Source organism: Haliotis asinina, chromosome 8 (genome assembly GCF_037392515.1).
Source record: "Haliotis asinina isolate JCU_RB_2024 chromosome 8, JCU_Hal_asi_v2, whole genome shotgun sequence".
Classification (NCBI taxonomy): Eukaryota; Metazoa; Mollusca; class Gastropoda; order Lepetellida; family Haliotidae; genus Haliotis; species Haliotis asinina.
Window position 1 is genome coordinate 32,023,541 of NC_090287.1, and position 72,089 is coordinate 32,095,629.

At 40.8% G+C, this 72,089-nt stretch overlaps 2 protein-coding genes across 2 annotated transcripts; one reads left to right on the plus strand and one right to left on the minus strand.

Moving 5' to 3' along the window:
• Positions 1-2,170: 2,170 nt before the first annotated feature.
• Positions 2,171-4,618, plus strand: LOC137294963 (toll-like receptor 4). Its single transcript, XM_067826195.1, has one exon. The coding sequence runs from the start codon at positions 2,171-2,173 to the stop codon at positions 4,616-4,618; it is 2,448 nt and encodes an 815-aa protein (XP_067682296.1).
• Positions 4,619-11,966: 7,348 nt separating this feature from the next.
• Positions 11,967-55,371, minus strand: LOC137294177 (uncharacterized). The gene is made up of 16 exons (XM_067825167.1): positions 54,840-55,371; positions 49,503-49,617; positions 25,728-25,856; positions 24,130-24,194; positions 22,498-22,642; positions 22,260-22,381; positions 21,608-21,802; positions 20,589-20,681; positions 19,759-19,914; positions 18,859-19,019; positions 18,233-18,365; positions 16,561-17,668; positions 15,324-15,654; positions 14,390-14,656; positions 13,891-13,948; positions 11,967-13,140 (listed from the first exon to the last, which is right to left on the minus strand). Exons 1-16 carry the CDS (start codon positions 55,074-55,076, stop codon positions 12,973-12,975), a joined length of 3,483 nt encoding a protein of 1,160 aa, XP_067681268.1. The 5' UTR covers positions 55,077-55,371; the 3' UTR covers positions 11,967-12,972.
• Positions 55,372-72,089: the final 16,718 nt, after the last annotated feature.

Genomic DNA, 72,089 nt, shown 5'->3' on the forward strand with positions numbered 1-72,089 from the left:
ACCCCTTCTTCATTGATAATACGACTGTTCCACTATTCTACAGAGCAGAAAAGTCATTTCCCATGCTGCCCTCAATATTTGCGTTGGCAGTCTGGCTGTAGTCACTTTGGACTAGGCTGCATGGGATCTACCCATGTCATCGTCTTGTCACAGCCGAAGAGAGTGCGAGACACATTCTCAGTTTGAGAGGAATTTCCGATCAAACCGTTTGGAATGGATGGTGTGAAGTGGATATTAGACCAAGAAGGCCACTTGTTGCCCCTGTTTTGAGAGACTTCCATCAACGCAATTGCTTGTGGTGGTGCCGTGGAGTAAGGAACTGGAACCTTAGGAACGGGAGGCGAGTCTGGCTCAGGGAAGAATCACAACTGACATGAGAAAAATGTCGGAGAAGTCGGAGAAGTAAACCAAATTGCATTCGAGAGGTCGACAGATTCGGCAAGCTCAGTGTCATGTTGCGGGGTGCAATATCAAACAATCAAAGATCAGATTTCGTGATGGTTCAGGGGAATTTGACAGCAAATTGGCGCACCAGGGAAGTCCTTACACGCCACATGCTTCCGACTGTGGACCGAAAGAGGGAGTTGTTCCAACATGGCATATACTTCACATTTTGTGCGCGTCATGGCCCACCACCTTGACAATTCTCGTGTCAATATCATGTCATGGCCTTTCCGATCATCAGATCTAAACCCAATAGAACATCTATGGGATGATCACGATCGATGGGTACGACAACGAAAAAACAAGCCAAAGATGCTTCAACAACTGACTGTCGCATTGCAGGAAGAGGTGCAAATTCTGAAAGAGCGACTTCGCCAACTTGCCAGTCTGTGACGACTCGGTTCTGAGCGGTAACTGCTGCCAATCTTGGGTATACAAAGTACTGAATTGGACGCCATATTGTGAAGTTGAGTAAATAGCAACACAGCGATAAAGGCAGCTGATGTTGTTTTGGCGAACAGACGTACGAAGCTTCATCTGTTTTACCAAAGAAATAATTAGGAGATAAACATCATGTGTTGGCCAATTTCCGGGTGTTATTGAGTATTTGAAGCATGGGAGTGCATTTGGGACCGAATCTAATACCATTTCATCATGTTTTCCAACCAATCAGATTACAGAACACAGTGACTTTTGGATTACAGTTAAACGTATGCAACAAACTCTTACACAATGGCGTATGGGTTTCGTTTTTTTTCATTTTGAGGATTGTAAATAATTTTCTAACACACAAAGTCCGAACGTCAGTTTGCTGAAACTATGTTCAAGGAAGTGAGATCATAGGGGTTGGGGTTGGAGGATATCACTGATGGCCACCATGTCAAATCTAGCTTGCATAATCTTTTCCTTGTGCTGTTTTCCTCCTACCTGGAGAACAGATGTATTCCAATTATTCAATACCCATCACGATGACATGAAGCAAGGCCTCCACTGTACTAAAGTTGAAGTCGCATAAGACTCCTAACCTACCCTTGAGTCAACCGAACACAGTCAAGGTAGGTAAGTATTGTATCTTTTCTCAGTTGTTTAATTGTTTATTGTTTAATGAAATGAAAGTTTAGAGATTAAGGTTGTGCTGTTTTGGGTAGACTTTTAGTGTTTCATTTTAAATATTTCAGATGAATCGAAAGTTGAACTATTCCACGTGCATTTGGCTGTTGTGTTTAGGAGTTGAAATGAAACATGACTGGTGTGTTTCAACAACCTTTTCTCGCTGTTTTCTGACAATGTGCCATTTCACTCAAACTACAAGAATATTGAATCAGTTGCTTCAATAAATGTTTTAACATATTGTTTAAAGTGCCCATAACGAACACACGAAGTGGCATTTACCTTAGAGTATACCTCACCACGATTAAGCTTGCATATGCCTTTCACATTGTAGAGTGTTCCCATACTTTTTGTTCGTAGTACATATTCACATGAATATATTTAGCTATTTGTTCGTTACCCTTGAGTTCTATTAAGCACGACTTATCAGCGAATACTATCATGGCTTCACAGTTCTCACAAATTGTCGAAAACAAATATCACACTGCATTTTGTGTTCATTTGTCAATAATGATTGAAATTTAGGCGTGACTTCAGGCCTTTAAGTGTTACGGAACATTGATGAAATTAAGCTCAGTCTTAATTAATGCACTTTCTTGTCTGTTCATTTCCTAGAATGGGAAACATTGGTGCCTGCCTTCTTGGATTGATATATGCCATATCTATTTGGACCTTCATGCAAGCCGACCAGCTTACACTGAAACGTCCCTGTATGCTACGTCATGAGCCACACGACTACATCGCTGATTGCCGTAACAGGAATCTCACAGACATCCCCAATGGTCTCCCACCGAACATCAATGCCTTGCTTCTCAGAAACAACATCCTTAATATAACACGCCTTCCGGCTGGATTGTCCAGGTTCTCTGACCTCAGCCATCTGGATTTGTCCTGCAATCAACTGCGTGTCTTGCAGCCAAGAACCTTCATTCACCTTAACAATCTTGACACTCTAAACTTAGAAGGAAATCATCTCCCACTGAACAATTTGGCCTATCCAAATGCGACGTTTCGGGGTCTTCCAAACCTGCGGTCACTGAAGATAAACAACAATGTCAAAGATCAGGATCTGACCTCAGATATGGACTATCCCAGTTATGTACTGTCAGAGTTGTCTGACCTTGAGGAACTACTTATTGATGGTATACCTTCAGGTGAATTCGGCGAGGAGTTTCGTTCTCTCGGGAAACTGACAAATCTAACATTGTCAGGGAGAATAGGTACATGTAATATTCCTGACATCAGGGGAGACTACTTTAAAAATCTGAAGCATCTGACCTACCTGAATATGACACAATGTTCCATATCTCGCATTCGAAGGGGGGCATTAACTAATTTACATAACATCACTATCCTTGATATGTCCAGCAATTCACGAATGGACATGAATCATGTGGAAAATATTTCGTATGGACTGCAAAATTCCTCGGTTGAAATATTGAAACTAAATTCAATGGTGAGTGAATATGAAACGTGTATTGTTATCAGTAAGCTGATAGCTCAGTATCTTCACACTACCAATTTAAAGGAACTATATTTGAACGATAATTATATTGTTTCCGCTGAAATGGGAGTATTGTCACTTCTTCCAAAAAGTCTTGAGGTCTTTTCCATCAGGAAAAGCAGACTTGTGTATGGGACTTTCTTTGAACAATTGTATCATCTGGAAAACGTACGGATCATTGACCTAAGCGAAACTATAGGCTCTGCTTTTCCTATCACACCCGGCTTAACATTTAGTCTTCCTCCTAAACTGGAGTATTTCTACTGTGAAGACAGCACGTTTAGGTTTGCGTTTGAAAATGTCAACTTTACTTCCAACAAACTTAAGATGGTCAGTTATAGGAAAAATGTCATAACCCACTGGGTTGGACGAGTGTATGGTTTGAACCATGTTAGTGAATTAGACCTATCAGAAAACTTCTGTGAACGTATTGACGACGGTTGTCTGCTAGGATTTACACATCTAAAGATATTAAGAGCCAACAGTAATTACCTTGGGGAATTTTTACGGAAAGATGAAACAGGACAGGCGTTTGCTTATTCGCCAACTCTGCAATTTTTGGATCTATCTTTGAACAGGATTCAGATCCTGCCAGAGAATGTGTTTAGAAACCTTGTCAGTCTAAACACCTTGAACCTAAGTAAGAACAGTATCAGTAACCTGGAATTCAAGATAACTCACATGACCAATTTGACATTTTTAGACTTAAGTTCAAATGAGATTTCATCTCTTGATCACATGTTTATGTCCCAACTGGACTTAATCAGCAAGACCTCTGTTTTGAAAGTAGACCTGTCAGACAATCCTCTAATCTGTTCCTGTGTAACATTGTATTTTATACAATGGATGACACAAAGAAAGGGTTTGTTTGTCAACCAACATTTGTATGAATGTTCCAAAGATTCTGGATGGTTGTACAAAGAAAACGTGTTTGAGATTCTTTTACAACTACAACAGAAGTGCGTTTCTCATTTTGATTTAGCAATGGGTATGTTGGTTTCCATAACAAGTGTCACCTGCATCTTAATTGCATCTATCCTCTACAGGTATCGATGGAAGCTGAGATACTTGTATTACGTAGCCCGAAGACATTACCGAAATGTTAACCTGACTCAACATGGGAATGGTTTTGAATATAATGCATTTATATCGTATGCTGATGAAGACAGAGACTTTGCTCTGCACATGTTCATTCAGAAGCTTGAAAGAGAAGGTAATCTTCGACTGTGTCTTCACCATCGAGATTTCATTCCAGGTGAGCCAATAGCTGCCAACATACTGTCAGCTATCCAAAAGAGTCAATTTGTTGTCATTGTATTGTCGCCTAATTTCCTGGACAGTTACTGGTGCAGGTATGAGTTTGAGATGGCTCGGATGGAAGGACTTTACACAGAAAGGAACATGGTAGTCCTGGTGAAATACAAGGAGGTTCTGCCCAAGCTTGTTCCCCGAGATTTGTTGTACATGATGCACACACAGACCTTCCTGGAGTACCCACAGGACACAGATGACCAGGACACGTTCTGGACTGCTCTCAAAGATGCCATTGAAGCACCTTGAAAACTTATTGGACATGATTTGAACCAAAGTCATATGCTTCGTATATTGCATAGACCAGTGTTTGAATGTAAATTCTTACAGTTTCAAGGTTTTGGCAACATCGGAAAGTCGTTCTATGCAATAATTATAAATGAGACATTTATTGAAATGAATGTTTTGTGTATTTTGATGCGCCAAAGTCTTGTTTGGCTCCATACAGTGCGATTGACGTGTTTTCAGTTACATTTTCTCTTTAAGTTACAACAAATGAACCGTGATTTTTGTAAATACATGTTAAACCTGTAGTCCATGATCTGAAAGATAGAGAATAAGCCGGATTGCGTAAGGTCTGAGGTCGGGGTGTGTGACTAAACATTTTGGCATATGGCTGTACTGACATCAACGTAACGTGTAGTTTTGCTCACTATGACTGAACTAGAAAGTAACATGGATATGCTATCTATACTATAGTATGCAAACTATACTATGTGTTTTCGTGATACTGTTGCAACGTAAAGCAAAAACATTTGCAAAATAACCATGCGTTATTTAACAGGGCAGAGTATATATAATCATTTTACATCCATGACATCGGTTTTTCTCATGTCACGACATGTAAATTACCAGGAAATAATGAATACTGATAATAAGTGCACATCAGATCCTGACAGCGTGTACTTTAAAACTTCTTAAAACACGGAAAATTTCAGTAAATTCGCACACCACCCTTTCCACCTTGTATTTTGCTTCTTTCATTTATTTTATATATTTTTTGTTTATTACTTCTTATTTGAAAAACGATACTTACCATGAAATCTATTAATGTAATTAGATCCGAATTATTCACGATCATGCACGGTAGGATGATGTACAGGCTGTTCGTCCCCAATTGTATTGTAGGCGGACACATGGACTCTAGTATGATACCGCACGCATGACAATCTGAAACTTTAAAAGACCGTAACTTGAATAAACAGCTTAATGTAAAATGTTTGTGTGTTTGTTGGTCAGGGAATCAACATTCTTTTCAATCTATGTACAGGTAAAATAGTTTACCATGTATGTCTTGTTATATCGTGTCACATTATAGAGTGAGCAAGGTTTTACGTCGCTTTTAGCAATATTCCCGTAATATCACAACGGGGGACTGCAGAAACCCAATTGGGGAATCAAACCTTGTCCTCTGCGTGACGGGTGGACACTTTAACCACTGAGCTACATGGCAGAAGAAGGTTTAGTTGACTTTTAGGGCAGCATTTGTTTCATGTCTTTCACGGACCCACCATGATCTAAGTTAGGTCATGCTGTTAGGTTGTTGTACCCAGAGGACAACAACATAGCAAAAGTTGACAACAACACATTCTTGATGAGTCATTAATAGCAATACAATTGTAAAGCAGCGTATTCCAGCAATATCATGGCGGGGACACAAGAAATGGACTTCATGTCGCTGTATGAACTTATATCTGTCTGTCTGTCTCCGTATGGGATACGTCTTTGTATTTTGTGTGCGTTGATCGGCATCATTCTCTCACAATAGTTTTCTAAGTTTGCAATTTGTAAAATGAGATAAATATTCAGCTATGATAACTGATAGTTTCTCATGGCAGGGTTATTATGTAATTGAGAGTTATCCCCCTTGATCACATCAACCTTCCGTTCTACCACACATACCTAGGCTTGACACTACTTCGTACTTGAATAATAAGTGCGTTTAGTTTTATGCCGCGTTTGGCATTATTCCAGCAATATCACGACGTGGGGCACCAGAAATGGGCTACATGCATTGCACCCATGTAGGGAATCGAAGTCGGTCTCTGACGTGGCGAGCGAACGCTTTAACCACTGAGCTACCCGCCGCCCCGACCCACTATGAAGTATCGATGAAAACAGGTGTTTTCAAGGATGAGCATACCTCAACAAATGCGGCGTGACGAAAGATCTTTTTAACCATTAGGCTACCGCATCCTCCTGCACGAATGACCAAATATCTTCTGTTACATGAAATCAGAAACCAGAACTCGGACACTCATATTTCGAGCAGTTTTGAAGCGGAATTCGACTTCGTCGCGTTACGGGCAATAACAAGAAGTCCTTCAGTCTAATGTCATCACAAAATTTATTTCATATAAATTAGAAGCCATTTATAATGACAATGCTATCTAAGTGTTATACAAAATAAATGCTTCACTACGACTCATGTACAATAAATGACAAAACAGTTTTCAAAATGTAAACATTGAAGCATCTGTTAGTACTCGTGCACATCTAGGCCTGTGGGAAATTGTCACTGGAACCATCTGCCACGAGTGAGTGAGTGAGTGAGTATGGTTTAACGCCTCGTTATGCGATATCCCAGCTACACAACGGCGGGAGACAACAGAAATGACTGCCACGACAAACCGTCATAATTAAGCTGCGGCTATATCATAAGCATGGGCCTCTCACTATGAAATAGTGAGTGAGTTTGTTTTTACGCCGCTTGTAGCAATATCACGGCGGGAGACACCAGAAATGGGCTTCACATTGCACCCATGTGAGGTACCGAACCCGGTCTCTGACCACTTGGCTACCCTCCACTCCACTATGAAATAGTGATCATACCAGGTGTTTTCAAAGGTGAGCATACCCGGAGCATACCTCAACACATGCAAAGGCAAGACAATAGCATACCCGACAAATACCCCAAAACCAAAAACACCACCAGGCACCATTTTCGCTCACAGATTCATCAAATCTGGAGATACAATAACGCAGGGGTAGCATCGTTTCAGAACAGGCCGAAACACGTTTGTTTACATAGAAACTGAATACAGAAATAGCAAAATATCTCTTGTGAACCATTTGTCATTTTTAAGTTGTCGCCTACAAAGAGGGACACGGTGTTCAGGGGATAAAGTCCCGTTTGTCGTATTTGCAAGGACAAAAGGTCATCAAATTATCCAACTACAACAGGTAAGATTATCATAAGCTGAGAGAGTAAACGTTCATATACACATAGATCTACTGACTTGACAAGCCAAGTCAATGTTAAAAGTGCATAGATCATCTTTGGACGGACGTCTTGGCGGATATGTCTGGCAAAGTGTAAATGCTGATTAGTTTCACGGTGAGTTTTATACACTAAAACCTAAGGTTGCCACTTTTGTGTAATAAAATATTTCTTCAGCAACATTTTTCATCGCTACGATTATTCTATCGATGTTTAAGAGTATTTTCTCCCTATTTCAACTATTTCCTCGTTACTGCGAGTATTTTCTCGTTACTGCAATTAATTCCTCGTCACTTCCAGGGTATGCGTATTACTTTCAAGTTTCTTTCAAATCTCGAAACTTCAAGTTTTTGAAAGAAAAATGAAACAAGAAGAAAAACTCGAAGCAGTGAAAAAAAACCTGAAATCACGAGAAAATACTCGAGGTAACGAGTAATACTCAAAATTTTACACAGAAAAGTCTTGGACTTACAGGTTTAAAAAGACTCTTTAAGGAACGGGTTATTACTCGAAATTTCAACGAGTCTTGAACTTTTGCGGTTCTTTAAAAAATAAAACAAACAAACTTGAAGCAACGAGAATAAACTCGAAACGACGAGGAAAAAATAAATAGCTAGAAACTTCGTTGAATAAATATGTTATATCACTAAAGTAGCAGCATTAGACTTTGATAGTTATGCATAGAATAGGAATGGGCGATTCAAATGAGTATCAAAGAAATTACGTGAAAATGTATAACGCGAACAAGCAATGTATAACACTGCTACAATGCCGTCATATTTCAAGACCATTTCAATGGTATTTCAAGACCATTGTACCCTGCATATGCAAACCCACGTTTGTTTCAATCTGTTGCTTTAACAAAATTGAAAGTGTTTGTTTACAAGCATAAACTGCTGTAAACAAATATGGAGAATATGGCATCATAATTATATCATGGATTCACTGTGGTGTTTTACGTCACAGTCACAAGTCGTTGGACAATATTGACAAACTTTATGGATAACAAATACTTTATTACGATAAAGATCGTAATAAAGAATTTGTTATCCATAAAGTTTGTCAATCTTGTATTCCCCAACTTCTAAAAGGCGACCCAAAGAAGTTAAGGCGTTGGACGGCAGTCTGCAAATAACGGATCCTGGAACATAAGGTCCAGTAACTGTTATCATGAACATAGGTCTACATAATAGGGGAGGGAAATAACAAGCATTAAGCCAGTCAACGATCACACCAACCGATCACGTTAGTACGGGTTGCTGAAGATTGATTTTAACCAGGTTTTCATTGGGTTTGTGTTGTGGAGGAGAGCGACAAGACATCGATGGCAAAAGTGTTTGTTGTTGTAGTTAACATACACATATACTGGACAAAAATAGTTAGGGATATTTGTAAATTTTGAAATTATGAATATGCGACATACTGATAAAATATCAGTCATAAACACAAAAAAATCCCTAACTTATTTTGTCCAGTATAATATGCGACAAATTAATATCGTGATTTGGCCACTCTGCGGCCAGGAAGGGAATTATTATACTGATCATCACGCAAGTTATGAAGAATGATGTGAGCAAAGACGTACAGACGTAGAGTGAGTGAATATGCTTTTACACCGCTTTTAGCAATAATCCAGCAATATCACGGCGAGGGACACAGAAACAGACTTTACACATAGTGTTTACCCTTTATGAGACCTTTCGCGTGCTTTCCACCTTGAAATTACACACACTGTGCCCATGTGGGGAATCGAACCTGGGTCTCACGCGTGACGAGAGAACGTCTTAACCACTAACCTATCCCGTCGCCCCCTTAAAGAAGTAGACACTGAGACTAGAAGCTGCTGGAGATTGGGTCCCAAGGAAAAGACCAATCAGATATGTAAAATAGGTCACGTGGGGAAGACTGTTATGACATGGGCAATCACATGCATGGGTAGGTCAGAAGAAATGAATATTCACGAGGTGAAGGTTATTCCGAAATGGACAATCAAACGCATTTGGCGGCGATGAAAACATGAATGGTCGTATCCGGTAACTCATTCAGCCGGAGACGAAATTCTGGAGATTATCGTAAACGCTGTACTATGGGGTACACGTCATAAATATAATACATTGGATGGGGTATTTTATACACACGTGGAGAAGGCTGTTGGAAGCTGTAAGGTATATTTCAATGCTGTCAGTGGATATGATAATTGATAAACAATGATTAAAACATAAAGTTAACAGATATGGTTGGAGATTCTGAACGTCACAATATCACAAATATGCTTTGAGAATGTTTTATGGTGACAAACAAAATGGTTGAACTTATTTCAGTGCTCTTTGACTGAAAGTTTCCCTGTTGCCACAAACCACTGCCATAGGGCATTTTGTAAACCAACATTTTAAAAACCTGTATTCGAAAGGTGTTGTTAGAATGTACAGTCACGACAACCGTTAATATACAGATTATCAAGAACAATGGCTTTCGAGAATACAGCCAACAATTCAAATTCAACTAAAACTTAATTAAGACAGACTCTAAAGTCACAAAAGAGTCTTAAACTCTTGCATACTCGAACTAATGAGAGAGATTCGGCAAAATGTATTTTGATCATAATTTTTAAGACAGAGCTAACAATAATATACGGGACAAGATAAGTTAGGGATATCGGTATTTTTATCACTGATATTTTATCATCATTATTCATAATTTCAAAATTTACAAATATCCCTAACTATTTTTGTCCAGTATACTTTTATACTTCAGCAAGCTGCGCTGCCGAGTACAGCGAAACTCATCAGCATGGACGAAATCGCCCATATTAGCACAGGATGGCGGAATTGTCCAGATCGTAGGCGTAGACGTGGACGTACAGTAGACAATGGAGGTGACGACATGTGAAGTGTACAGTAGAAACAGCAGTTTGATTGTCTGGATGACATATTGCGGCTTGTTCGGGAAAATTAAAAATTATCTTGGCAAATATCAAGTCATGTCACGAAAATCCGAACATAATGATCAAAACTGACATGCGGGTCGTGATATATACTCCTATCACGTTATACCCCCTTCTCATGTTTAACATTTGCCAATATGGTTTTAGGGGATAATCATTTTATCCTAAACATATACCAGATCCAGTTTTTAATAATGAATATGATGCAATGACAAACCTTAATGAATTCATAACCACATTTGGCACGTGAAATTTATCATTACTGCAGAGATATGTTTTTAAAAAAAATCACAAATTAAACAAAATCAGTTCAAACAAAATGGCCGCCCCTTTCATGACGTATTTTTCAAGGCGTATTTGTAACCTGGACTAAACTGGCATGATGTAAAGGACACGTGACATTCTTATAGGTATGAATCGTGTACAGAGCGTTTGCATTCCTCACCACGAAACACATCATATCCTGTTTAGTCCTGATGGTCACGATACAAATGTCATGACGGAAGTTGCTGAGAGTTCATAATATAATGCCATACGATATTACTATTGTAATTTCATACGGCACGATCGGACACAACAGAATGTCAAACATTTCGGCATGGAATGCACTCCAACATCATTTTACAATCCGTATTAAATAACGTGTATTAATTAAGAATACGTTACGGATATCACCTAGGGCGTTCGTGACTCACTCGTGTTATTCCGAATGATGACGAATGGGGCTAGGGGTGACCATGGATAGCTGAGGGACATCTAATTCCAAACACAAACAATACGTCTACATATATTGCGCTTTGTATGATCGAATTAAATTTTCAAATGAAAAAAACACACAATAACACACACCTAATGTTTACCACTGCGTAAAAATTAGGTATGTTAACACTGGATGGGGTAAGTCAACACTGGATGGGGTAAGTCAACATTGGATAATTGTTTCCTCAGTAAATACTACGAAAGCCTATTAGGGTCAAATCCGTATCTGAAATTTGCGTTTTAAAAAACCGTATTTACGAGATTTTAAAAAAAAGTCGTAATTACGAGATTTTTTTTAAGAAGTCGTAAATACGAGATTTTAAAAAAAAGTCGTAATTACGAGATTTTTTAAAAAAAGGTCGTAAATACGAGATTTTTAAAAAAGTCGTAATTACAAGCTTTTTTTAAAAAAGTCGTAATTACGAGATTTTAAAAAAATCTCGTAATTACGACTTTTAATCTCGTAATTACGACTTTTCAAAACGCAAATTTCTAATAGGCTTTCGTACTAATCTTCGTGCAGAAGCTCAAATTTTATGTCTTCCTGATGTGCCTGCGGTAGACCTTCAACAGATTTTCCTCTTTCAAACATCTCGTCTTGCACTTACAAATAACAGATGACTGTCAATCCTAATAATTCAATAGGAAAACAATAACAATTTGCACCAATTTGACGACAAGCCTCCATCAGCCAGACTTGACATGTATTCAGTTGTGAAAAGCTGCTATTGAAAAACCGGATAATTGAGGATGTTGAGCACCTCCTGACATATGTGATCAAGGATACCTTCTCTTTGATTCAGTTTGTGGAGACGATATACAAAACAGTGTTGAACACTGTAGCTGTGTCGGAAGAGGCACCCTGTTGGTAAATAAGCACTATATCCGTCAATGTGTTAATGCACACTACCAATGGAGCACTAGCGTAGATTATGTTGGGGTACTGTGCTATTCATGAATTACGAATGAACAGCTCCATAGCCTGATGAGGTGATCGAAATAGCAACGGTCGTTCATTTCAAGCGTGCATGGGTTGCACAATTCACACTGGAATTCTAACAATGCGCAGCAGGTTCTCTGATGTTCTACTTGATTTGATTATGACACATGGCAATTGATTGCAATAAGAACAGCATTGTCATTTAGCATTTGCGCTGCCTTGATCGCGTGTCGAAATTCACATAGTTTTACAACAAATGTTCATTAGATATGCATAAAGAAATCTTGTGCATTCTCAAATCCATAACGTGTTTCACTAGAGCTGAAATGACACGATGTAAATGTTGAAGTGGTGCGTGTTCAAGTCACGTCACACGATGTAAATTTTGAAGTGATACTTCCTTAAGTCTCAAGCGTGTCACGTCACACGATGTAAATGTTGAAGTGATGCTTCCTTAAGTCTCAAGTGTGTCACGCCACACGATGTAAATTTTGAAGTGATGCTTCTTTCAGTCTCGAGTGTGTCACGTCACACGATATGAATGTTGAAGTGATGCTTCCGTAAGTCTCAGGTGTGTCACGTCACACGATGTAAATGTTGAACCGATGCTTCTTTAAGTCTCAGGTGTGTCACGTCACACGATGTAAATGTTGAACCGATGCTTCCTTTAGTCTTAAGTGTGTCACGTCACACGATGTAAATTTTGAAGTGATGCTTCTTTAAGTCTCAGGTGTGTCACATCACACGATGTAAATGTTGAAGTTCTCTTGCCTGAAGCAGAGCTGGGCTTCCTGCAGGATCCGCAGTCTTGGACCCATTGGGATCCCTATGCTCTGCAACCGGTCCTCTGTCATGTAGGGCAACTCTATCATGCCGATGTGTTCATTTGAGAAGTTCTTGGAATATCTCTGAAGGTAAAATTAGAAGCATTAAAGCAGTTGAGATGTTAGTGTTGAGTGAACATTATTTCACTTCTGTTGGATTTAGGAAGAACGTCGACTCAGGGGAGTGAGTGAGTTTAGCTTTCACTTAAAAATATTCCCACAATATCATGACTGGGGGCACGAGAAAAGGCCCTCACACATTATCCCCCTTTGGACAGCCGAAAACGGGTCTTGGGTGTGACGATTGAACTTTTTAACCACTGGACTATCCACCGCCCAAATATAAAAAATTCATGATACCAGGTGTTTTCGGGAAGGTGAGCATATCCGGAGCATACCCGGAGCATACCCGGAGCATTACCCTAAGACATGCAAAGGCAAGGCAACAGCATACCCGAAAATACGGAACAACCCACCCCTTCCTCCCCACTTCGACGCAGATGTTAAACCAATTGTAATAAGAGCAGGACAACTCTGGAATTTGAACCTACAGTCAGCAGATTCTGAGACGTATAAGGGATACAACTGAGTCGCCTTAGATAACGTGGACAGAAGTTGCCTCCAAACCATTCTTCTGATGTGTAAACGATAACTCATTAGTATTGAGAGAGTTAGTTAATGCTGCAAGGCCCACGCAAAATCAAAAAGACAAAACCAGTACTTGGGCCTCACACAAGGTATTATCAAGAGGAATCGATCAGTGGTCTTCGAGCAAACGCTTTATCCACCATGGTATTTCAAAATAGTAGAAAACGATCCGAGTTTCATACTTACTTCGTAACCCAGTTTCTGTAAAAATATTTCCAAAAGAGGAGGTTCCTGGCCAAAGAATCTGGAAAGAGTGTTGTTGGCTTTAGACATTGATTAAATAAACGAATTTAGCATAGGCTATGTTATTTATTTCGGTGTATAGTTCTTAATTCAACGTTGTCACAACATGAAACATAATCAAACCAATGTCAATGAAAATTGGAAGACTCTATTTCCATGTTTATATCTTATCTTATCAACTATCAGCCCAAGAATGAGCAAGTGGAGGATAATATCAAAGCAGTCTTCCTAAGAAGCGAAGTCTGATTTAACTGTTTCGTTTCATGGAACACACGTTTTAACCACTTGGGTATCCAGCCAGCTCCAGGGATACACTAAATATTCCAATCCAAATGGAGCGAAAAAGAAAACTAAACTGTACACTGGCATACAGTAACAAAATCATTCCAAATACCAGAATGTCAAGGACACCGCTTGATACGGCGGTCGGAATGAGCCTTACTTGGTCAGTTTGTTTACACGCTTTGGGTTGGTCAGTGAAGGAATCCATCCCCTGAACCTCTCGAAATCGCTGACGTTGTTGTTGAGAGGAGTATTGTTGAGGTTGTGTAGATGTTGCTGTTGACGTAGTTCTCGTAGTTCTTTCTTAACTGTGTCCATCTCGTGGGTCAAGGACGTCTGGTTCCGTAGCTCCGACGAGAGGTGCGCCACGCTCCGCGCCAACGTCACCACGTGGGATTCAAGTTTCTGGAAGCGTCGCTGAATTGCTCTGAAAACATATGTAATGGATAGTGTAACCCTCCTGTGTCGAGGTGCATGCTTGTGTCAAATTGTACGCTATCTAATTTGCATCATACATCTCCCGAAGCGAAAGTACATATTATATTTGACTACTACTACTTTAAATACAAAAACATCATAAACGATTGCTGTATACCATAGATAGGTCAAAGAGTGAAAACAAAATCACTGGTAAACAGCATGAACAACCAATTGATCAGTCCCTTCCTGACAGAATGATATCAAAGCCTAATGTCAATCTACTCTCACGGCCAAAGTGAATAGTCAAAGATGACATATTTCTTATACAAATACACGGCAGTCACGCTGAACACCCGATTTCGAATCCCTACATGAGTGCAACACGTGGAGCCCATTTCTTGCGTCCCCCGCCTTTATATTGCTGGAATACTGCTTTTAAAACTCTACTCACTCATTATAAATATACGGTCTAGGAATATGAACGAAGGCACACTTTGTATAGGGAAACGGTGGTTTTTGTTGTTTAAAATTCAAAGTTCTTTCGGATCATTTAGAACTTCTGATTAGCACTAACAGAAAATGAATGTTTCCCGTGAACATCTTGATTTTTGTTAAACGTCTTCAAAGCAAATAACAAGCGCCATAACCTTCACCGATACAACCGTACGACTCACTTGATATCACGGGAGTAGTTCCGATGGGAGGCGCTAGACCGGAAGCGCTTCCCTCTGTTGATGGAGCTGGTATCGGAGCTGCCGATGCTCCATCTCCTCCTGAAGGAGGTCCTGGGGATGTCCGCCCCTGCCTGACGGAGGACCTGATGGTACACAGACTCCAGCCCCTGCAGCTTCTGTCGGAGGGCCCTAGCGTCCTTGGGGGAGATGTTGTCGGTGTCTGTGAACTGCTCACTTTCAGGGTCCACCATCAACATCGTATTTTCCACATCAAAGGACAAGTTACTCTCGTTACCGGACTCTCGCAGATCCTCCAGACTGTGAGCTTGGACTGAGAAATTCAGAAAGTCATGAGGAAAATGTAAAGGCAACCCTCTATCTTAACGTTGTAGCGATTTGTTCGTGAGTGCGAAATTTTCATACGCTGCAGTTATACATGTAGGGTCTACACTATTGTCTGTTTGCAGTGAAAACGTACCGATGAATTTCCCTTTAATCAAAAAGGTAAACCAAATAACGTGAAATTAAGATTGCGAGTCCTCATAATTTTACCTTGCTATCTGAACACTGAAATCTCAGAATTTTATTTAACTTGGGTTGAAAGATGTGTACGATCACAGATTCAAAACGGTACTATTGGTTTGTATTACAAGGGGGTAAGTTGAATAAATTCTGAGATTTAAATGTTCAGTTGGCAAGGTAAAATAATGAGTCACAATTGGGACAGTCCTCCACATGTATATCATAAAACATGTGACAGCTTCACAGATGCCTTAAATGTCATCAAAGAACTTTGAGCTTGACGATACCTGAAGTCTTCGTAGAAGGTGCACGTTCAATAGTTCCTCGAAATTGCGATATGAAATGATGTTCGAAAATTGGTCGACGTAAATTAAAAGCTTTGAAATTAATGAAACTGATAAGGAAGATAGTAAACGACCGAAGTTTAAATAGGTGAAAAAACTCGGAAAGATTTATATCCAAATCCAAAATCCAATATTTAAGTTTGAAAAAAGTTGGTGCAAACTGGGAGATTATGAACAGATTGTAGATTATCTCTGGAACAAACTAACAATTACAAACATTATCAAAGAGATACTGGGCTAAAACTTGACCCCGAAACACATTGAATTAATTAATAATAGCACATCTACGATACACAAATCATGTATATCACCATCCATGTTCTGGCCACTATCGAACATACAGTGCCCGACAGTTGGCAACAAATTCTCACCTCTGGTAAGATTGGTCTTGGTTCTGTGGTGCTGTCTGGGTGCTGGGTTCACCCTGGGTGCCTTCTTGCCATGCCTACCAACGCCTATCATGTCAATCTGACTACTGGACGCCCTGAGGTCTCGCTTGTCGAACACAGACCCGGGTCTGGCTGTGGATGACAGGAGATCGGGCGTCTTGGGTGGGGACACGTTACTGGCGCTGTAGGAACGGCTGTACTTGGATAGGGGCTCAAGGCCTCCCCTAGGGGTTGAGTCGGGGGATAGGGGAGGAAGGGGCGGGGTCACAGAGCGGGAAGAAGACTCACTTGCATAGTCAAATATACTCTCTGCAGCTCCTATATGATATTGGCCGCTTTCATCATCGCTATCAACAAAACCCTGGTTCACATGAGGAGATGGGTTGGTTTCTGAGAGTCTAGAAGGATGCACTTTATGCTGGGAAGATTGCTCGGCTTGAGAATGTCTTTGAGCTGCAATATTAGTCCGGGGAGATATTTCCGGCGGTATTCTATTTGGCACAGGATTAGTCCTAGAAAACACACTATTTTCATCATTGTTCCTTTGTACCTGGTTTAACCTGGAAAACGCGTTATTGTTTTCACTGTCACCTATCCTTTGCACCGAAAGCCTTTGCTCCAATGACCTAGCAATGTCCTTTTCATGACGACTGTCTGTCGTCTGCCTGTTGCCTGACGACCCTTGACCTTGTGTAGCACTTGTAGGACGACTTCCGGGTTGGTCTGGATATTTGGCAGAGGGTCCCAGTGCCTGTTCAGACATAGCGTCCTGGTTGTTGTCGGCGGTGTCGTCTCTGACGTCTTCGTTGTCATCGTCATCTTCTTCTGGTTTAAACGTGCTGAAGCCGGTGTTCTTTCCAGAGAAGGAGCTTGAATTTGACCCTGACTGTTGACCTTGAGTACTTGAACTTTGACCTGTGGGGCTGATTCTGACAGTGGTACTCAATTGGTCCAAACTTGATTTTCTTTGATTATGCTGTTGTTCCTGATGTTGCTGTTGTTGTTGTTGTCGTTGCTGCTGTTGCTGTTGGTACTGTTGAAGATGTTCCTGTTGCTTTTCTTTCTGTGTTGGTCCCAATGCGAATACCCCCTGAATACATCACAAAGAATATAATTGGCCATGTAAGGATTTATATGATCAAGGGCATGTCAACACAATAAAGTTTCGGGATAATACCGGCATACCTGTCTCACCACATCACGAATAGCTGCGAAAGAGCTGATGCGGCAATTAGCAATCCTCACTCACTCACTCATTAACTCCTGTAGCGACAAAACTGATAAACCTCACACAATTGTGTTCATGTGAAAAATAAAAACAAAAATCACACAATTAATCCAGCAATCTGAATACATCGTTTTCAGTGACGTTCCTGACGAGGTTATTTGCATTTATGTCTCTCGTAGGGTTGGAAGTTCTGTGAAGGATGTTTTGTTGATAAGATAAATTCTATTATGAATCTGTACTCAATAATCCATTGTTTGAAATTAAAAATGTAATAGATCTGTAAATAATCGAGTCAGACGACTGACATTATGAGTAACCGATTAACTCATTTGGGATACGATGAAGTGTCAACCAAGTCAGCGAGTCTGGCCACCCGATCCCGTTAGTCGCCTCACATGACAAGCATGGCTTGCTTTAATTACTTACATAGTAGGAGTTCTGTGGATTCTGGGAGGAGGACTGGTTGCTGGCGGGCCTCCACTCCGGAGCTCCGTAAAGCCGGTTCCAGGCAGAGCGGAGGTCATCCCCGCCTACTTTAACTGGACGGGCGCTGGACACCCTATGTGGTCATGGAAAACTGGACATTAATCATGAATGTCTTTGTACTCTAACAGCAAGCTAGCTTGCAAACCAACCATTACACACAAGTGAATTCGTATTTATGCCATCGAACTTGATCTTGTGGGGAGTTCGGTTCGGCTGAGGCAACCTATGCTACAAGTTGCCATTCATACTTACCTTCCTTATGGCTCCTGTTTAATTTATTCTCGTGGATCTGTAGACTGACACACAAGTAAGTGAGAATAGTTTAATGGCGCCCTTAGCAATATTTCAGCAATCATCATGGTACCCATGTGAAAAATCGAGCCCAGCCGTGACGAGCGAACGCTTAAACAGCGAAACCATCTCACAGCATCTGTTTCCATTAAAAGTAGGCTCAATGACATAAATGGCAAACATGGATTCTTGGGCCTCTTCTGAATTGAAACCCCCGTGTAATCCAAATGGGTCGAACATTTTGAATGCAAAACCATGCACACAGCTTCACTTACCCTTGTTTGACTGTTTGGTCGTCGGGGGTGAAGGCTGGATTCTCGTATTGCTGACGGGGAGACGGGGTCGGCTTGGGGTAAGGAGGTGGGAGTTTGGCCTTGCTGTTGTCGATGATGCTGTCCACTCTAGAACCCAGCCGTCTCTCCGACGGTTTGGAAGGCTGGATTGGAATTAAGCAAATGGTTAAAATATCGTTACATTGAGTAGACGCTAATCGAGCTTGAAACACTTCTTCCAAAACCTCATAAATAATACCTCATTAAATGGGAACGTTTGAGTTGGGTTGATGTCAGAGTCGTATTTCATTTATATGTGACATCGTATCAGTGAATGACGTTGGTCATGCACATTCAACGTGAATTTTTGCAAGTATGAGCATGTGGCGGGGGTGGATTTTTGTATTTGTGGGGGACTACCATAGTTTAGTACGGAGCATCCATATGATCGAACCCCAGAGGTACAGCTCCCCGGCCCCGACTCTCTTTGGGTTGGAATTGAAATTCTGACAAGAAAACATGCAGTTAAACTTATGGATGACATAGATTCTTACACTGTCCTCAAGCTGGAGTGACAACAACCAGACTTTGATTAACCGCAGCCTGGCAATATCCGGAAGTTGTTAACCATAAAGCTGTACGTAATTCTCCTGTTCACATACCATATTCTACGATGTTGCAAAGCAGATATTACGATTCTGCTTTTGTAATTGTGTGTAGTACAGACTGACTGTGTTTGGTTTTACACCGCTTGTAGCAACATCACAGCGGGGGACACCAGGAATGTCGGGATTCGAACCCGAGTCTTCGGCGTGACATGTCAACGCTTTAACAACAAGGCTTCCCACAACCCCAATTGTGTATTGTAAAAGAGGTGAGTATGAGACACTGTGACATACTGACCACATAACCCGCAGTCTGACCATGGAACCGCCCCTGCTGGTTGTAGCTTGCCGGTCCTGGACCTGGGTAGGCTCCTCTGTAGTACCCACTGTTGACGGTCTCGTCGTAACCCCGGGGTGTGGGAGCAGGGGGCACGAGCAGCTCACCTTCTTCATGCTGGAGAAGAAAACAAAACAGTGATGATGATTTGTGTCCTCTAACACCCAGCTTATGTCAGAGTGAGTGAGTATGTCTTTACGCCGCTTTCAGCAATTTTCCAACAATATCACGGCGGGGGACACCAGAAATGGGCTTCACACGGTTTAAACATGTTGGGAATCGAACCCAGGTCTCCTGCTTGACCAGCGAATGCTTTAACCACTAGGCTACCCCACAGTCCCATGCACAAAGGATGTGATAATTGATATATTTATAAAGATGTTATATAGGATGTCGATGCTCAAAATTCTATGTTCAAGAAGTACGTGAATTAAACTGTGCGTGCCGTCAAAAAGGGATTGCGTTCATTATTACAATAAGATATATGGATTGAAAGAAAGATTCAAGAAACCAAATATATATTTAGAATGACACCCCGGCATGGATCTAAGAAGCAGGAAAGGTCAGTGAAGCGTAAGCCGAGGCATGTTTGGAATATATATTATGATATTGATAAAAACAATTAATGCCGTTTACATTGAAAAGGAGCCGAAGTAAGATGGGAAATGGAATCTGAGAAAATCTAGACTTGCTTCATTTAGGGCTTGAACATTAAAAGGGCCACACGGAAGGTGAAATAAAGTGGTTCAGTTTCTGTGAGGCAGACTAAGGTCACGAAGAGACAACTGTACCTGTGGGGCGGGTCTAGCGGCATGAGGCTTGTTGTCAATCAGATTTTTCAATCTATCCTCCACACTCACGGTAGGGTTAAAATGACTTTGGGGCTGAAATTATGATGATAATTGATCAGTAAACAACAACAATAATACTATTAAAAGAATAAAAACACCATCAAGTTAGACTAACTATCTCCATTTTGATGATGTTTAGATTATATACTGTGTTATATTTAGATTATATTCTGTGTTATATTTAGATTATAGTCTGTGTTATATTTAGATTTAATTTATATTCTGTGTTTAACATGTGAGTGAGTGAGTGAGTGAGTTTAGTTTTACGTCGCACTTAGCAATATTCCAGCTATATGGCGACGGTCTGTAAATAATCGAGTCCGGACCAGACAATCCAGTGAGCAACAACATGAACATCGATCAGCGCAATTGAGAACCGATGACAGGTGTCAACCAAGTCAGCTAATCTGACCACCCGATCCCGTTAGTCGCCTCTTACGACAAGCATAGTCACCTTTTATAGCAAGCATGGGTTGCTGAAGGCCTATTCTACCCCGGGACCTTCACGGGTATGTTTAGCATATAAAATAGTAGCAAGGTTCCTTTCTCCTTCTCCAGGGTTTCTTCACAAACTTTGCACCCAACAGCTTGTGAAGAAACTTGGAAAAAATAAATGAACGCTTGTGCTTTTCTGTAATCCCTTCTTTTAATTCCTTCAGACTACATAACAAATTATATAACAAAGTGACCAAGTGTTCCAAATCTTACATAAATCATGAAATAAGTTACAAAAGAAGTAAAAAAACACAACATTTTTCACATATTTTTAAACAATCTCTCTTTTTGTCCATTCACATTCATACAGGGAGAGGTAGGAGATAAACACATTAATTAAAACGGATGGTCTCTCGTCTAATATTTGTGTAATATTTGAAAGAAATTAATAGAAGCGTCCATACAATCTTTACGACTCGATGTCAGTTGTCCGTAAGTGTACACCTCGGCATCATCAACTCTACCTGTGGGTGATACTGGCCCCCTGAGCTCCATGCACTGACAGCCTGAGGTGGTCTGTCCTGACCAGCACGACCCCCCTCCCAGCTGGTATGTCCCTGCCCCCTCGATGTAGGGAGGAAGGGGTTGCCAGACATGAACTGGCGTCTCTCCTCCACGCCGAACTGCGACACGCCATTGTTGCTAAGCTCCGTTGTCGACTGAAACGACCACAGTCCATCAGTGTTCCAGTCAGCGGTGGAGTGTAACGAAATACACTGACACTAAGTTCACTTAGACTGTCAGTGTTCTTAATTTTGTTCATTGTTCTGGAACTTCATATAATAATGTTAAGGTAGGATTCTGAAAGTGTCGATTGTTTAAACAATGTATTCAAAATATCAGTTATGTCGAAGTATGATTGCCCCCGCAGCCGTAGCGAATCAGCCGACACTCGTACCGTCGTACCAATAAATAAATAAATAAATAAATAAATAAATAAATAAATAAATATTTTCATGGTGTTACTGGAACATAATCCGTCGACAAGACTGACAAGTACTGACAAATTTCAAAATGTCTGAAATAGTATTCTTTGCGCATGTACATTTTACAAACGCTTGCAGCTATTGCTAATTTCGCACTTGATGTGATCCATTCTCAGCATCTGTGACTTACGACTATGTTTTGAGCTGAGGATGGGCGTGGTTCTGCCTCGTCCCTTCCTATCATCCCCGGGATGCCAGCTGCAGGAATGGGGACGCCGAAAGCTGACCTCCGCTGTGGGGGAAGGGGCTTATCTGAAATGGCAATCGAGCTACACTCCATCACTGTGAACATGGAGACACTAGCAGCTCGTAATAAAGTCAGTTTCAACTTAGGGCATTTCACCAACAAACTTAATGTTGCGTCTTACCCTTTCTAATCGGAGGGGGTTGCCCTCGATTCTGTCCCCCTTCTACTGAAAGCCTCCCCGGCATATTGAGCCAGGGAGCGTTGTCGGATTCCTGTTTCGGGGAACTCAGCCCTCCGTCTCCCTCGGAGCGGTGGCCGTACCCACTCTGGAACAGAAAAAAATAACCTTGAATAACTCGAAGTACAGTTACACATGGTTATGTCGAAGTTCTAGAAAATACGTAAATACTTCGAGTCACCAACGTTTCCACTCGTATACGTAGCAATCGAGCTATTACTTTGAGACAACTGAACATTCGACACATCAAAGTTTGTCAAGGTGGCGTTTGAGTGTACTTTGATTTAGCCAAATTTCAACAAAACCAGAAACAGGGAACTGAATGGGGAAATCGCAATTAAGGACCATTCGAGACAACCAAAAGTTCGACACAACGAAGTTTGAATGCTTATAAGTATCATAAATAAAATGATCATTGCTGAATTTCACATTGTAGGGCAGTCGCCAGAATAGGGGAAAAAACATCAGACTAAAGAATATGTAGCTAATTTATACGAAACATATTACTTTAATAATAAACGTCATTAGTGAGATATAAAACAAAGAGGAAAAATAGACACAAGCAGTGTGCGAAATAGTTTCCAAATAATTCACTAGCCCGAAAACTGACTGTAGAAACTAAGAATTGTTAACATACAACGTAGATGAGAATAATATATTGTCGGCATGGCACGAATTCAACCATGTAACTGCCAATACGGTGAACAGTTTTATCAGGCCATAATCTTGCCTGTGTGTTATAACATAACAAGTGGGAGAGGGTGATATATTCCCATGATCCCATGAAAATTCACTAGCCAGTCAGGGACTGGAGATTTACTGCCACGATTGGATTTTTACTAGTCACGGTGTAGCGGGGGAGTGGCGATTTCTCACACTGGATACAAACAGTCAGAATACATCGTAATTCTCAGCTTCCAGAATTGCACTTAAACTGTACCAGGGGTGAATCGTGTTACACCCAATTTGGCTTCATCAACCACGGCAAGTGTGTTAAGCCTCTGATTGTGCTGAAGGGTGTCTTTCGGATTCTTTTTGTTTTTCCTCCATATACTTCAGATTTGCACTTTTCACTTTATTAATTCAGTTTTATAAAATCATTCGGACACATTTGCAAAAATATTTAACAGCACATTGCCAACACGGTTACCTATGGACGTCTGTTGTCACAAGTTCATGTTTGAGGTTCCGAGGTGATGCATACCGAGGTGATGCCTACCGAGGTGATGCTGCATGGTGACACCTGGTTTCACTGCACTTGAGTCCTAACGGTTTTAGTAAATGATTTGTTGGCGAAAATGTAGTTTGCCATTTGGGGACGAATTAAATCAACATAAGAGAGATCGAATATTATTGTACACATAACAGCAGGGCCTCCTTTCACAAAACACTAAGGTGATCGTAAGACACTAAGGTAACCTTAGTGCAAAGTTAAAGAATGGGAGTTAAAGTTAACCTTAGCAAAGGTTGCTTCGTGAAAGGATCCCCAGATAATTAGCCAAATGTATAAAAACAGGAAACAAATGTTTCATCCTATTTCTGGCGTTTAATAATCTTTACTGTCCTTGTACTCACATCATAATGCTTTCTAATGTTACCGAGTAACACGAGCGTTGATCTTAAGTCCCCATTTGCTAAATCTGAAACACAAAATGAAATTAGTAAATAACCGTGTATATGTAAATCGAAACAAACTCATCAATCATTCTTAGAGTGAGTGAGTGAGTGAAGTAGACTTACGTCAGTGCAGTAGCACTGCGATATATTTTCCTTTATTAGTTCAATTTGTATGGAGGTCCTAAATCTCAGTTATAACTGAGATATTTCTAACTTTGTTATTTAATGTTGCAGTCCACCTGTATGGCAGATATCTATAGATAATCGAGTGACGAAACTGAAAAACGATGACAGGCTGAGTCAACCAAGTCAACGAGCCTGACTACTCGATCCCGTTAGTCAACGAGCCTGACTACTCGATCCCGTTAGTCACCGCCTACGACAGGCATGTTTCGCCGAAGACCAGTTCTAACCCGGATGTTCACGGGCTGGTGAAACTATTGGCACAGGTGCGGTATTGAAATACCAGGAATCATACCGGGGTTACTAAGGGACACAAAGGTACACTGCCAATTGAAACGCATTTAACCACAGTCATACCCATGTCCCCAAGTAAGAAAGGAGAATATTGTTCAAGGCAATTGCTCATATGCAGGGTTAAACTAATGTTATATCACTTATTCGATATACGATATAGAGAATCTCAACCTTGATTCACTTGATATCCAACACCAGTCGATACAAACTAAATCTCAGTTTTCATATTTTTTAAAAATAAATTTACAAAGTTATTACACATTGTGTAATATCATCGCGTGACGCTGTACGTATGGCGTCAAAGTGTTTCACAGTTATGACGTCACAAGGCTAATTCCTCTGTCGCAATAGTACTACACCTTGCTTGACTCGCGGAATGTTGAGTGTCACCACACTCCCTTCTTAGGGAAAAGGACTTTGCTCGATATTATTTTGCCAATGCTGGGTGAGTAATAAATAAAATACTAAACTATGTCCCGTGCAACACCATATCTATGTAACTCGTCAATGGTATTGGTATCTAACTCGTTTTCGCTCGTGAACTACCGAACCATTCATACATGGGGCATAGTTTAGTATTCTCTATTTATTACTCGCCCGTTGAAGATACTGAAGTGTAATATTTTCACTTCACTATAACCAGCATGCTTGGTAAGGTGTCATGATATCATTCGATTATGACGTCATAGTGACTGATGACATCACCATAATCTATGAAGCATCGTGATGTAGGTTATCCATCGTATTCACTTCTTCAGCATTGATGTAAACAAAGCTAGGGCTAACGGTACATGGACACAATAGTATTGTGCTTTTCGGGACATAAGCAGTGGCTTAACTGGGTGTCCGCGTTTTGCTTATATTACCTTACATTCATTTCATTGTAGTTGTTTACACCTGAAGAAGAGTTGCTCATATTGTAGTTTAATTGACAAATATAGTTTGAAACGTTCTTCATAGGCTTTATACACATAACATATTACTATATCTGTAAATGCCTAAAAGTTGGGTATATCTTTTTCTTAGTACACGTATATATCTTCCCCAAATAAATTAGATGGGTATAGTATAAATCTTACCTTCGGCGTCCAGTCCAGCAGTGTCCACCTGTCGGTCAGCTAGAAACGATAGACACCGGTATAGATTGACCAGCACCTCCGATCTGGTCAGTGAACGGTCTGTCTCAGCTCCTGCTACCGGTGATCCCTCTGAAGAAAAGATGTCTGGATGTAGATCGTGATATATGCTAAAACAATATCTTAATTATCTCTTCATTGCGTCAGTGGAAATCATGTATAGCAAAACATGTTTATCCAAATAGAAAAATCGATAAATCAGGAACACTGACGTAATACATGTATACAACCTCATATCAGAGGGATGACGGGGTAGCCAGGTGGTTGAAACGTTCGCTCGTCACGCCGAAGACCCGGGTTCGATTCCCCACATGGGTACAATGTTTGAAGCCCATTTCTGGTGCCTCCCAACATGATATTGCTGGAATAGTACTAAACGCGGCATAAAACAAAACTCACTCAACATCATGACCTTAGATGACATGGAGGTATTTGTCTTTCATTGTACACAACTAACCAGAGTAAAAACATGTAAGAACTACATACTTTCAGAATTGTGTTTCCATGGTGAAAGGAAAAGGTTAAATTTAAACCAAAAACGCACAGTCTCGAATCATGGTGAATTATTTGTGTCACCCCAAGCTGGAAATAGATACATGTCGAAAACATATTTTGGGATGACCTGTTTCACCCTGTATGGTTTATCACAGCGCCAGGGTAACCCTGTCTGTCTTGGGTGACTGAGGGACTTTAAGTTTACGCCGCATTCAGGAATATTTCAACTACATGGCGTCGGTCAGTTCGTACTCGAGTCTTGACCAGACAGTCCAGTGATCAATAACATGAACACCTACGTATGTAACTAAGATACAATGACATGTATCAGGTAAGTCAACGAACCTGACCACCCGATCCCGTAAGGCGCCTCTTAAGACAAGTATATGTTCCTGAATATCAATTCTACTCGGATCTTCAAGGGACCGAGTCTGCCTTGAAAGGTGCTTTGTTCTCTACAGAGCTATTACCAACGGGGAGAGGACTATCGATATACAACTTATTCATTATTGAGTCTCTCCGTTGTTCATCACACCGAATTCTAAATGCCACTCAAGGTTGCCGAGCTACTATCTGATCATATTCTACGTCACTGACTAGTGAGTGAGTGAGTGAGTGTCAGTTGGGTTTCATGTCGTTTTAGCACTGTCCCAGCAATATCAAGACGAGAGACACCAGAAATGGACTTCACACTCCGTACTCATGTGGGGAATCGAACCTCGACCTTCGGTGGAAGGCGTTAACGATTTACACACTTGGCTGACTCCATGTAACATGCAACCCACTCCCCCTCCAAATACGAACTTTAAGTAACTTTCAGTTTCCAGTGCGTGGCATATATTTACAACAGTTTCACTACCGTTTTGAGAAGTTGGTAAGGAAGAGTAAAAGAATGACAGTTAATAGACAAAACTTTATATTAGACGACGTTTCTATAACGAACATGCTTCTTTCACCAACTGTTTTTATACCGAGCTAGAATTATAGGTCAGTTTGAATTCGTTTTTACTGTAGCTTACAGGCGCTTCTTAAGACAAGTATGTGTTCCTGAATACCAGTTCTACTCGGATCTTCAAGGGACCGAGTCTGTCTTGAAAGGTGTGAGTGAGTGAGTGAGTGAGTGAGTGAGTGAGTGAGTGAGTGAGTGTCAGTTGGGTTTCATGTCGTTTTAGCACTATCCCAGCAATATCAAGATGAGAGACACCAGAAATGGACTTCACACACCGAACCATGGCTTCTGTCACGAACTGTTTTTATACCGAGCTAGAATTATAGGTCCCTTTGAATTCGTTTCTACCGTAGCTGTCAAGCAAGAGTGATTTGTAGAAGGATCGCTATCGGAACATCGCGTCACAATAGACATAGGATAAAACATGGTCATCCATGAAATGTCTTGAATGAACTGGCATTTACCAAGGCCACGGGTATATAGGAAATAGACCGTTACCTGGTGTCCTCCAGGTGCAACTACAGTGAAACACGTCCTCGAAACGATGTTGACAAAAAATATACAGACAACATCCCAAGGTCAAAGGTTGTACCAACATACCTGTTATGGAGTCGGTTCTATATTTCACCGCTCTACTTACCTGTTTGATAATTAGCCTGACAGGTAATTTATTGCCTCGTAGAGGGCAGTACATTTTCACAGTGGGATAGATAGCGTTGTAGGCAGCGTCTAGACAATGACGTTAAGGAGATCATCTGGATGATGACACACATTGTTGTCGTAACTCACGGCCACTTTCTGGTGAAAGGGAATAATTTCTAACCCCATATCCTATCCTCTCTTTGTGTATTCTGAGCTATATATGCATCAATACATAACGCATTCAAGAAATTGGTGAAATGTAGCGAATGTTTACGTGGGGTTAAACTATTTTTGTGAAGTAAGAATTCTAGCGCAATACTGAGTCCGACATGAAATTCGAACCCACACTCTCAGAGTCAGGAACCAAACCGTCATCGACGTCATCCGCTCATCCTCCGTGGATGCCGCTTTAGATAGTGTAATCACAAAAACATATTTGTCCTCAATGAATATGTCAAAACAAGAGTTACTATTAATGCACTTTACTAAATATTCTTTCGCGGATTTATACTTTCTTTTATCCACATTTTGACACTTTTCCCTGTGAAATGCACGGTGTCTCAAGAGCATGAAGGCACTAGACCCAGTGCATAGTTGTGCATAGTGAAAAATGCTCTCTTTCGACGCAGAATTTCGATCCCACACTTTGTCAGCTTACAAAGTCAACGGGGTAATCCACTCAACCGCTGAGGTTATCAACATGAAAAGTGGAATCCCAGAAATGTTATATATGATAAGTCAAAACATTATTTACTGTTCTTAATATTCTTTAACGAACTCGGCTATTCGCACACTTCCCCATATGAAATCAGTGGTAATTCAGGTGTTTTAAGTCTCTGAACAGCATGCATGGTTTTAGATTGTTCCCACACATCGTAAAAATCGTTCTCTGCTGTTCTCGTTATTTCGTTATTTGAGCAATCTTTGGCCACAATAAATCATCCATTTTCCTGAAAAGACCATCAATACAACAGAAATGACCTAAATATTTAATCACAAAATCCATTCAGAGACTGCGGTGGTCCAGCATGCGTCCGGAAAAAAAGAGAACATTTACACCGTTCACATTCATAACTCCCAATCAATACAAGAACCGGGGATAATCAAATCCATTATAAAGTACATATAAACATGACACGTGGAATGTTATAATGGTCACAAAAATAATGTCCATACCTTATAGGTTGCCAATATCATCACAGCGACAGAAGCGTTTTACACGTGCGTCAGTAGCGATAGTTCATCTGACGCGAAACCCGCGAATTCAGAACATCTTTTCTCTTGAAACTAATTTTTACGAGAATGGTCCCTTCTCTCGTGGAAAGTATGTACCAAATTCGTATGTTTAAACTCAACATAATCCTATAAGGGCCATTAACACAACCAAATTCCAAAGTTTATTTGCGTATTTATCGAAGGTGTGCTATTGTGGAAGTTTTTATGACAGATCTCCTCTCTCGGCGCCATTGACTGGGAGCCCAAGCACCCTGCTGATGACGCTCATACAAAACCTTACAGGTAAATGGGGTGATTATCCCAACAGTAAAGGCAGGCAGGGTACGCATTCACCTGTTAATTACCTGTTAGATACCTTGATGGCACCCAGGTAAAAGAACGCTTCGCGTCTTATGCCACAGGTAGAACGTCACATTGAGCAAATAGCGCGTAATTACTGCTTACTTGAGTCAAATAAACTTCGGTAGAGGGTTCCAGACATACACCCTAAACATCTAGATCATGATCTTTTGCTCAATAATACTAATGACGGCTTCGTGATTGCCACCAAACAACGCTCAAAACGAGCTCAAAGAGATCACCAAATTAAGTACGTTATAACCGGAGTTTGTCATACGCATGTCGACCAATACATACAAGTTTTACCCGTTACTTCGTTCGATTCTAAACGAATGTGAAAATATGACGGTGGACAAATACCAATGCTTATTATATTACCATTATCTATCGTTTCCATAGAGATGGATGGTGCTTTGCATAAGCGGGAAATAATACTTGCTTTGAAGAAAATAACATTCTCTGATTTAATATAAGACTTTGTGATATTGCTGTCTACATCATATATCCACAGTGGCGTCTGGGTTTATTAACTAAAAGCACAACTTACCTTTAAATTTGTTTCAAAGTTACACAATGTACTCCGAGGGATCCCCGATAGCAGAACATTTGCCAAACGTCAAAGGTTTATCATTCCATCTAGGCAAGAACACCATTGTTTCCACAAAGTCTCATATAATCACGCGAGATCTAAATAGACCTACCCACAATGCACTGGGGAAGGTGGTTCTTTGATGGCTAATCGTGCTACCCCTCCTGCGAAGAACAAAGTATTTCCCTGCCTTATTGCACGTCAACAGTGGTACTATTTCCGTTCTAAGCGTGCTCTATACTAAAAACGAACGAATCGATTCCTCCCGAATCAATCCTCATCACCTGCTCGAAAATGTCAGACGACACCGGCGGCCATATTGGATTTGGAATTATCCGGGTGAGATGAAGCGTGCTCCATGACTGTTCGAGAGGTGAAGGTGTAAAATAAACGGATGACAACTCACAGAAATCTATATTTACCATTATTGTTCTGACGAAGTGGAATCATACGTGGCAATAAGTTATATACGGTTAGCATTTCAATATCCGAGAGAAGTAGTCTGTCAAAAGTGGTGAGTGAGTTTTACGCCGCTTTCAGCAATATTCGAGAAATATCACGACAGGGGACACCAGAAATTGTACCCATATGTGGAACTGAACCCAGACCTTTAACCTGCCCCTCATCTACAAAAGACTGAACAAATACTAAGGAATTGTTTATTTTCGTACAGGTTTGTAAGGAACGTTTTCACACTAACATTAAGAGATTTTAAGAACAGTCTCGAGTTGCATAAACAGTTCACGTTAATAATCATCACCTAGTCTCATATGAGACTTGCTGGCTGCTCTAGATCCAAGACGTTTTCTTTGCATTTCTGAGAGAAAATTTTCCTATTTCCCATGACAATCCTTACCAAAGTTAATTTGGATATTTAAGTTCAAGTTGTTTTGATTTTTATACATACAATCAAAATCACAAAATTGAGAACTAATGTGAAAACTGCCTCCATGCTGTTGCTATAGCAACACTACATTAATGTTTGTGCATGCATGCCTTGGCAAATTGTGAAAGACGACGAGGATCTTAAAAGCCACTCGATGCTTAAGTAATCGATTTACAGTAATTACCCATAAGGACATTTGGAGTCGTGTCAGCATATCCCGTCTTGTGGGTATCTATTTATACAGCCAGTAATTCGTTGGTTTCACATTAATTTTTCGACACGCTGTGCGCATGCGCAGGGCGTGTAAAGATATATCCGGTTTGGTCGTACCGTTTGCTTTACCGATAGTGTGAACACGCACTAAAGAAAACAGAAATCAAAACGTATACACAGTTTTATGTCGAACCAGAGTAATCTCAAGTCATTTATTAAACAAAGACAAGGATTAGTTTTATGCAGTTACAGCCAAAATTGGACATCAGCTGAAATTATTGAAAAGCATGGGCGAATGGAATAATGTACTCAGCTATATGAATAGTTGTTACACGTAAATAATCTTCCTAAAACCTTTTATTTAGAATGCATTTACAATATACATACACACGCGACCAAACCGGAAATTTAACAGTCTCCATTTTCGCACACTCTGCGCATACGGACAGTGAGTTGTAAAAGAACGCGAAACTACCGAATGATCAGAGTACTCACGATTAAAGATCCCACAACAGATTATTTGCGATGCCAATACACAGTGATTTACCTGCTTACATCAGTCATGATGTATAAGGGATGCTATCATCTTAGATACCAAAAGGACTGATGCCTATTTGGCGCAGATTTGATGGAGAATAACAAGCCCCTGTGTTTGTTCGTTGTTTTACACCGCACTCGGCATATGTCCAGCTATGATGGTGGTGTGTGAATAATCGAGTTTGGACCAGGCAATCCAATGATTGACACAATGAGAATGAAACTGCACAATTGTGTGAGTGAGTTAAGCTTTTCGTCGATTTTAGCAATATACCAGCAATATCACGGCGGGGGACAAAAGAAATGGGCAACACACACACATTGTGCCCATGTGGGGAATCGAAACCGGGTTTTTGGAGTAACGAGCGAACACTTTAACTACTGGGGTAGCTCCCTTCGCAACTGGGAGATAAACAGTTAGGAACACAGAGTTGCTGATATCTGTCTCGTTTCTGGGTGAAGATATTCATTGATTCAAAGATTCAGGTTATGGAATGCCTGGTCCTGTTACCGTTACCATACCTTTCAATACGAAGTACGCCTTGAGCAGGACATTACATAATATAGGCAACTGCAACTTCAAAGATTTAGAATAACCAGTCTCGATTATCCATTGAAATAGATACTACCAGGGGCTAAAACATAACATAGCATGTCTGTATCCATATCTAGGTAATACTATGCTCAAAGCACACAAACAATCTGATTAGTATTATTACATCGGGCATCCCAAGCAGAGAAGAGTTAGACGATTCATAGCCTCATGACTTAGTACTCGCGAAGTACTCTCACCGGGTGCCCATTTTCTACTAGGTGAGCAGGGGCAATTGTAAATACACTCTGTTGCCTAAAGGTGAGACTATATGTGTCACATGTGCTTCGTTGTGGAGCTGGACAGATGTTAGAAAACTCTCAAGCTGCCGAACACGGTCAGCCATCCACGCACTCTCTGCGATGCATGAACAACCTTGTTCAGCTTATTTGTGGCCTGAGCTCAACGCACAGGACCACATACCAAAATGGCCGTAATGATAATATGAATACATCACTATAAACAGCGAAAAGATTTAGCATGCCCTGCTCTACTGGCAGCATCTTCTGACAGTCATAATGCTAAGAATAATTTATGAATACGAACTCTTTCTTTTCTGACACGCACATAGTTACGACTGTACGTTTTCATGAAATTTTACTTTACTGTTACAATTTTTAAATTACTTTTAACTTTTAAGTCCTTTCACTATCACGATGTGCATTTTATAAATAAATATATAAAGATATAAAATGGCTTGTATTATGTATATCAAGAGCATGAAACCGGTACCTGTTCTCGTGGTTCAGCGTGTGAAGGCGACTCTCACAGACTACCGGGATATGTCGCGGTGTTTTGACGCGGGAGTGACCTTCCATGTACAGTCATACGGGGTAAAACACTGATTAAAGGCCGTCTCAAAACCATGTTTATAATTAGGTATTTTTTATTAGCCTCTGCAATATTTAAATACATATATGTCCGCAAACGAACCTTAACTGATGGTAAGCTTCTGGTCATAATCAAATTGATCATGTGAAGTTTGCTTAAATGAAATGAAACAAAGCATATCAGTAATGCACAAACGTTTTTGAGACGCCCCCTCAAATGTCGTCGTATGTGTAGTTTAACAACGACAGTGAAAGCATGCAGCCCGATCCTCCGCAAATTATAATTCACGGGCACGATATCGTGAGGGGAGCGAGTCTTGCAAGCGAGGGGTGTTTTCGGTAGCGTACAGACAAGACACGAAGTCAATATTTAAACATTTAACATCAGTTTGCACACACCGTGTACCAGGGTCTGTCCTTCGCCATGGATCCTTTTTATCGGCAAGCTGGGGATGGCGACCTATGTCTGTCGGTAACTGGCTGTGAACCACTGTGTAGGGGTAAGATGTGGGGTGGGGTGGGGGGTGTAGGGATAGATTCATGAGATAATGATGGTAATCATAATCATATGTTATTGAAATGGACAGCATTAACCCGGAAGTTGGGTTGTCCAATAACATGGTTTTACTAAAGACGTTACAGAATGGAACTTGTTCACACCGTGCCTGGTGCAAGGCATGAAGGGAATATAGCGAGAACTCTTCAGCTCGGATTTGGTGTTACGTGTCTGAGGGGAGGCATGGTATCTTAATGGGATGGCACAACAGAACTGCTGGTTGACGCCGTACACAGCAATATTCAAGCTATATGGCAGATGTCTGTATATAGTCGAGTCTGGACCAGACAATCATGTGATCAACAGCATGGACTTATGTAAATAGGACACGATGACGTGTGACAGCAAGGCCATACCCCAGTTAATCACCCCTAACGACACCTCACCTTGTCAGTGGTAATTCTATTGTCGATGTGCCTGCTGTGAATTCTGATTGTATAGGTCAGGTCGTGCCTCGATCTTGCATCACGAATGTTCTACTAGTTAAAGAGGTACGCTACTCCGAGCAAACCGTCTGGTCATGGATAATTTGATTAAGGCTTCGAAACTCACAGTTTTTCCTGACAGTCCATATTTCTGGTGCATGTCAATATGTTAATGAAGACAATCATACCAAAGCCATGTTTCACATACACACACACATACACAAAATAAATAAATAAATAAATAAATAAATAAATAAATAAATAAATAAATAAATAAATAAATAAATAAATATAAAAAACATAAAATAAAAAATACGGTGTTTACACTTGAAATTTGACGCCATAGACTGCCGCTTGAAAGATAGATATTACGGGTTTGTACTCTTGAGATAGTTGTAAGTACTTGAAGTTATTTTCACTGTCAGGAACACAATGCTGAGAATTGGCTTCACTCCTTGGCACTACAGCTACAACAACGACGACCTTTACTATGACAACTACTGCTGTTAATACTGCCATAACTGCTACTCCTGGTACTACAACTACGACAACGCCTACTCAGCAACAACCCATAATGATAATTATCATTACAGCAATTGAATTAGTTTTAAATCAGCAATTTTAATGAACTTAGTTCACTGTGTGTTATGGTGTTCAGGCCTTCCCTGTTTAGGATAGGATTTCGGCATGGGTAGCAGTCTCCGTACTTTTCGTTACACTCCACTTCTGAGACTCAGTAGTGGAGTGTAACGAAAAGTACTGAGACTAAGTTTACTTACACTGGCATGGGTTGGGACGAAACGCAACGTACATCTTTGTTTTTACTCCACGGCCCTTCTTAAATCATCTCATCAGTGAATAGTTCCTTGCGACATGATTTTTATGACATTTACTGCGTGTGAACAGGGTTATACCAACACACTTCAAGTGTCTTCACATCAAATACTCCATACAAGTTATAAAACTAATTCATATTCAAATTCTCATGTTCCTACACAGACTCTTTACATGTCGGCATTGAGTTAATTGTATTCGCAGCTATCTACTGAGGGTTTTCTATATGTAACGGCAGGCCTGTCAAACACGGGAGTTAACCCTGGGTTAAGAGACCTCAGGTTGGATATGGGCGTGTTTGTTCACCAAACATAACCACACTCGGAGATGTGCACGGCAATCCCACGTACAAACACGGCAATCACAGTGTAAAGACGGATTTACAAAAAAAGACAAGCGTGAACGCACCTGGTGTTTATGAATCTACAGTTCTAATGATCGTGTCATCTATTGTTTCTTTGACTGTGTTGTCATTGGAATTAAAGAGTCTTTAAACTTACTCTGGGGGTTAATATTAATAAAATAGGCCTAACACAACAACCTTGTCTTAAAACCAGCTGTAACAAATTCCATGTATATATGTATGTATGTGTGTGTGTGTGTGATGTTTGTGTGTATTGCCTGTCTGCATGCGCGTGCGTGCAGGATTTAAATTGGTATACGTTCCAATACCTGTAATAAATTAGTAACAATTGAATTAAACTAATCATGCTTTCATTGTCCTCTTTAGTGTACGAGGTTTTACTTGCACTTTGCTCGGACCCATATAAGCCTCAAGTTAGTTTTCTGGCTCACCATCGCATTCGATGACAGGAGTAGAAACAATCTTATTACAATAATATCTTAGCATTTGCTACTTCTAGTTATCTGAACCAAGGACATCTCACTGCAGGACACGACCGAACGTCCGTTGTGACAATTCAGACAAAATCGTGAAGTGAAGTTACGAATATGCTTCCTCATCACGAAGCATAAAAAAGAAGGTTAATAAGGTGCATTCCGACCGGTAGTTACGTGCTGTACGACGGATTCCGAATGCGAGACAGTTGAATCGAAAGAGACTTCGCATAGTTTGTGGGAGTCACTGCCACACATTTAAGGTAGACATTAAAGAATTGTCTTTTGATCTTGATCAGTTTTCAAATTGTGAATGAAGTACATTGTCACAAATTATTTCAAATATAAGACGCCATTTCGAAACGTGTGCATATGTGGTAAAGTCTGCTTACTTCTGAGTGATCTCGATTTCCCGTTAGTTGTTTAAATGGTCGGCATAAATTACTTATCTAACTTTAGGATGTACTTTGATCTTTATGTAGTAGTGACCCAGGATCGGGTGGTCAGGCTCGCTGACTTGGTTGGCACATGTCATCGTATCCCAGTTGCGCAAATCGATAGTCATGTTGTTGATCACTGGATTCCTTGGTCCAGATTCGATTATTTACAGGCTGCCGCCATATAGCTGGAATATTGCTAAGTGCGGCGTAAAACTAAACTCACTCACTCACTCACCCACTTTGCAGCAGTAGCGAGCGTTGTGGTCTAATCTGAATCCATGGCTACTAGTAAAGTTGAATGTGAGAACCATATCCGCAGTAAAATTCTGATACATCATATGAAGTGGTTATGAAGAGGTCAAAGCAAGGTCCAGAAACACCCATGTAGAATTTTGAACTCGCCATGAATACGGCTATCAATGTGCCCCGTATTCGAAACATGAAACCACATAACTTCTACCAGAAACATAACACAATACAGCTCATATCTACTTCTGATGAATCTGATTGTAAAGAAAAAACATATCAAATTGTTTTCATATACCCAGAAGAGAAATGAATCTTTCGCAACTCGCGGTATCTATTTCGAACCTTTAGCCATCCCATTAAAGATTGTGTTATATATCCACAGGGAATAGTTGAACCCTATCAACCTGTAATCTATCCTCACCCCCGGCTTTCAGTCAAATCCGTACCGCGAGGGAACGCAGAGATTATGATAATGAAGACTTTTGGGGGGTGAAATAGGTTAAATATTGTAGATGTGATCGCGTTTATATCCTTGGCCTATTTCATTGCAATGTGTGTGTTTTATGAAGTGGTTTGAAGCTGTTCTGTCTGCTCTTTATACCAGGTTACATTGCACTTCCGAGTTTCTTTATGGCGTGACTATAGTGTCTTTATTTTTATAAACTGCCACAAGTACTATCAGTGATAAATAATAGAGGGAGACGCACACTGACTCTGTGATAGTACAGGTTTATCGTCAAGCTATGGCGCTGTCTGTAAGTAAGTCTAAGTGCCCCTGAACTATACTGTTTCCAAAGCAGACGCATCAGTGACCATATAGTACTTGTTCTGGTGACAAATGTTCTTGCCCACGCATGTGTTTGTGACATGTACCAGCACAGGGAAAGTGTACGCTTATCTTTTCACAAACAACTTGTATCGTATAACTCACATCTACGATATGGTCGTATTAGGATTACGTACATTACTCAAGAAAATGATCTTTTTACGTTTACTACAAATGACTTGTCGATATCTAAACACATCTTACAGGTGCTTAACACAACCGGGTACGTAGCATCGCTTGCCTACCACTGCGTCTGTATTTTGTCTACCCGTTTAGATGCGGGCTAGACGTGGTCTTTATCAACCAATGCTTGTTGTAAGAGGCGACAAAGGGAAAAGTGGACAGGTTAGCTGATTGGTTGACACATGTCATCGTATCCCGGTTGAGCAGATCGACGCACATGATAAGGATCATTGGATTGTCTGGTCCAGGCTCGATGTTATTCAGGCGCTGCTATATAGCTTGAATATTGCTGGATGGGGCGTTAAACAACATACACAAATGTAACACAGTTATTGTCTTGAAGGGTTATTGATTACTGATGGAAGGGCCCTTTTGCAGTATAATACTTCATATTTGTTTACGTTTCTCGATTTTGTTTCATTAGGTAACCCATTACAGATACATTTCACAGAACAGTGTAACACGCTTCGAAGGCACCGAGAACTAAACAACACATTTGCCTACATCTAGAAAGGTCCTGTAGTTCACCTTCTTTAACAACCGTTATATCGGAAATGATATATGTATGACTAGAGGGTCGGAAGTTGGAGAAGGGGTGTTTGTACATATGAAAAGGGCACACACTTAGGAAGGTATACCAAGAACAAACAAAACAGTCTACACAGGTCCTCAATCGGAGCCTTCACTAATGGTTTGCGGTTTCGGTGACGGTAGTTAGATTGTCGACGTTTCAACCAGGTGAATGGGCTCACGTTGACTGTCTGGCCTTGAACTACTTTCAGATCATATAGATCGCACTACTGATATAACGAACAGCTATCACGGACTGTGTTATATTCTCCACCAACATGCTGACTATTTTAATCGAAATGCGTAAAATAAACAACGGATATAGCGAACTAGAATTAGTGGTCTCTTGAGTTCGTTATGATTTAAATTTGTATCTGTAAAATGTCTTTTCCCGAACTGCAGTTAAAGTGGTACAATGTTTTAGAAACTGACGAAAAGAGTGTCAGTTTGCTCAGAACGTATGTGATAAAATTACCTCATTCATACAAACTCTCAGCCATACGAAATAACTTTGAAGAATTGGTTCAAAACTTACAAAGTGTATAAACCCGTTACTGAAAACAGTCGCCAAAACACTAAATGCTTAAATGTTGATGATACCACTATCAAATAGATCACTATCGGGTACCTAGGGGTGAAACGGTATACCGCGGTATTAGTAGAACCGCGCCATTTTGCCTTCGTTTTGGTATACCGTAATACAATCCTAAAATTCTGTATTCTGGTTTTCTTACCGTTTTAAACCTTTCCTAAAATGTCTAGAACTCGAATAGGTTTGTCATAATCTATGAATTTCTTTACCATATGCCAATTTTCTGCGCTGTGATCATATCTCATATTCCGAACCGAAGAGCGCGTGGTTCGGTTTCACCCCTACGTATAACAATTTCCGTCAAACATTGTCCAAGATGTTCTTTTCCATGGCAGTTTATGCCATAATGGAACTACCATGAACGTGCAGGAAAACATTACGAAGCATTTGTAAACCTTGAATCGGACACAGACAGAATTATATATTATCGCTGTAATAAAAAAATCAAACTGTCTTGTCACAATAAAGAGCTCCACGTGAAAACAGGTTGTAAATGTTGACTGTCAAATTCAGGAAAAGAACTAGGAGGTCTTTAAGAAAAACATACCCACTGTTATGAAATCATGCTATTCGTGGGATTGCTAACATCCATTCTATCCTCGATATGGTCTCTAAAGACATATTACAAGGACCTGATCGAGGACAAGAAGAGTTTTTCGGAACCTGTGGTATGCGAACAGTTTCCCCATAGTTGAACGGCTTCTTTGTACTGGAATATTGATGAAGAAACACCTCGGTTTGTTCGCATGCATTGCGTTAAAACGTCGTGAAGAACGATATAAAGGTACTGTAATTCTTCTTTAAGCAACATGTGATTATGTTCCCATCAGCTCTGTCACTTTCAAGACAGTTATCAAATGTCATTTTAAAAAAACACGGTAACTCGTTGCCATGGTACCTGTAACTATAACTGTCAAAGTGGTTACTAGAATGTCCACAATTTGATCGTCATTATACCAATCTCGAAGTGAAGTGACTGCTTAGAACTTTAAAAACAAGTGAATGAGTTTAGTTTTACGCCGCTTTTACATATGTATATTTCCATGTCGTACTCTTCGAAGCATAGATGATTTTATTTTGCCAAACATCTTCCCTGCCAGTATCAGAATTTGTTTTTATTTTACATCGTATACTATCCATATACTAGGATTCAAGCTTTCTATGAGATCATTACTGAGGTTCTTGAGAGGCATTTAGAGGTTGGTATTCTGATATAAGACAAAATGTTATGGATGTCAACTTCTTTTTGTATTATTCACACAACGTTTCTGGGCTATTCCTTGCCACTTCGTCAGGTAAGTAAGTATTGTATATCATGGTTACTGTGGTGTACTGTATCTTCATACATTTATGTTGCATTATGTTATATGTTCATTCACCACGAAACAAACAAAAAGATCCCATAGGAAATCGCTTTTTATCTAATTTCGTCTAATAAATAAAAGTATTCTTAACAGCCGGAAATGTCCGATCCTTCATGATCGGCTCAGTGTAAGTCCGACAGACGCGCGCAAGACGGAAAGCACACAAAGTGTAGTGTCTGCAGAAATCTATGACTGGAGATAAGAACGACAACAGGAAGGAAAAAACGTGAATCGGATCTGGGGTCATTTTGACATTTGACAAGTAGGCAGCCGGAAAAAGTAATATCCATTCGTTTCAACCGATACTCTAGCACTAGTAGGCCATAAACAGATCCACAGTAGCTGGTTGGTTGTTTAAAGCCGCACTCAGCAATATTCCAGCTATATGGCGGTGATATGTAAATAATCGAGTCTGGACTAGACAATCCAGTGACCAACAACATGAGCATCGATTGGGAACCGATGACATGTGTCAACCAAGTCAGCGAGCCTGACCACCCGATCCCGTTAGTCGCCTCTTACGACAAGCATAGTCGCCTTTTTTGGCAAGCATGGGTTGATGAAAGTGTATTGTACCCCGGACCTTCACGGGTAAATATGAAGTAAGTAAGCTCCACAGATTGGGGCTAGAATGGTCTTCAGCGTTTGTTGTACCATCTTGTTAACAAGATAAGGTGGTAAGTGGGTGAGGAAGTTTGAATTTACGTTGTTTCTAGTTACATTTCAGCAATATCACAGAAATAAGCTTCACACAGTGTACCCATGTGGAGAATCGAATCCAGGTCTTAGGCGTGACCAGCTAACGCTCTAACCACTTGACTTCTCTACAGCCCATATACGGTGGTCAGACTCATTGACTTGACTGATGCAGGTTATGGTATCCTAGGTAAGAGGGCGAGTGCTCATTATATAAATCACTGGACTGTTCAAGATTTGAATATTACTAGACCGTTGTCATAAATATGAAATATGAAAACAACCAACACAACTGCAGCAAACATTTTAAATAGAAATATTCAGAGTACATCACATCGAAATACAAATACGTGAAAATATTGGTCGTAGAACTTACGTCCAAGTACCACAACTTTGATCCCAAATGAAATCAGTAAAATGTGCACATATATATAGGGACAAAACCATTTCCACAAGAACCATTCGAATCATACCGCAAGCATTCCATCAGGTCATCTTTGGTGGGGAGGCGGCAGAATGTGGGCTCGAACTTCCTGTTCTGAATCGAATACCATATCATGGTCATAGCGATATGATCTAGAAAAAAATCACTCATCAAGTTTGAGTTTCTTCACTGTTAGTGTGCAGTGAAGTATAACACGGCAGGTATCTACCTCAAGTTGAAGCACCACAGGTATTTGACAGACTGTACCACAAAACACGAATGGTGTTTACAACACAACGATGCCCGGCAATCAAAATGCACAACACTCTTTGCCCGTTTCATGCATACTGTGTAGAATCGTCGTTGCGTGAGAAGTAGCGCACAGTCCATAGTGTCTCATGAACATTGAATTGGAACATAATTAGTTTTTACTATATATAATCTTCCCCTAATCCCTGAAGGATTAAGTACGGATGGAATGTCACAAGGCTTCATATAAAAATAACAAAAAGGAAAATGATGATATTCAGACTATTGAATATCATTATAATGCGGTAGGTATGTTAAGGGAAAATAAGATGTATTTGGATAATAAGGTGTCATAACTAAATAGGATGTTAGAAATATAAACGGAGTTGAAAGTGCATTAATTTTGGAAATACAGATTACAAGACTTGTGGGTGTATAGTGTGTAGTCATTAAGAGCCTACCTCGCTGTGGAAAGGTATACGTGCCTCCAACCCTAGAGTGACTGAGTTAGATTGTTTTTCAATGCTTATGGAAATATTCCAGCAATATTCTTGAGGCACACCATAAATGGGCTTAACATATTGTACCCATGAGCATCGAATCTGAGTCTTCCGGGTTAAAGCGAACGCTTTAACCACTAGGCTACCCCACCGCCCATGTTATTTGATCAGGCTTGACCAGTCTGTACCAGACAATCCAGTGATCAACATCATGAGCATCGTTCAATGCAAATGGTATACGATGACATTGTGTCTGCCAAATTAGCGAGCCTGACCACTTTTTCCTTAGTTGCTTTGTACAACCAGGCCCGAATTTCTCGAAACAAACTTAAGTTTTTACTCAAATTTCAAACTGAGTTTGACAATTTGAAACTGCTTTATTTTTAACTCAAATGTACTTTTTAAAATAGAAAATGCTCAAACGCCTTAAGCAATATATTCACGAAACTCAAACTGTCTACTGTTTTTGAGTTTAATATCAATTTCAGTACATTCTGGGAAAAGTATTTTCTCAAATTTGAGTAAAACCTTGAACTTAAGTCAAAACTCAGACTTAAGTTTGTTTCGAGAAATTGGAGCCAGAATGTTTTGCTGAATTCCACATCTAACACGGATGTAGTTGATGAGTGTATCCTTGGGGCCTCTGATGTCCCTCATATATGAAACCCATGGGTACAGGGTTATTTCACGGTTTTAGGTAGGTGCATTCGTCCGCACATCTGGAGGAAGTGGGGGACCTTGAATAAGTATTTGGTAGGATGTCATGCTAAATCATGTAAACCTTTACCTTCTGTTTCTTACATAAACCACATTGTATGCCAGTAAGTAGAGTTTTGGTTTCTAAGTGCCAGGTTAGCTATTCTTGAAACGTTCGTAGCCCTTCGAAGTTCTTAAGCACATTCTTAACACTTTGGCTACGACCAAAGTTAAGAATTCTTAGGGCTACGAACATTTCGAGAATAAGGGCCCTGACTAATTAATTAATCATCACGGTTACTGGTTTTGCGCAAGCAGCTACTTAGTGAAACTTGTCGATCATTTGAAGGATCGGTATGATCACCTCCAGGTTAAGGAATTTGAACAATTTTACCATGAAGAAGGGAATTCCACTGACGTCCATATACTATCAAAACATTTAAAAGGGTTTCTAAACACAATCATGTAATTGCTTCAGGAATTGATACCATATGTTATCAGTTATTGCTGCAATATCTTGATCATGTTTATGAGCTCCATGAAGATCGTGAATAGGAAACATTTGACAATAATCTTCCCCAGCCGACGAGTTTGAGATACAGTCATCATCTGCGATGTTAAGTTCATCAGAAAACATTTTTGGAGATCAAGAATGTTCATGAAATGTTCAGATTTAAATTTTTTAATACACGCAGTTGCATATAAAAGCCAGTTTAATTGTTTAATTCCATCAAGGCTTTTACCTTTAAATGAATCAATAGTAAAATTTAAGAGGTTGGTGCACCATCTTAGTCTATTACCTGGTCTAAGTTCACTTATCTGCATGTTGTCCCATTTTTGGAACGTTACTTTAGTGGAAAATTGAGCATAGTAAATATGCATTTTATTTTTCTATTTGACCAACGAAAGTTTCAAACACATTCAAATGAACTTACATAGTTAAAATAGGGACAAATAAAATATCGTCGTACGTCACACGTCGCCGAATTGGCAGGGCACCTGCTTTGCCCCTGGAAGTGGCCATGCTCAAAGAACTTAAACAAGTAATATGAATGATTCAACTACTAAACAATTTACTCAGCCTCTGAGTCATATGAAGTTGATATAGATTTGTGTGTGAGTGTGTGTGTTGTGGTGTGTGTGTGTTTTGTGCGTGTGTGTGTGTGTGTTGTGCGTGTTGTGCGTGTGTGTGTTTTACACATATCATTCCGCTCCAAGACCATTACGACCGTCACACTGGTGAATACGTGCAGAGTATATGAAGATATGTGCTGCATTCTCCGTCTCAATTTGTATAACCGCCAGTCAAGTCTGGTTGATCTATATGTCTACACATTCCTTCAGATAATCCACACTAATCTTCGTTTATGTTTATAGCTAAGCTGTGCAGTCGTTATGTTGTTCGCGACGAATAACATGACTACTCGCAATGGCTAACGTAACAAATAAGAGATTAAAGATATATTTACCAGACAATGATATATCAATATCGCAGAGACACGCTTGCTTCATTTGAACATTGAGTCAATCTTTACGTCAACGCTTGCTCAATACTGTCTTTTGACCGATCCCATGTTTTGCTGGAATTTGTTGAAACATGTCTGCATGTTTTGATCAGTTTGGCTTTGTTTAAGTCGACTGGCATGCACGGGTCAGACGTTTTGGTAGTTTTTATCTTTGCGCCATATTATGTTTCTATCAAATGTTTTATACTGTCCTTATGGAAACAGGCTGCCCTATCGTCTGAACCATACATTGTTGTTGGATTCTACTACACAATGTCGCTTTGATTGTGTTAAAAGGGACGTGATATTTTTATTATCCTCAATGTAAAGCAGTTAATGACTCTATCGACTGCCTTACAGATACTTACATACATCGTATTTTGCAATTTACGTGATTTTATAATCCTATAGTTGAGTTACAGTCAAATTTAGTGAACACTTAAGGAATCTTCTTTTTTCAAATTTTAATTAATATTAAATCCATAATACCTGATGTGTATTTATGTGGACGTTTAGAAGCGTAATTCAATTGCTTCATTTAATATAAGGTATGACGTCATAACTACTCTCAAACATGTAGAGGGTAGCCTAGTGGTTAAAGTGCTTGCTTGTCACACCCGGGTTTGACTCCCCACGTGGGTACAATGTTTGAAACCCATTTCTCGAGTCCCCCGCCGTTGCTGGAATATTGCGAACAGCGCATAAAAACCAAACTCACTCACTCACTCACTCAAACATGTATGTTAAGGCACCGGCAATGGAGCTCAGAGGTTAAAGTGACAACCGGTTACGACTAGGACCGTGGTTCTGGTCCCCGAATGGTAACCTGTACATGGAGCGAAGACCATGCTTGCAACCTCGGGCGTTATGTTTTTTCTGACGTTGTCAAGAAACACAAACCCTTACGTTCACACGCTAATGTTAAAATTTACATTTGATAAAAAATGCCAGTGGATCGCATAACGCTACAGGTTGTTCTGAAAAGGGGTGGTGTGAAAGGTTCCTGTTCTAGTTTATGTCCTAGGGGTCAGTAGACAGACTTCTAGTGTGGTTGTTACACGCGTGGCTACACAACGCAAAACACAAAATCACTGAATGAATTTCCGCTTCACAAAAAGTCGCCATTATTTCATCAGACAATTGTACCCACTTCCCGCATACAGATCCTAACATATAACCATTACTTTGACATTTAATGCCTAACTTTGTACATTATGTCTCTCATAACGAGAATGGATCGTTTGACTGACGTCACACTGGCCCGGATATGTCGATGCCCTTGTTGTCTGAACCGGCTTTACGACTCAACGACGGCTTGCAATCAGCCTGTGTAGTGTTTCATCAAGCTACGGTAGAAGACAGACAAGTTCCAAGTTTGTGTCATTACGCTATCTGCAGTTTAACGAATGGATGGTCATAAGAAACCCGTTAAGTCCTTTGAACGAAAAGAAACAGTTGTTTGAAGAGCATGGCTTAATAAGGCGGCTTTTTGCCAGAACAAGTCGAAAACAACAACGGATTTATAATTTCATTTCAAATACATGCTCTGAATTTGTGTTTCATTTCATTAATGTATTTGGTCAATACCAGACAACAAGTGGGGCAAACGAGCATGTGAGACAAACAGCGATTGAAACCACACAAATGAAAAAAACAAAACATCCGGGTAATTTGTATTTTTCAGTCATGATAATTATTATTTCAGTCATTATATTGAAAGGGTAGTACTATATGTACAGACATTGAACAGCTGTATTGTCAGGGTGAATTAGTTCACAAACATTTGGACTCTTCGGCATGCGTATACATCGAAATATTCATCACAAAACACAAATTTATAGGTTTTTTGTTGGCACAATTTTCTTGTGGTTTCAATGTTATTCTTGTATTGCATCCCTGAGTTTCCATTGTATATTGGTAATGGCATTGAAACCGTTATAGCTGCAGTGTCTATGTCCGTGATCCTCATTATAATGAAATGACAGCAGTTTTAACGTAAACCACAGTATTACTGCAAACAAACTGGGTTTTATACCCCGGGAAGCTTACAATGAAAACTGAAGGAACACTGATCCACAGAAAAGGATAACAATAACGTACGTAGTGCCGTTAGCATTCATGCTAGTGGAATTTACAGAATCATAAATGACGTATATTGTCGGAGCAGTAGTAGTAGTAGCAGTAGGAGCAGTAACAGTAGTAGTAGTAGTAGTAGTAGTAGTAGTAGTAGTAGTAGTAGTAGTAGTCTGTACATAATGGAGTCATGAGCACTAATCAACGCATTGGTAGTAGTAGCAGCAGCAGTGGTAGTAGACTTAGTGGTAGTCTTAGTAGTAGTAGAGGTCTTAGTAGTAGTTGTAGTGAGTGGGTGAACTGAGTTTTACGCCGCACTCAGCAATATTATGGCGGCAGTCTGTAAATAATCGAATCTGAACCAGATAATCCAGTGATCAACCGCGTGAGCATCGATCAACGCAATTAAAAACCGATAACAGGTGTCAACCAAGTCAGCGAGCCTGACCACCCGGTCGAGTTAGTGGCCTCTTACGACAAGCATAGTCAGCTTTCATGGCAAGCATGGTTTGCCGAAGACCTATTCTACCCCGGGCCTCCACGGCTAAGTAGTAGTAGTAGTAGTAGTAGTAGTAGTAGTAGTAGTAGTAGTAGCAGCAGCAGCAATAGAGCTGTTAATAGTAGTAGTAGTAGTAGTAGTCGTAGAGCAGTAGCAACAGCAGCAGCAGCAGCAGCAGCAGCAGCAGTAGTAGTAGTAGTAGTAGTAGTAGTAGTAGTAGTAGTAGTAGTAGTAGTAGTTGTTGTTGTAAGGCAGCCATACATGAAGGTTTTTTGGCACATGTATCTTCTATAAATGTACCAGGAATCCAAGAATGCTCCATTGTAGAACTTAACCACGGGGCAACAACACGGGCCAGTACAGTCTATACAACGGCAACATACCTACATATGATAGAGACATATGTATACAATTACACATACATACCTATCGTGTTTACATACATACACGGTGACGTTTATTGAGTCTTGACGGTTAATGGTCACGGGCTGCTATTGATAAATGCCCGTCAACAGGGACAGGTTTGTTGGATGACAGGTAAGTTTGTATTTACCTGGGGGCCTGACCTGTCACGTGTCACCGTCTGGACACCACAACAAACAGCACTTTGTATGACTTATTCATATTTGATAAGTCTACATGGGGCTAGCTGAAGAGGCTTTATCTGTCGGCTGGCGGAACTGAGATAGGGGGAATGAAAGAATGCATGAATAGGGTTTGGGGAAAGTGTGGGTTGAGAGGGTAGGGGTCATGAATCGGCACGTGGGGCGGAACGCGCGATTGGGGAGGGGGACAATGGAAGGGAGCATGTGAACGACACCCTTTAGAACGTGACGGGTGGATGTACTCATCCGACATTGTCCTAAAGTCGGAAACCGTGGGGAGACAGGGTGCGACATGCAGATGTTTTATGCAGATATCGTAAAAGTTCTGGTTGTTTTATGCAGATGTCGTAAAATATATATCTGTTTTAGAAAACCAACATCGGTTAAGTCCAACTACTTCTTGGCATGCAATATAGCTTCAACACTACCGCACCACTACTGTAACACAATAACAACACTTCGGCCCTGAAAATGTAGATTATTGATTGATTAAATATGTTTATGTATTGAATTAAACCCATTTGTTATCTTAAATATAGATTCAACACTACCGCAGCAACAGTAGGCTGACCTTAGTTCCTGAATATATATAATACTGACAATAACAAATATACCTATATAGATTGAAAAGGAGCCCCAGTGTGTTGGGAGATTCAGCACCTGAGGAATCCTAACTATATGTATGGCTTTAACATTGCATAGATAGGGAAAAGATAATGTGGTTCACGGACTGTGAGACAGACAACACAACATCCATAAGATTTTCAATATCATGACCCTCTTTCTATTTTACACATTTTGAAATTTCTAAAGACGAATATTTTGTCAAAAATTAATCAAATTAAGTGTAATGTCCACGAGTTATATAATAGGTTGTAAATTGAATTCTACATGAATGCAAAGTGTCCATAGTAAAATATACCGTCTCCCCTGTCCTTTATTGTTACGCCGTTATTCAGTAAGGTAATAAGTCCCCAAGTCGCTTTCATATGCATTGTTGCTGCACAGATTGTGAAATCAATGCCATATATCACTCACAGCTCTGATACATTGTATGTATATAGATGTACTTAACGTACACGTAAGATAAATGTCGGTGTTTATTGCCTGTCGATATCAAGCTATAATGCACTTTAGACTGAGAGAGACTTGTTTATGTCGTGGATGTAGCAAGTCGGCGATGTGTTACTCCAGCAAGTAAATCACTTTAAGCTATGATACATGGCATGTATATCGATATACACGTAAGATGAATACAGGTGTTTATTGCATGTCGATAACAAGCAATAATGCACTATGGACGGTGAGAGTCTTGTTTATGTCATGTCTATAACAAGTCGTCGATGTAATACTCCAGCAAGTGTATCATTCACAGCTCTGATACATAGAATGTATATAGATGTGCTTAACGTATACGTCTGATGAATATCGGTGTTTACTGCATGTCGATAACAAGCTATAATTCACTATACACGGTGGGAGTCTTGTTTATGTCATGTCTATAACAAGTCGTCGATGTAATACTCCAGCAAATATCACCGACTTGGTGACATTTCACTACTCTTGAACTCAAATGTCACACAGCACCCCGTGTTTGAAGCAGCACGAGTTGACAAAAACAAATAACGACTGTCATCGACATGATTGCAAATAAGTGGTATTTTTCTAATCAAAGGGGTCACGATGCACTTGAAATGATTTGTAAATATTCTGAAGCCTACCACAGCACGTGACCCCAGTGTGAAAACGTGAATTTAGAATGAATCAGTGAGGTACAGTAAATGTCGCGATTTAATTGGCTATTATTATTTGTTTGCATTTTAATTGAATTTGAATTGAACTTTACCTTGCTTTGAAGCACAGATCGTGATTTTCAGAAATCAATTTGAATCAAGAACTATCCTGTGTCCTATATCGGGGTGAACGGGTCTCATTCCCCAGACAGTGTATGGTGAAAGGTCCCCGAGTGTACTATACGTTGAATGCTTCAACGGTTCCTTATCGTTGTACCCAAATAGTGGGGCAATATTTGTATCTGGAGAAATCTTATATGTTAAGGATCTAACACATATCACATTAACAGGTAAAGGACAAACTGATCAAAACCTGATTAAAAATATTGGGCACTTACCTGTGTGAAATGTGGTAACGTATCCTGTGTGACGTATGAACGTGGTAGTGAAACAGCCTGGTAATAGTATATCCCCCTGTCGCACACACGGGGTAGACCGTGCTCCACATAGCGCGTCATAGGTGGCGCTCCTGTCACGGGTAACTGAGTACTCACCTAGAGCTCCTAACAGGCGCACCAAGGTTATTCCATCCGACACTGCCCGCCTTAGATCGTCTATTAGGGGGAGTTTTGCTTTCCTGAGGGTCTCGTTTACCCAGGTTGTGTGCTCCTGAAAATGATAAGTTTAGTGCACACTGTTGATAGTAGTTAAGGTATGCTCTTCACAGCGACATTTCAGTGTTGCAGAGTATTCGTGAATGAAAGACACTGCCATGCATGGGCACATAATATACTGCAGAATAAACATAGCTTAGAACTGGACTGTTTCGATGAATAATCGCTTCTTGTGAAGGTTATCTTTTAATGTCTTTCCAACGCTTAGATTGGCCTTGATTTATACTAAGGCATTTGTGCCAGGTTTGTCACGAAGGAATGTGCATACTTTAGTCAAGGCGGGTCAAGAATACGGATAAACAGAACTAAGTATATACTCATTCTTGAAAATAAAACTAACAAGAAATGTGATGCAGTGGTTATTGTACAGGTATTTCACATTTACATGCATCATGGACGATATTACGTTTGTCATAGTAATGTTTATCTCACAACTGATCACTGTACCAGTTCTTTGTAAGTTCTTGGGGTTTGGGGGTTCATTTGTTTTTTATTGTAATTTTATTTTTTGGACTTTTTTGTTGTGGTGGTTTTTTAAGTTGTGTTGTTTTGTTGAGATTTTTATTGTTTGGGGGGCCAGTGGGAATGGGGGACGTAAACTTTGACGTAAAAACTAAAACTTTTTTTAAAATACAATTTTATGATGTATACCTTCCTAGTTTATATAACATTGATCTTCAGCAACTTATGCTTGTCGTAAGAGGCGACCAGTGGTGTCGGATGGTCAGATTCCTGACTTGGTTGACACATACCATCGTATCCTAATTGCGTATATTGATGCTCATGATGTTGATCACTATTATTTCTGGTCCAGGCTCGATTGTTTATACATCACAAACATCAATCTATGCAACTGAGATACCATGACAGGCATTCATCAGCCTCACCGACAGACTCATTTTGTCGCCTCCTACAACGCAAGACAACATCGATTGTTGTATGTATGCATTAGCAGGTCACGACTCACTACGACAAAATATATTTTTATTTTAAAATTTTACGTGACAATCCTGTCCGACACAATATGAAATAAAGCAGTGGTATAGGCAAGTGTTTCATGTGTTAGTCAAACCGCTTTTGAGGTCGTCAGCATTCAATTCGATCCTGTCTGGATGCAATGCGTAGAGCCCGTTCTTGCTGTACTATATATCATGGATGTGTGGCTGTTGTTGATGTTGTTGTTGTTGTTGTTTCTGAATTCACCTTTAGTGAGTGAATAAGGTTTTGTACCATATTGAAACAGTATCAGGAAACACCAGTAATGGGCTTCCGACATTGTGCCTAAGTGGGGAATCGAACCCTGGTCTTCGGTGTGTCGGGCGAAAACTTTTACTGCTGGTCTTCCAATCGCCCTTAAAGTTTAGTGTAGGTGCTGCTGAGTCAAAATAATATGACCAAATGAATTAGTCATGGTATATATTTACACTTAATCAGAGATTGTCTGCTCCAGTCTCGATTATTTAGAGAGCGCAGCCATATGGCTGGAATATTGTTGAGTGCGATATAAATCTTAACTCACTCACTCAAGCATGCATGCACGAACCCATCCACCCATCCAGCCACACGCTCGCTGACTCACTCACTCACTCATTCTATCAACCCAGTCTCAACTTACATTGGTGCTGCTGTAGCCCCAACAATATTTCGTTCATGACCAGACCTGGCAGTAATGCAATCGGGTCCCGAGGAACTAAACACTTGACGCGGTCCCCTAGCACGGAGCAGCGTGTTGACTTACAGGCACGAAATAACAATTACAGCAACACTAAATCCCATTATGTCGACAGTGGGACAAAGTTACCAATGTTAAAGACAAGGCATTGCCCAGGGTCACGCTGTCGTCGGATAAAGAAATACGAACTACACCTTTGCGTGGGTAAGGGGCTATTTTCAATCTGGTTTAGTTTGTTTGTGAATCTGATCTGCCTGAGAGAGGGGGTGGCGATTAGAGCCCGTGAAGGGTGTAACGCTATAACTTACACACCTGTTCAGGTGTGTCATTGATCTGGTTATAATCGGTTATTGAGTGATTGATGAGTGATCGATTACTGATTCATATCTCAAATCGCATTATGACACGGTACGTGCAAATGGGAATGCTATTAACTGTCTGGGATAACGCGATTGAATTTGTAATCCATTACCTTCCCACTGTCGAACCCGTGTCCAATACACTTCAACTCACTGATAACTGCATTAAACCGATAACACGACCCTTCAAATACGTAGTTGGTGGGGCTTGCGAAATTCGCAGCAAAGTTTTCTAAATAGATGCCGTGAGACTGTTAATTTCAAGGATCAAGTGCTCAGCATAATACCTACATGCCTCATTACTCAGATGAATTTCGTAAGACTGTATTATCACATAACATCGCAAGTGCACTCATCTATGCTGGATACAAGAAACATATTGCACGGCAAGTATTGCTGTCGGTTCGCAGTCATGAATGCAAGTCACCTTGAGAGAGTGAGAACTTTTTTACGCCGCTTTTAGCAATATTCCGGTAATGTCAAAACGGGGACATCAGAGATGGATTTCACACATTGTACACGTGTGGGGAACCGAACCCTGACCTTCAGCGGGAACGAGCAAACGCTTTCATCACAAGGCTACCCCGATGTCACTGTATGAAGCGGTTCTTAAATAATAATATTTATGACCATCTGTATGAACGCAATTTTCTTAGAGTCTGGAATATACTGAAAATAACATAAGGTGATGCTTATTATTTATTTATTTCACTCGGCAACAGTTCACCATAGGTAGATTTTACACTGCTTTGCACAGCATTCCGGTGAGGCCCGGGATGTCAGTTTATGAGTGAGTGAGTGAGCTAGGGTGGGTGAGTGTGGGAGTGGTTTTATGTCATTTTAGCACTATTTGGCAGTATCACGGCGGGACACACTACAAATGGGCTTCACACATATTAGCCAAGTGGGGACTCGAACCCGATCAGTCAGCATAACAAGCGAACGCTTTAACCATTAGGCTAACTCCACGTCCAAATCCAAGCTACAAAGTACACGGTAACTGTCCATTCAATCTAAGAAAGGAGTCACAGCACAAAGTAAAAAAAGCAGTTTGATTGTTATTTGTTTTTCTACAAGTCTTTTTGTTGGAACTGTTGAAAAAATGTTGTACCTCTACAATAGCACCGTATATACTATACTGTGCAAAGTGTGATATGTATATCAGCTGACATCTTGAGTCGGTCTCAGAGATACAATCACTGCACAGTACATGTGTTTGTGGTGCAGTGTCGTTGTGTCGGCCCTGTGGCACAACCAGCAGGGACATGTCAGCACCGTCATAAATCAGATATGAACGGTGCCAGGTTTCGGAGGTCAAACCTCAAACAATACACCCTACTTATGTGAATTGCATATTCATGACTGGGTTCCTTTTAACGACCCGCCTGCGTGTTGGAGACAGTTTGTTGTGTTGTGTGGAGGCACGCAAGAGTCTATCAATTTGCATGGGTCCTTTTTTCAGTACCTATACTCAACACCAACATTCAACATGTTGTCTTACAGATACAAATTACAGCCATTAAAAACCGACGTTCAAAAGAAATTACACATTTGTACCATCAAGTAAATATTTTGAATTGTTTCGACTGTGAAACATCACACGATTGCAACGTTGCCAGTAGCTAACGTTCGTCGTCCAACATAGACGATTCAGTCGATGTTGACGTGCTCTGAAATATCTGCATATTTTCTTAAAAGATACCCCAAGCAGTAAGCGTGTACTTTCTTTTGTACGTCAGTATTGCTCCTCAAAGTCGATGGTGTATTTGTTTTTTCAAGTTGGTGAGTGAGTACGTTTAGACACCAGAAATTAGCTTCACACTCTGCACCCATGTGGGAAATCGAACCCGGCTCTTCAACTTGACGAGTCAGCGTTTTACCCACTAGGCTACCCCATCGTCCCAAGACACAAGTTGAATATATCGTTATAACAGGGATTGTTTTTGCAGCACCCTGCAATCTAGCATCCATCTAGCACTTGCCTACATAAACATGTGGTTGATAGCATGAACACCGACAAACACGGTTCGCAGAACAAGATACCAGAGGCTCGAATCCATTTGAGATAAAACGTCAGGGAACGTTAATCCCACGTTGACCTTCCCGTGACTCCATATTGTCTGCGGATCGACGGTCAGGAAAAAGTAGTACCAACTCCCACTCGTTTTATTGTTTGCACGTTAAGCATGGGCACGGTAATAGAGGGACTGAAGACGGGCGGACTGCTCTCCTGGAACAGACATGTATTTACTTAGGGTTTTGTCAAACAGTACGTTCATATTTAGCGATTTAACGCGAGTGATGTGTCGTGGTAACGGCCGGTATGATCCTTGGATAGATCAAACATCAATTTTCATGATTTGATAAGTTACGGTGACCTCCACAATGTCATGACACAAAAAGTAGAAGAGTTATAAATATGTTGTTGAACCAACTCAGTAACCCACCAAACGTTGGTGCACGCATTTCGCAAACACGGGTAATGGAATGATGATGTTGATGGTGTCGTGGCAGTTGATGGGGGTGATGATAATGACGACGCAATTATTATTCGTGATGATGATGATGATGATGATGATGATGATGATGATGATGATGATGGTCATCATCATGTATGGAGATAATGACGACAGAAATAACATTGAAATGATAAAGAAACATTTGCCGCACGGACGGTGGTGATGAGCTCCTAACTATAATACGACATCATCAGTTTACATTTGAAAAAAAATAATCAGACCCCATACCAAATAAAGACATCGATAAACACGTGATAAAAACAAAGCCCATAAACCACAACAACCGTGATCAAGATAATACCGGGATCACCTCAAGCGATATGTTGGACAGAGAGGTAGGATATCATGTAGGCAGAATGGTTGCATCTTAACTCGTTAGGCTGGTTCACAGCTTGACGTTATAAACATCCAGTGCATCATCAGTCAAACGTCAACACCGACGTTTCTCAATCACTAATGGCCTTACAATATGCATCGTTGATATCTCAACATTGCCTAAACATTTCCATCCAAACCAAATTTAAACTACCATAACATCTGATTCACCATAATCACCCAAAATTGTTCATGTGCATGTCCATTATCAAAAGCAAGAAATATTACGAGTTTCGTCAGTGACAGACTTTAACAAAACTAAAAGAATAAAATGTTCAATAAATCAACTCACCTCGCATTCTTTAAGAGCCCACGGTCCTCCAACGGTAAATCGGACAGGTGTGGGTGCTTTTCGCGGTTGACGGGGTCGAGGTGGGGTCCCGTTGGTCAGCTCCGCCCCAAGGGTCTTTTTCGGCCCAGTAGGACTAGGGGAGGGGTAATCAGTAACCCAGGATAGACGCGGGGTAATGCGGGGAGCCCCTCCGTCATTGTCAACTGCCTCCTGTTTTCGGTTGAGTAAACTTAGCATTGGAACTCAACTGTCGTCTGCTCCTACAACCATTACCCTAGAAACGTATCCATTGTATCCATTAAGATGGTGGATATTTGGGGACGATAGTGTGTGTAAAGACTGGAACTGTAGATCCAAAGACATCCATTGTGAGACGTGCAGAACACTAGTCCCGAATGTTACGCCAGTCTCAACTGAATAGGACACCAGAGTAAATCACAAAAGCGGTTGTAATCCGATCGAACGCAGCAGCTACAACACAGAACATTACTGTAAAGTGTGACAATAGTGTGAACTCAGCCGAGCCAATTGACTCCCGATTGAGAGGCCATCGATGATGAAGCTGACGGGAGGAACGAGATCTGGGAAAGGGGATCACCGTGATATTAGGTTGTCACGGTAACCAGGTGACTGACCAAGGCCAAATTGGTGGTTTTATATCCAAGCGTCCTGTGAGCTGATTAGCATCCAATATTGACTGGATCCATAGATCGCTGCGGCATTTAGCCCCATCCACACATGTCGAACTGACCAGGTGTAAATTCATTAAAGTTGCATTACAACGAATCTGAGCCAATATTCCAAAATATTCAATGAATACGTTTTCAATATGAATGGGATACGTGATGATAGCTCTGACAATAATCCGACGTCCGGCCTTCGCGGGTTATCAATGCAATTTAAATTCCGAGTGTGGAGCAGGCGACAATTTGAACACTGTGAATGGCTATCCCGGGGGTCCACCTTCTCGCCAACATCTGGCTACGGATGGCACTTCACACACAAACGTCATGTAACTCACAAAAGTTTGAAAGCCACATCGGCCCTCCTCTCATATCAACCTCCTCTGTTGTGTTGTGTTTCCAAATATTGAGCGCGTGTGTGAGAAGTCCGGTAAGGCAGACGACACGCTTTTAACCTCGTCAGCTGTTGCCGCAACCTTTGCATCGGCGACCAGCTAGCGAGGTACCGACGCCGGAGCGTTGTTCAAATTTGTATACGTTTTTGCTAGGGATCTTCCTCATTTCACGGTTTTGGTTCAAGTTTATCCCGAATATGTTAATTGATAAACTAATCACGATTCGCAGATCCTGCAGCAAACGGAGCAAATATTGACATTAAATCATCTAACGGTCTTCGGCTTCGGGGTAACTCTCCAATGAGTTTCATACTTCAAAGAAATCCATTATTAACCCGTTCAACAGGTACAGAGGTTGCGGAGAGCTATATCTCGTTGACAGGCCTAACCTCTGGAGCCTTGATCAACAACTGGCAAGGACTTCAACAACCTAACGAGTCCATTACCTATTATCTGTAAAACCATCATCCGATAAATAACCTTTGGGTAAGATCGTGATTGGCAAGTGTCAGCCGATTGGATGGGTTTTGTCAGAAAAAGGCATTAGGAACCAATGAGCCATGACAGTGATATTTGGAACATCTGTCCCCGTTCACTTCGACATCATCTTCCCATCAAAACATCCCATTGTAGGGCTTATGACTCACATGAGATTCAATACAAGGTCTATAAATTCATCGTCTTCAATGTTAACATTAACTTTCTTACACGACTTAGCGCTCTGTGGCATGCGTTGTGTTAGACTCATAATTTAGTAATAAAAACTAAATATGTAAAGATACTTATTCATGTAAGTCGGTGCACGCAGGCATACCAAAGGTCCTGAGAACTCGGGTGAACAACTAACAGAGAGATTTTCTCACGGGGCATAACAATAGACCGTAAATAAGTATAACGATAAATGAAAAGGTTACATATTTGGCCATCAGATCAGATGACGGTTATGAAAAACGAGTTTGTATGTACACTATATTTGAATACCTTTAATAAATAACCCATAACTCCGGTGCAACTAAAGGAAGTAGCATACTTTGTGTATCAAATATATGTGCCCACTGATACATGTAATTAATAAGGCGCGGACGTGATAGTACGCCACATGCATGCAATGTAAACATTTCATATTATTGGCCAGACGAGCGCGGACGTCGGAGTAAACACCCTCCGCGGGGTCCTCTCCTTATACGTCCTTATTTGAGTTTGACTGTATTGATTAAATGACAAGTTGTTGAAGCCGGTCTTTGTTGAACGACGTGGACTGATCAGAACTTCCTGTTCGCGTGCGAAATTCCATTTTCTCTTTTTCTCCCCTCGTGTTACTGTACCGCACGTTCAACGATAAAAGACTTGGGTATAAATATTGCAAATACAAAAGACTTTGGAAGCAATATCTTTGTGTGCTGCACTAACTAGCTGTTGCCTGTAGAGGATATAAAAGGTTATGATAAGCCGCAGATATTTCTTTCAGTGTTTCGTGGTAACAGCTGTCATCGGTCAAAACACGGGTATTCTAATGTTAAACTAAACTGACCGCTTTGTAAACAATAAAGTCAATATTAAGCAAATATATCATTCAAGTTGAGAAACCACTTGCTGAATATAGGACACAGTAAACATTGAGGTGACATTTGTTACTGCTGCTGCTGCTACTACTACTGCTGCTGCTGCTGCTACTACTGCTGTTGCTGCTGCTACTACTGCTGCTGCTGCTGCTACTGCTACTGCTGCTGCTGCTGCTACTACTGCTGCTGCTGCTACTACTGCTGCTGCTACTACTGCTGCTGCTGCTGCTACTACTACTGCTGTTGCTGCTGCTACCACTGCTGTTGCTGCTGCTACTACTACTGCTGCTACTACTACTGCTGCTGCTGCTACTACCGCTGCTGCTACTACTGCTGCTGCTACTACTACCGCTGTTGCTGCTACTACTACTGCTGTTGTTGCTGCTACTACTACCGCTGTTACTGCTACTACTGCTGCTGTTGTTGCTGCTGCTACTACTACTGCTGCTACTACTACTGCTGCTGCTGCTGCTACTGCTGCTGCTGCTGCTACTACTGCTGCTGCTGCTACTGCTACTACTACCGCTGTTGCTGCTACTACTGCTGCTGTTGTTGCTGCTACTACTACTGCTGCTACTACTACTGCTGCTGCTTCTACTGCTGCTGCTGCTACTACTGCTGCTACTACTACCGCTGTTGCTGCTGCTACTACTGCTGTTGCTGCTGCTGCTACTACTACTACTACTACTACTACTACTACTACTTTTTTTAACAGCTCTATTGCCACAACCATAGCTATCTCGTTCTCCTGCATAGGTTACTGGTATCATTTTCTAAAGATATATAAATGGGGATAAAGACAGCAAAAATACCAATATAATCTCCACATAATACTTCCAGTTTTCCTACTACCGTTGCTACTGCTGCTATTCCTACTACTGTTGCTGCTATTGCTACCACAACTACTACTAAAACTGCTACTTCAACTACTACTGATATTACCGCTGTTTCGACTACTATTGCTGTTGCTATTACTGTATTTATCTCTACTGCACTGGATCACCCCAGAAATTAATCGGTGGAAATAGAACAAGTTTGTGAAATCACTAAATGGCCACACAATTTGTATGATTAATTACCAAATAACAAATAACAGACCATGTACACAATAGGTCCATAATGTCTTGAAATCGTCTTAAATCGGGAGTAAGGAATAACGTTGAATGTGTCAAGGAATCGGTGTTCCTTATTGTGAGACATCCAATCCACAATTAGCGAGGGTTGACGCTCTGAGAGGTAGTATCTATACAATGAGTCGTTACTAAGGGTCAAATGTTTATCACAAATAACAGAACGAAGAATGTCATCATAATGATCAATGTGTTGACAAACGTGATACTTTATGACATACAAGCAAAAAAAGTCCAAATATCCCCCGCAAACGTCACCTGTATAGACCACTATCCCAAAATGAAAATGACAAACGTTTATGAAGCAGTCGGTCATTGAATAACCTGTGTACACTCCTCACGCGTTCAAGACACAGGGGCACCTTGTTGTCAAGATCATAAAGAAAGCCTGCGGAATAGCATTCCATTCCTCTGCTAGAACTCTGCGGAGTTGTGAGGAATCCAGTGGTGCTGGGTGACGTGTGTACAGACGTGGACCGAGCTCATCCCAGGCATGCTCAATTGGGTTGAGGTCTGGCAAGCGTGCTGATGCTGGCACTTCATCCGCTCTACACCCTGCCGTCTATGAAATTATCGTGACAAGCCTGACCCCATGAGGCCTAGCGCTGTCGTAGTAAAAAGGTTCGACCATGAAAGTCATGCATAGATAGCTTGCGGGAATGGTACTGCTATGGGAGCCAGAATTTCTTTCCCAAAACGCTGTCCAGTAAGGGTACCATCTCTCACGAGCAGCGGACTTCGTCCAGTAAGGGTGGTCACAGCTTTCATCTGTGAAGGGCACAAGAGACCATAGATTCCAGCGGCCATGATGTCTACGCCATCTCCGTGACGTGGTGTCGCCTACAAAGTAGTCCGGGCTGCCTTAAACGTCGACGAACGGTGCTCCTGGATATCCTCACATTAATTGTTAACGCTGATGTTTCACTCTGAAGATCTGACTGCGTGAAGAAATATGTTATATACTATTATGTAACGTAATGTTAATCTCGTGCCTATCATCTCGGACTGTTGTGACTTTTGGGCGACCTGGTCGGAGAACATTTTCCGCGGACCTACCGCCTTGAAATCTACAGTCTACCAATAGCACTGTGACGCACATTAAAGCGGACAGCAACCTACTACTGAGTTTGACAACTGGCCTATATCCTGACCTCTTTCAGCAAGTGGCAAATACGTCTCATTCTAAGCGGCGATTTCAAAACGGAACAGTGAAGTACAGTGAAAATGTAGAAATACACGTGTATTATCCTATTGATATAGCCGCGTGCATGTGCAAATCACTGTCATTATGTGACAGGTGGATTTATGTTTACAACTTCGGATGTAACAGGAAGACGGTAACTATCCCAGCTGTAACAATAGGTACACAATGGAGGCGGTAGCTATCCCAGCCGTAACAGTGGAAGCGGTAACTATCCCAGCCGTAACAGTGGAGGCGGTAACTATCCCAGCTGTAACAGTGGAGGCAGTAGTTTTCAAAGCCGTAACAGTGGAAGCGGTAGTTTTCCAAGCCGTAACAATGTAGGCAGTAGCTATCTTAGCCGTAACAGTGGAAGCGGTAACTATGCCAGCAGTAACAGTGTAGGCGGTAACTATCCCAGCAGTAACAGTGGAAGCGGTAACTATCCCAGCCGTAACAGTGGAGGCGGTAGTTTTCCAAGCCGTAACAGTGGAGGCGGTAGTTTTCCAAGCCGTAACAGTGGAGGCAGTAGTTTTCCAAGCTGTAATAGTGGAGGCGGTAACTATCCCAGCCGTAACAGTGGAGGCGGTAGTTTTCAAAGCCGTAACAGTGGAAGCGGTAGTTTTCCAAGCCGTAACAGTGGAAGCAGTAACTATCCCAGCCGTAACAGTGGAGGCGGTAGATATCCAAGCCGTAACAGTGGAAGCGGTAGCAATCGCGGCTGGGATTTGCTTCAAATATCGACGGAAGACTGGCCGAACTGTTCACCAATTGGTGCTGGTGTTTAAGTGGGCGCCCTACACTCTCCTTCCACACGAATTGGTGTAGGAGTTGTCAAGACACAGATGGCCATGGGGGTACTGCAATATTATGCTTCACGTGACGGTTGTTTCAACTGCAACATATGGGCGGACAATATCCTGCTCCATCTACCACCTGCTCCTGCATTTGCATAGAGGGTAGAATATTAAGTTGGACGATGCCATCCCAGTAGCCTACGTCATTCAGACTACCTTTTACAATTGAGTTCTTTTATCAATCGTGATTCCTCACATCTTTCCACCCATAAACTGACGACGTTGAGTAACGCAATTAAGCTTTCTCCTGGAGACCTTTAAACGCTTTCACTACCATCAGAACTGCACAGGTGAAACCTGGAGTTATGAACAGAATACTGTCCATGCACAGTTGCTTGAACCCCAGACGAAGCCTATGCTGTGCTGAAGGTGACTGACGATGACGGGGAAGCGCCATTTGGCGTATGGTAGGACGTCGTGCCAGACTCGGGTGCGGTTTCATCCAGTCGCGGCTAGTTTTGTCACTACCCAGTCTCAACTAAGTATTTGTTGGACAGCACTAGCCGAAAATGTTTATCTTGGAGAAAGCATCGGCTCGATGGGTTCCTGTGTTGTAACTCTGTTTGAAGCTGATCCAGGCAGGTTCTTTGAGTGAGTGAGTGAGTGAGTGAGTGAGTGAGTGAGTGAGTGAGTGAGTTGGGTTTACGCCGCTTTTAGCAATATTCCAGAAATATCACTTTGGAGCACACCAGACATGCAGGTTCTTGCAACAATCTTCAAAAACAGATGAGACTTATAATCAACAATAATCAAGAACAATCAAATTACATTAAATCTTTGTAGGGAATTTAGAAGTGGAAAGCATGATAAAACCCAGATTTGTGGATGTCAACTTTTTGTTGTGGAAAACACAACGTTTCGGAGCGTTTTCTTTGTACCGCCTCTGTACACACACACACACACACACACACACACACACACACACACACACACACACACACACACACACACACACACACACACACACACACACACACACACACACACACACACACACACACACACACACCACACCACACACCACACACCACACACACACACACACACCCTGGTACTCCCAACTGTCCACCTGTTCACCTGATGAAGGAGCAAGCATACGCTCCGAAACGTTGTGCTTTCTACAATAAAGACGTTGGCATCTGTAAGTCCGATTTTTCTGAATCAAATCAGACTCTCACGTCTGTTGGACGGTGGACAATGGAACGCTTTTGAGGCCAATAACTGCATGAAATGAAAGAAAAAGGAGCTGGGGCAAGGTGTGACGTCCTATCAAAACATCCAGAGTGTCCACATTTGTCATTACTATTCTAATGCATGTTCTCAAACATCGTCAGCAGACGTGTATCAATTTAATAGAGATTATGGTGAACATTACAAGAGGCGAACGTCACTAGGTCAAGTCTTGTTATAATCGGGTTTCCTTTGATCGAGACACACGAAGAGCAAATATGGGACTGAATAAAGCGTCTGAATGAACTCCTACACATCCAGTTGTTCCCGCCACGATAGACCGTAACGTTGCCGGAGTTACTTCCCTTGTGGTTGGTCATTCTTTACCAACTCTGTGAGTGGAGACGAACAGTACTGCATGTAGGAAAAGCATTGGTGTTTCAAAGATTAAAAATCCAAACACTTTCTAAAGATGTGATGTACCACTTTAACATATTTGCTGAAGATTGGTCGCAGTGACCAAATGCCCAAACATTTTATCACATTTTCTCGTAATGGAACACAAATGATTTGGGAACTACTGGGTTTTTTTCTTTGAAACACTAGATAATGGAACATATCCCCGACGTTGTCAGGACCTAAAAACGTGTTTAATTTTTAGACAACTCACTTTAGTAACTGGAAAGTCATGACTGATTATTTCGTGAAAACTCGAGGACGTTTATGTTCATGATATATATTAGTCATCACTAATTAGCACGATGCACCATGTTATCAGATATCTGCAATAGCAGCCTGGATGGGAAAATCTGAAAATTGACGCTAACAATTTTTTTTCGATGATTGTTAGTTGGTAATGAAGCAATCATCAATTGTGAGATTTCAACCAGTTCTCAACACTAATTCTCACATACATGTGTTGTTCATACTAACAATGGCCGTTGTGTTGGTTTGATATAGGATGTACACCGTTACGTGTGTATAGTGTAAGATACAAGTGGTAACAATCACAATTACGAAATGTAGGGGGGTCGTTTCTTTGTGTGAACATTCATTACATGTTGTATTCCGTTGATACCAGTTCTGTCGAACAAGGATAACAAAATATTCCATCCTGGAAATTATTTCAAATCTCTAACAGTGTCACATGTATTTCAAATGAACGATGCTCAGAGAACAGCTTATACGAAAACTCATCAAAGTCAGGACAATCAGAGAAACATAATCTGAGAAGATGTCATGGTGAAAGAGGGACTTCTAATTGTGCTGTCGAAAATACTGGCCGTTTGAAACAGTCCCCAAGAAAGGGAGAGAACTCCTGTATACTTAGTGTAGTTCACAACCGCTTAACCCCACAAAGCGTCAGTTTCCACACACTTATTTCGGATACTCCAAGCTGCCCTTGGGACTTTAGAGGGTTAACAGTCAATGGCATATCCCACCGGGTACCCATTCACTGATGGGTGAACATAGGCAATTCATGAACAATCTCGCTTGCCTAAGTTGGGACCACATGTATCGTGTGTTTCGTGAAGTACGAGAAACTCTCAGAAGGCAAGATACGAAACACGGTCACCCATCCAATGCCTCTCCGCGCCCATCGTTGTTTAACTTCACCCCGGCTCTATACATACAACCACACAACACCAGTTCATTAGCTCTGAATTTTGATGTGATGTGAACTGTTCAGCAGCACACCAATACACGATCATAAGACGGGATTTCTGTGGAATTTAACTGCAGTAGAATGTAACAAGGCTTACACTCTTGTTTAGAGAACCACTGACATGCCGTGTCTTCGCTAAATATTACATTGGGCGTGATCAACCCTGGAGGGCAACTGAACCCAGATCCTCAGCGAACTCTTCAACCAGTAGACCACCACACTTGCCTCCCGAGAGTGAGTGAGTGAGTGAGTGAGTGAGTGAGTGAGTGAGTTTAGGTTACGCTGCATCTCAGCAATATTCCAGCTATGTGACGACGAGCTGTAAATAATCGAGTCTGGACCGGACAATCTAGTGATCAACAGCATGAACATCGATCTACGCAAATGGGATACTATGACATACGACAACCAAGTCAGCGAGCCTGACCACCCGATCCCGTTAGTCGCCTCTTACGCGTGATGTACAAGCGAAGTTCTATGAATATACAACTTCCTTCTTGAAGTAAGTTACGACGGTCTGTAAATAATCGAGTCTGATTCAGAAAATTCAGTGATCAACATCATGAGCATTTCTCTACACAACTGGAAACAGATGACATGTATCAGGCAAGTCAGCGAGTCTGACCACTAGATCCCGTTAGTCTTCTCTTACGACAAGCACGGGTTCCTAGAGATGAATCCTAACCCAAATCTTTATCGGTCAATCACACCGGAGGAGAACAGAAACTGGTTTTACTAACAGCAGCTATGTGGGGAATCGAACCCGTTTCTTCGGCGTGACAAGCGAACGCTTGAACCACAGGGCTACCCGAAAAAAAGAATTTGAAGTTGAAAGAAGGCCCAGTGTGGGGTTTAGAATGTGGACATTGTAGACTTGCTTCATTTTGAACCGTAGTATTACACTGGGGGCGAAAGCAAAAATAGTATAGCTCAGGGACTGCTATACAAACAGTATGGGCCGAAGAAACGAACATAAGTATATGTATTTTACGGTCACTTCGCTTAACACCCACCGACGAAATCGTTTCACAGGCCGCACCTGTCTGCTGTTGTGACGTCGCCCGCTGCGCACGAGACTCCCGACAAGATGAAATATACACGGTCTTTTGTCAGTTTTTGTGTTTGGTGTACATTTCAAAGTCTGGTGAACTTCCGGCTGCGACTGTTAATGTCTGGATGTAAGTCAAGTATGACCGATTAAATGCAAACGGTGTAACAGATGAAGACAAACGCTCTTTATATACCGAAACATGTAACTTAAAAAATGTAACCGTTTTTTTTATTTTTGAATTGCAATGGTATATAAAAGTTGCCAGTGAATAAAAGTCCTATGGTAATGTGATGCTCGTGTGATTAACATAAAATGTTAAAGAACATAGCGAACAATATTCCCTCAACGAAATTTACAAAGAGAAAAAGAACGCCAAACGAAACAAAGCGACTACATGAATAGGGCTTGCACCACATCGCACGACCTCGTTTTTCTTGATACTGTTATGTATCCGTTTGGGCAATATAACGTCATGGTCGAAAACAGTAATATTTTCTAAACTATGTTCAACAAGGAACCACTGGCTATATACTGACGCATATATCCTCTAAGACTGTATTAATATAGTTGCTCATTCGCAGGAAACATGGAAACGAGGAAAGAGCTGTGCAAAGTTGCGTCCCTTGAGCATCCTATAATTCTCTGTTGGGGGGTTCCAATCCATGTTCGCTCCGATTATGTTCCTTGGATGATCAGGGCCTTCATTACCTATGCTTGTTGTTTCCAAAGGCTGTAAAGACCGACATCATTTCCGGCATACCGTCGACATCAACTGATATCATTCGTAACTACTCGGGTCATTCCGGAAAGCCGGATGGCGTGTTACGGAAAGAGGCGAGTAGTTACGAATGCAACTGATATGTGCAACTGGAGTATTATTAACCCGACGTCAAACCGAACTCACTCACGCACCGACATATTCAGATAACGCGCCGGGGCGTAACCCGCTGCAGTATCGATGAAAATGCTGAATATCGCACAATAAATGATCTCATCCCCATTACGAAAACAAAATATCCTACTATGAAAAGAAATTGATCTACCAATTCTCATTGCCAGGGACTATTTGTTATAACTATATAACAATTACCTCAGCCAGCATATTCCGTGTGGTATTTAGCCTTTGCTAGACATAAGGCCGTAAAGTCACATTTCATTAAACAAAAGCACATTTGTGGTCAGATCAAGACGTGGATATCAAAGTGCCAAGAGAAGAAACTTTTATTGTTATAACAAATTGCGCGGATGGATGCTTATCATGTTGATCACTGGATTGTCTGGTCCAGACTCCATTATTTACAGATCGTCTCCATATAGCTAGAATATTGCTGAGTGACTAAAAACTATACTCACTCACTCACCAACTCGTATGGACTTTAGCTATCACCAGCTGTCAGACATTATACAGTATATTCATTGTTCAGTCAACATAGCCAATATTTTTACAACAAACATGTCAAATACTTTTACGTGGACAATAAAGTTAAAACAATAACCGTGCTACAGATTTGAGTTTGTCAAACAACAGTCCATGAAAAACGTAACTGCTGTATTAAGTGGCGTCATCATTCTAATGTTACATCCCCTTTCTTCCACCTTCCACCAGCAATGCACAGTATGCGGCACGCCTTGAAATATCTACAGCTTTGAAATATGCAACCTGTAAATGATCCCATATGACAGACACAATGGGGTATTATTACCAGTGCTCTGTTGTAGACGCACGCATCATACCTATCCCAAGTATAAACTTTACAGTGAGGATTATTATGTATACACTATACATGTATGTGTCACGTAGGACCTCTTGACGACGATGTAATAACGGATGAGAATAATGAAGGATCTAAACTGTTACCTTGTCTCATTCCACGTCCTTGTCTGATGCCATGACCTTGTCGAGAAGATGACTTAATGTAAAATGTAGACACACTAAATGAAACTGTCTAAAATAATGAAAAAGTGAATCATGGTTGTTCTCATATGTAATATTATACATACACTAGATGTAAAATGTCGCAGGTTCATATTCAGCCTCGATTATTGTACAAACAGTTGAAGTTGGAATGAACTGTAATGGCTGACATGATTACCCCGAAAATGAACAAAAAATCGTCTCGCATTGAAATCAACACCGTGACAATGTAGCCGACTTGCCTAATGACACCGGAATGAGCGAGTGGAATGATACAGGTGTGATACAGAATATAACACAGAGGTACAGGTCATACACAATGTCATTATGACATGTAGGGGTTCCTCTGATGGTTGACAAAGTAAACTAAATTTACTAAATATTATACAACTGTATGTCTGAAACATTCCTGAGCCGAAAAAAATATATATAATAAATCCCAAAGAGTGTCCTAAGAAAAATTCTATTCTATTTCAAAATGAGAAGATAATAAGTAAGGTATGAATATTTGTGGATGTCAACTTCTATTTTATTTTATGAAGCAACGTTTCGGTATACATTCTTTCGTATTATCAGAAATGCCAGACAAACAGATCACAAAATGGGACTGAAAACAGTTTCATGAAAAGATGTCTATGTAGGAATAACTCTCATGGTTTGAAGTAATTCTCACATTAAATGTTTAGAAAACATTTTAAGAGAAAGGTCGTTGAACTTTTAACTCCCTTCCGGCGTTTCTGAATTCATTATGATGCTTTAGCTTGCAGTTGTGAAACACTTTGTCCCTGTTTGGCAAGGCGTGCTGTGACTAATGTTATCAAAGCGGATCTCGCTTCCTGGTCACTCTTTAAACAGTTGTTAAACGTCAAAACATTCAGTGCCGTGTCAGTCAAACAACAAGCAATCACGTACATCAAAAACCAAAGGGAGACCAGTCTGGACCTAGTGTGGCCAGTTTGGGAGACTCCGGGAAGGGCGTCTGTCTATTGATGACAAGTTACAACGCACCCGCATTTCAATCATGGTACTAGTTAAAAAGGCAGGTACGTAGCTCACCTCAGCCCACTTTGAATCTAACAGGCTTTAGATTAAGCATTCTGCATACTGTATGGTTTTGAACGGACTTGTTTGAGGCATGCCTGTGGTATTTTGCTGACCCCGGGACAAGGAAGTAGAAATGGGCGTTTAGAAACTGAGATAACGGCGTTTATTACTTACATTGTTCTAAATTTACAATTGAAATCGGAAGGTAGCTCTGACAATCTGTGCCACAGCTGTGATAAGTATTCTTCTGGAATCCTGTGATAATATACCAAGCGGTCCAATGATAATGCTTTAATGAGTGGGTTTAGAAGTTGGCGTGATGAGCAAGCGAAATTCTATAAACATACAGCTTCTTTCTTGAAATATATGCCACGTTTCTGTGTAGATGTTAACGCCGTTATCAAGCTGGTGATATCCATACCCAGAATTGTTCCCCTTGTTCAACAAAACTTCATGTGATGTTCCAGTTCAACAGAACAAAAACAATGTAAAAGTGTTTCAGTTATTTAAATCAATCTGATTAAAGGAAACAAGACTCATATTCTCGTGGTTTGACACCTCACTCAGCAATATTCTAGCTATAATATCTGTATGTAAATAATCGAGTCTGATCCAGACAATTCAGTGATCAACATCATGAGCATCGCTCTACTCAGCTGGGAACCGATGACATGTGTCAGGCAAGAGGGCGAGTTTGACCAGCCGATCCCGTTAGTCGCCTTTTGCGACAAGCATGGGTTACTGAAGAACAGGTAATATTCTAACACGGATCTTCACGGGTCAAAATGAAAGGTAGTTTAACGAACCTCAGTGAGTGGATATATGTAGAATGTGACATTCCTTTAGTGTGAAGTGACCTGTTTGACAAATAATTTACACACTGACCTAGAATTTACAGATAAACGCGCTGATTCATTCGTTCAGACGGACATCCGAGATAAGGAATATCCTATAATGATGATCTGATTGTCCTCCGGCTCATCCTTCACCTCGGGGATCTGCGTGGCCCGCATGTTTCGTCTTGACCTACTTTGTTCTGACGTAAGTTGCGGGGACTGACTTAAACGACGCATACCTGATACGCTGTCTGATTGTTTGGGTGCAACAGAGAGGAAATATCATCTTGATATGCCACTTCTGAAGTTGTATTCGGTGAGCTCGTAGTCCAACACCATAAACTGTACAAATTTATCCGATCTTGTAACAATCGTCAAAATAGGCTTCTGAGATAAGATTTTAAGAAAGAAAGAAAGCTCACAAAAGTTCTGAGTTTGAATCTCAGCATACAGAATATGCTGAATATTTGAATATACAGAACCCCGAAGTCGACATTCATCTAATTTACAAACTGGTGGTTAATTTGTTTGGGTTTTTGAAGGTCGTTTAGTTCTGTTTCCGGAACGATGTTAAAGAGGTGTCTTTTCTGTGTTCACCCTGACTGCAAACAGGATTTGGTTCAAACGTTTCGCTCAGTAAAAGTGTTGATTTGTTTGGATTGTTTTTGTTTGTTGTTTTTGTTCGTGTATTTGTTTGGCTTTGGGGTTTTATTTTTGTACTCAGATCATCGTAATCGGAGATGATAGGATCGGGATACAAACAATTCTAGGAAATTTGTTTCAAGTAAACGAAGGTATACTCTTTGCTGGAGTACTGGTATGTAACTACTACAGACGTTATCAAATGAAAGTGCCCAAGCGAGTGAATTTAGTTTTACGCCGTTGTTAGCAATATTTCAGCAGTATCACTGTGGGGGACACCAGAAATGGGCTCCACACATTGCAACCAAGATTGGAATTGTACCCGAATCTTCGGCGTGACGAGCGAACGCTGTTACCACACCGCCCCTCATGTATTGAAAACCGTTTATTGTTTGCTTCATTTTAGCTCATCGGCTAGAGTTTTCTGCAGTTAAACACCCTTTTGTCGAACGAACGCTTTTCTCGAAGTTAAAGCTGAGAAGAGTTTGCGTATTTCTTCCTTTGTTATTTTATTCGGTTGTCTCCAACATCGGATTACTCGAAGAATTAAGGTCCCTATGTCTGCAGACCGTCAGCTTGTGACATGTCCGCATATCAGTTCACTAAACGGGAATAGGGGTAACAGCGACCTTTTGGGGACTTTTGTATCAAAAACCAGTCTGTAAAATGTTGTTTAATGTCTTCTTGTGCTCTTGACTTTAATCATAGCACCAAGTCAACTATTCGTGGAACGCTAAGGGCACACAATACGCCCATTGTAGAATAGACGCTGTGTTTCTCTTAGACTGCAGTTTATCGAAACGGACCATTACCCTCTTAATTATTATGCTGTAGGTTAGAATAATATAGTATCCAGGCTAATACTATATTCATTGTACTTACAGTTACGTATTTAATAGACAGCATATAATATGAAGAAGGTCTACAATTTAAAACGCACGCTTACAAGCAAACCATTATGGTTGTTTTGTTTTTTTATACAGAAACTTTGTGGCGTTTTTTCCTCCATATGATTCATTTGGACACAGGTCGTTGTGAAAGGAGGCGTTTCTTATCCCGTCATGCGCATGTCGTTTAAGGTTTAATATATAAAGGTATACAAAATTCCGACTATATTATCCAGATAGTTTTCCAGGTCCGCCCTAGTTGTTTTCGAGATCCACCCTGAAAGTATTCAGCGGTCTGTCGACTTCATACTCATTCTAATCCAGTTCACTAAACTGCTACAATATCCAACTTTCAAGTTGTCTTAAAGGCATACTATCACGCCACATTTCTCTAAAAATCAATATTTTATTTCTCTCACTCATACTATCAACCCCGGCAAGCTAACATATAATTTATTCTGAAAAGAATTACGTATTAACATTTTAATATGAAATTGAAACTTCAATGTGTAAAATCGACTGTCGCGCCCTCTATCGGCTGTCCAGTTTTCGATGTACAAAGATAATAAGTTTTTCATTGTGTCAATAGGATGCTTAAACTGAGTGCCGCGACATGTTCCACACTATAGACCAGAATATTGTCGAAAAAACAGGCATTGTGTCTTCAAGCTAACTCGTCATGCCAGAATTGTTCTAGGCGGCATTTAACCCAAACATACAAAGCCAACTTTGATATGGTATATTTCCAATATGAACAAATGAAACAGTTTACCTTTATTCATTGTCAGTGTTTCCCCATCAAGAGGAATATGTCAATATTGAGCTCCCATACATGCAAGGTGGTCATTCTAGTCTCCCATACAGACCACGAGCAAATATATCAAAGAAAGTCAACGCAACTTTAGTATACGTTCGTTCGTCACGCTGAAGAACTGGGTTCGGTACCCGTATGTGAAGTCCATTTCTGGTGTCCAGTGATCATGCCTGATGGATACAGGCAGGTAGGTCAATATAATCCTAATACCTCGTGATAAACTGCTTGGCATATTGAATATTAGTAGATTTGGATCAGGACATATCGATCTGCGTTTATTTCTCATCAGGGCTGAAACGGGTACCCCGGTACTGAGTACATGGCGGAAGGAGCGTTATTCGAGTATTAACAGTCAACTCGAGTACTCGTCCAAGGAGAGTTATCTTCCCTCTCACACCACGTGTAGTTCCCAAATTGGCAGAGGAATGACGCTCCAACGATTGGTCTTATTGCAAGCTAACTGAAGGCAAGCTGAAAACAGAATGCTCGTTATGTAGCATAAACTGCCATCTCAAGATGAAGCATAAATTTATATTTGATACACCCGCCTCGACATCCATTCAAAAACAGACTGCACTGGGCAATATTTCCGAATTTCTCATACATTCATATCGACAACGTAAAGCTCTCAGAATTAGCAAACATTATAAAACATTATTATATATTTAAACTTGTCAATAAACTGAAGGTCGAATATTCATATGTATTTGTAATCATTTGAATATTTCCGTCTTGACTTGAATTCCATGTTAATGTAGAACTCGACTTAAAATGCAAAGTAAAATGTCATGGTAGCATCAGCTATGCTATTGTTAACTCGCTCATTTTCTTTTCAGCAGTGCATGCATTAAAATGCCCAAATGCACAACTAAAATATAGTAGAATTTATGAGCAACTTTGTAGAAAATTGTACAAAGTGCTACTAACTATAGTTTATTTTAACTTATTATTTCTTGTCAAACCTGTAACAAAGGCTTCTCAACAAGATTTGACAAGGAAAGCAGTCCTGATGGTAGTGAAAGATGTGCGGCCACCATCTTTTATTTAAAGACCAGGATTTCAAGAGTTCTGCACAGCCTTCAATAAATAATACGTTGTGAAAGGATCATGAACGAAGAGCACTGGCTGAAACCTACTATTTTTGAACTAAAATTAAAAAGGATGAGGTTCTTAAGTCAAGAAAAGAGATCCCAGGTGTACAGAGAGATGCGCATGGACCTGACAGAGTACACAGAAAGTGAAACAGAAGTACACGTGAAACAGGGGCCCTTAGATAATGTCTACCCCCAGTGACGTCTTTGCTTGTCTAAAGGGTGACATCATTGAAGTATCTGATGACGACCATCAGGAAGACGAGTTGGAAACCTACTTGAGAGATCAAGTGAAGAGTGAAACCACTTCATCATTCCGGAAAGAAA

Coding starts and splice junctions, on each gene's coding strand:
- LOC137294963 (XM_067826195.1), top strand. CDS start 2,171: ATGGGAAACATTGGTGCCTGCCTTCTTGGATTGATATATGCCATATCT.
- LOC137294177 (XM_067825167.1), bottom strand. CDS start 55,076: ATGCTAAGTTTACTCAACCGAAAACAGGAGGCAGTTGACAATGACGGA. Junction 21,803..22,259: donor CCTCAGCTCAAAACATAGTC/GTAAGTCACAGA, acceptor TGGTCGTTTCAG/TCGACAACGGAGCTTAGCAA. Junction 17,669..18,232: donor ATCCACAGAACTCCTACTAT/GTAAGTAATTAA, acceptor TGATGTATTCAG/GGGGTATTCGCATTGGGACC.